The following is a 72,089-nucleotide window of genomic DNA, read 5'->3' on the forward strand; positions in this document are numbered from 1 at the left end:
TACTAGCAGAGAACTTTCCAGGTTTGGAGAAGGACAGAGACATCCTAGCACAGGAAGCTCATAGAACCCCCAATAAACATGACCAAAAGAGATCCTCACCACGACACGTGGTAATTAAACTTACCACAGTGAAACATAAAGAAAAGATTCTAAAATGTGCAAGAGAGAAACGTCAGACTACTCTCAGAGGATCTCCAATCAGACTCACAGCTGACTTCTCATCAGAAACACTACAGGCTAGGAGGGAATGGCAAGACATAGCCCAGGTACTAAGAGAGAAAAACTGCCAGCCCAGAATATTATATCCTGCTAAGCTCTCATTTGTGAATGAAGGTGAAATAAAGACCTTTCATAGCAAACAGAAATTGAAAGACTTTGTGGCCACTCGTCCGGCCCTGCAAAAGATACTTAAAGATGTGCTACACTCAGAAACACAGAAACACGGCCATCAATAAGAAAGAAGGTAAAGGAAGAACACCTACCAGTAAAAGAGCATGGGAAGCTCAAAGCATATACTAGAAAATATATCTGGGAAAATGGCAGGGCAAAGTCACTACCTATCAATAGTCACATTGAACATTAATGGTCTGAATTCTTCAGTTAAAAGACACCGTTTGGCTGACTGGCTCACAGAACACAACCCAACTATTTGTTGCCTACAAGAAACACATCTCTCTAACAAAGATGCATGCAGACTGAAAGTGAAAGGTTGCAAAAAGATATTCCATGCCAACAGAAACCAAAAAAAAAGCAGGTGTAGCCATATTAATATCAGACAAAATAAACTTTAATACAAAAACTGTTAAGAGTGACAAAGAGGGACACTATATAATGATTAAGGGTTCAATTCAACAGGAAGATGTAACTATTATAAATGTATATGCACCTAATTACAGGGCACCGGTCTATTTAAAAGATATGTTAAGGGACTTAAAGGGAGATTTCGATTCCAATACAATAGTACTGGGGGACTTCAATACTCCACTCTCAGAAATAGACAGATCATCTGGACAGAAGATCAACAAGGAAACAGCAGATTTAATTGACACTATTGCCCAAATGGATCTAACAGATATCTACAGAACTTTCAATCCTACATCTACAGACTTCACATTCTTCTCAGCAGTGCATGGAACCTTCTCTAGGATTGATCACATACTAGGCCATAAAGAAAGTCCCAGCAAATTTAAAAGAATTAGAATCATACCATGCAGCTTCTCAGACCACAGCGGAATGAAGCTGGAAATCAGCAACTCAGGAAACCCCAGAAAGTATACAAACACATGGAGACTGAACAACATGCTCCTGAATGAACACTGGGTCATTAAAGAAATCAAAAGAGAAATCAAAAACTTTCTGGAAGTAAATGAAGATAACAACACAACATATCAAAACTTATGGGATACAGCAAAAGCAGTATTGAGAGGCAAATTTATAGCAATAGGTGCCTATATCAAGAAATTGGAAAGGTACCAAATAAATGAGCTTTCAGTGCATCTCAAGGACATAGAAAAACTGCAGCAAACCAAACCCAAATCTAGTAGGAGAAGAGAAATAATTAAAACCAGAGAAGAAATTAACAGGATTGAATCCAAAAAAACACTACAAAAAATCAGCCAAATGAGGAGCTGCTTTTTTGAAAAAAATAAACAAAATTGACACCCCATTGGCCCAACTAACTAAAAAAAAGAAGAGAAAAGATGCAAATCAATAAAATCAGAGATGAAAAAGGAAACGTAACAACAGACACCACAGAAATAAAAAGAACCATCAGAAATTACTACAAGGACCTGTATGACAGCAAACAGGAAAATCTATCAGAAATGGATAGATTCCTGGACACATGCAATCTACCAAAATTGAACCAGGAAGATATAGAAAACCTAAATAGACCCATAACTAAAACAGAAATTGAAACAGTAATAAAGGCCCTCCCAACAAAGAAAAGCCCAGGACCAGATGGATTCACTGCTGAATTCTACCAGACATTTAAAGAAGAACTAATCACATTTCTTCTCAAACTATTCAGAACAATTGAAAAAGATGGAATCTTCCCAAATTCTTTCTATGAAGCCAGCATCACCTTAATCCCTAAGCCAGAGAAAGATGAAGCACTGAAAGAAAATTATAGACCAATATCCCTGATGAACATAGATGCAAAAATCCTCAATAAAATTCTGGCCAATAGAATACAACAACACATCAGGAAAATCATCCACCCAGACCAAGTGGGATTCATCCCTGGTATGCAGGGATGGTTGAACATTCGCAAATCAATCAATGTGATTCACCACATTAACAGACTGCAAAAGAAAAACCATATGATTATCTCAATTGATGCAGAGAAAGCATTTGATAAAATTCAACACCCTTTCATGATGAAAACTCTAAGCAAATTGGGTATAGAAGGAACATTCCTCAATATAATCAAAGCAATTTATACAAAACCCACGGCCAGCATTCTATTGAATGGGGAAAAGTTGGAAGCATTTCCACTGATATCTGGCACCAGGCAGGGATGCCCACTCTCACCACTGCTATTTAACATAGTTCTGGAAGTTTTAGAGAATGGGAAAAAATATTTGCAAACTATGCAACAGATAAAGGATTAATAACCAGAATCTACAAAGAGATCAAGAAACTCCACAACATCAAAACAAACAACCCACTTAAGAGATGGGCCAAGGACCTCAATAGCATTTCTCAAAAGAGGAAATCCAAATGGGCAACAGGCACATGAAAAAATGTTCAAGATCACTAGCAATCAGGGAAATGCAAATCAAAACCACAATGAGGTTTCACCTCACCCCGGTGAGAATGGCTCACATACAGAAATCTAGCAACAACAGATGCTGGCGAGGATGTGGGGAAAAAGGGACACTAACCCACTGTTGGTGGGAATGCAAACTGGTCAAGCCACTATGAAAGTCAGTCTGGAGATTCCTCAGAAACCTGAATATAACCCTGCCATTCGACCCAGCCAACCCACTCCTTGGAAATTACCCAAAGGAATTTAAATTGGTAAACAAAAAAGCGGTCTGCACCCTAATGTTTATCGCAGCACAATTCACAATAGCCAAGACCTGGAACCAACCTACATGCCCATCAACGGTAGACTGGATAAAGAAATTATGGGATATGTACTCTATAGAATACTATACAGCAGTAAGAAACAACGAAATCCAGTCATTTGCAACAAAATGGAGGAATCTGGAACACATCATGCTGAGTGAAGTAAGCCAGTCCCAAAGGGACAAATACCATATGTTCTCCCTGATCGGTGACAACTGACTGAACACCAAAAAGGAAACCTGTTGAAGTGAAATGGACACTATTGGAAATGGTGACTTGATCAGCATAGCCCTGACCGTTAATGAACAACTTAATACATTATCCTTCTTAGCATTTTTTTGTCTGTTCTACTTAATATGACTGGTTTAATTCTGTAATTATCACACAGTTATTCTTAAGTGTTGAAAATTAACTGAAATGTGATCCCTGTTGAACATAAGGGTGGGAATAAGAGAGGGAAGAGATGTACAATTTGGGACATGCTCAAGCTGACTTGCTCCAAATGGTAGAGTTAGAAACATACCAGGGGATTCCAATTCAATCCCATCGAGGTGGCATGTACCAATGCCATCTCACTATTCCAAGTGATCAATTTCAGTTCACAATCAATCATAATGAAAGGACTAAGAGTCAAAGGGAGCACATAAACAAGTCTAGTACCTGCTAACACTAACCGATAGAATAAATAAAGGGGAGAGTGATCCAACATGGGAAGTGAGATACTCAGCAGACTCATAGAATGGCAGATGTCCTAAATAGCACTCTGGCCTCAGAATCAGCCCTAAAGGCATTCGGATCTGGCTGAAAAGCCCATGAGAGTATTTCAGGCATGGAAAGACAAGACACTCTGGCAAAAAGATCTCTGTGAGTGAGATCCCAGTGGAAAGAACAGGTCTTCAAAGAAGGAGGTACCTTTCTCTGAAGGGAGGAGAGAACCTCCACTTTGACTATGACCTTGTCTAAACAAGATAAGAGTCGGAGAACTCAGAGGGCATCCATAGCCTTGGAATCTCATGACCGGAGCATAGGGAGACTACTGATGCCATAGACAGGAGTGTCAATTGGTAAAGTCAACAACAGGAGTCACTGTGCACTTACTCCTCATGTAGGATCTCTGTCCTTGGTGTGCTGTACATTGAGATTTAATGCTATAACTAGTACTCAAACAGTATATTTCACTTTGTGTTTCTATGGGGGTGCAAACTGTTGAAATCTTTACTTAATGCATACTAAACTGTCTTCTGTTAAAAAAAAAAGAAATTATCAATTCCCAACTTGGATCTCACTGGGATTAAACATGACAATAGGTCTGATCTGATTTCATCATCATTTAAAAAATCATCTATCATTTTTCACTTTATGTTTCTGTGTGGGAGCAAACTGTTGAAATCTTTACTTAATGTATACTAAGCTGATCTTCTGTATATTAAGATAATCGAAAATGAATCTTGATGTGAATGGAAGGGGAGAGGGAGTGGGAAAGGGGAGGGTTGCGGGTGGGAGGGACGTTAGGGGGGGAAGCCATTGTAATCTACAAGTCGTACTTTGGAAATTTATATTCATTAAATAAAAGTTAAAAAAAAGGAGGTACCCTTCTCTGAAGGGAGGCGAGAACTTCCACTTCGACTATGGCCTTTTCTAAATAAGATCAGAGTTTGTGAACTCAAGAGGCTTCCATAGCTTTGGCAGCTCATGACAAGAGCCTTGCGTGATTACTGACATCATAAATAAGAATGTCAGTTATTAAATCAACAACAGGAATCACTATGCACTTACTCCCCAAGTAGGATCTCTGTCCTTAATGTGTTGTGCTATGTGAATTAACCGTATAACTAGAACTCAAACAGTACTTTATACTTTGTGTTTCTGTGTGGGTGCAAACTGTTGAAATCTTAGTATATACTAAATTGATCTGTATATAAAGATAATTGAAAATGAATCTTGATGAAGAATGGGATGGGAGAGGGAGTGGGAGATGGGATGTTTGCAGGTGGGAAGGTGTTATGGGGGGAAAAAGCCACTATAATTTAAAAGTTGTACTTTGGAAAATTTATATTTATTAAATAAATGTTAAAAAAATTAAAAAAAACACAGAATTAATCATATTGGTATAAAATCAATTGAAAATAGATCCCAGTAAAAAATAAGAGCGGGAATAAGAGAGGAAGGAGGAAGTTTGTAATTGTAAAGCTGTATTGTTCTGCATACATTTCTATGGAATTACCTCAAATGGTAAGCTAAAAATTTCCTATGGGACTCTGGATCCCATGGTAATAATGCAATTTTAAGTGTTAAAGTGATGATATTAAGTGTAAAATTGACCATATAGATAGAACTGAATGTTAAAGAGATTATATACATAAGATCAAGTGTCTGGTAATATAATAGATAGAATTAAAAAAAGTGAAGATTTCAACATGAGAAGCAGTACACACAGCCAACTCATAGAATGACAATCGGTCTAAACAGCACTCTTACCTCAGAATTAGGCATTAAGGCATTCTGGTCTGGCTGAAAAACCCATGAGAGCATTTCAGGCATGGAAAGCCAAGATACTGTGAACAAAAAAATGTCCTCCATGAAGGATTTCTGTGAGTGAGACCCGTGGAAAGAGTGGCTACCAAAGTAGGATGTACTTTTCTGTGAAGGGAGGAGAGAACTTCCACTTTGCTTTTGGCCTTGTTTAAATACTGAAATAGATTGTGGACTCAAAAGGCTTCCATATCTTGGAGGCTTATGTTAAAAGCCAAGTATGATCACTGATGTCATACATAAGAGTGTTAATTGTTAAATTAACAACAGGAGTCACTGTGCACTTACACCCCATGCAGGACCTCTGTCCTCAATCAGTTATACTATGAGAATTAACTGTAAAACTTGCTTTCAAAGAGGTTTTTTTATATTTTGTGTGCATGTATGGAAATTTTTGAAATCTTTTATTAGTATAGAGTCAGTGTTCGGTGTATAAAGTTAATTTAAAATGAATCTGAATGGAGAATGGGACTGGGAATGGGAAAGGGACGAGGAAATGTAGTGAGAATGGGGATGGGATGGCGGGTATGGTGGGAAGAATCACTATATTCCTAAAGCTGTGAAATTTATGAAATTTGTACTCATTGAATAAAAGGTTTCTTAAAAAAATCTATCCGGCAAAATTCAAATTTTTTTGCATGAAAATAACTATTTTTTATTCTGTTTTTTCATGATTTTTTAAAATGCACTTATATTATTTTTAAGATTTATTTATTTATTTGAAAGGCATACTCACAGAGAGAGAAAAAAGAATCTTAAAGGATCATAAATGAGAAGCTTCAGCCTGACTGGCAAAAACTCTTGAGCTAAAAGACAATGAAGCAATACCTTTAAAACTTGAGAAAAAGTTATTTTGAAACTAAAATTTTATACAAATTTTCAATAATATGTCAAAGTACAGTAAGATCAAAGGATATTTAGATATGCCAAGCATCAAAAAAAATTCTATACATAGTTTCTCAGAAGCTAACAGAGGCCGGCGCCGCAGCTCACTAGGCTAATCCTCTGCCTTGCGGCGCTGGCACACCGGGTTCTAGTCCTGGTCAGGGCGCCGGATTCTGTCCCAGTTGCCCCTCTTCCAGGCCAGCTCTCTGCTGTGGCCAGGGAGTGCAGTGGAGGATGGCCCAAGTCCTTGGGCTCTGCACCCCATGGGAGACCAGGATAAGTACCTGGCTCCTGCCATCAGATCAGCGCGGTGCGCTGGCCTCAGTGCACTGGCCATGGCGGCCATTGGAGGGTGAACCAATGGCAAAGGGAAGACCTTTCTCTCTGTCTCTCTCTCACTGTCCACTCTGCCTGTCACAAAATAAAAACAAAAACAAACAAAAAGTAGCTAACAGAAGATGCATTCAACCAAAACAAGGGTGAAAACCAAGAAAGAGGAAAACAAGAAATGCAGGATAAAGAAGCACCATGTAGGAAACAAGATTCCAATTCCTAGAATGATGGGCAACAGAGACCCCCAGAGTGACAACATCACAAAGAGAATAGGATCTTGAATCCAAATTGGAGTAACCAGGAGGTTGTAGGGAAACATTCACCAAGAAAATAAAATTGACAGAAAGTCTGCGAAGTATAGAAATGATCATGAGAGAGTTAGACAATGATGACATATTAGGATTCCATTAATGTTCAGTAAAATTACCTAAGCAAAGAGTTAATATGGGGAGCAGGTATTTCATGGATTGTTTAAGATGCCACTTGGGGACGCATACATTCCATTTTAGAGTGCTTGAGTTTGAGTCCTGGATCCAATTCTGATTCAAGTTTACTGCTCATGTGAACCCAGAGAGGCAGTAGGAGAAGCCTCAAGTACCTGGGTCCCTGGCTCACAAGTGAAGACTCAGATGGAGTTCCAGGCTCCTGGCTTCAGCCTGACCCAGCCTTTGGCTGTTGTGAGCATTTGGGGAATGAACCAGTGGATGGGCAATCTTTGTGTCTCTCTGCCTTTCAAACAAATACATTTTTTAAAAATCCAAGTAATTGTCTAAGAAACACAAATAGTTGTTAAAGAAAATAATGATAATTAACATGGTTCTTGGTTATCAATATTCCTTATTCACAATGAGCTAAATGCTGCATACTAAACTAACCAAACACTGACATATCTGTACTAGGGCACTGGAGGGACAGCAAAGTTCATTGCCTAGTTCGCAGTGGAGAGTTAGGGGGGAGAGAGCTCATTATTTCCTTATGTTGAGAAGCATAGCAGCAGCATGTGATTTAAGGACCAAAGTGTGGAGCTCAAAAGAAAGCTCTAATAGTGAAAAAGATGATCCCTGAGAAGGAATGGTGGGAGAAACACCAAAAGGCCTTGAATAACATGGGTTAACATAGGTTATAAAAGGATACAAGTTTCTTAAATGATCCATTCTTACCTTTGGAAACTCAGAGAGCCTGTCATCTCTCGTCAAAGACTGGCTACTTGCACATGAAGCACAGTCTGAGATATCCACTGCACCCTCACCATCTTCAAATTCGTTAACATTCACCAGCACCTCCCCTGTCAGTGTCAAGCTCCCAGTCAAGGAAATGCAATTCATCTAAAAAATATAAGTTGTAACTTGCTTAATTTCAAATCTTTAAAAGTTTTAAATCTATTTTTATTATCAGTAGTTGCTATATCTACATTTCTGAATAAATTTTAAAAATACATTAACTTTGGAAAATATATTCCTAACCTTATTTCTAGTCACTTTGTTTCTCCCATTTCTTACCTCCACCCCAATCTAAGTTAACTACATTTACTATCTGTTTTATATCCTAGCAGAGTTCCCATTGCCTGTTTCAGTAAATACAAGTAATTGTGCATACTTTATTTTTCCTCCTTTCTTACAAACCATAATCTTTTTTACTTCACATAATTAAGATGTTTTTCCTTATCAGTAAGCAGGGAATACTCTCATTCGCTTCTACAATATAGAATTCCACTGTGTCAATGAACCAGTGTTTACTTAGTCAGTTCTCCAGTGCAAAAAAATTTTTTTTCAAACATTATTTTCCACTCAAATTTTTCTATACATTAATTTCTTCTATAAGGGAACCATTAAAGTAAGGAAGCCATGAAAGTAAATTCAGTTTTTAGATTAAATCAAAGCATTATTAACTGGATGCTACTTTTGCAAAATTTTAAGGTGGAAAATTAAAATTATCTTCATCTTAAAAAGCCAAATGTCTTTATTCTAACGCAGTCTGCTTAAAGAAACAAATATCATTATTAAAGACAGATTAGTCTCTGAGGTCTAGCATATCACATAAACATTTGCTGCACACCAACACCTAAGTGCTCCCTAAGAGCTACTGCAACGACACAGAAATCTCATAAAACAACATGGTCCTACTTCAGTCTGATAGCAAAAAGATTCTTCTGAAGTGCAATGAAGTAATATTAAAAATAACATATTAGCTTTAATACCTGAAGTAAATTTAAAACTTAAAAAATTTAAGGGGCTGGTGTTTTGGTGTAATGGGTAAAGCTACCACCTGCAATGCCAGCATCCCATCTTGCCTTGGTTCATGTCCTGGCTGCTTCACTTCTGATCCAGTTCCTGATAATGCATTTGGGAAAAGCAACAGAAGATGGCCCTGTCTCTCTCTGTCACTGTCCATTCTGCCTGACAAAAAAAAAAAAAGAAATTGGAAAGCACCAAATAAATGAGCTTTCAATTCATCTCAAGGATCTAGAAAATCTGCAGCAAACCAGACCCAAATCTAGTAGGAGAAAAGAAATAATTAAAATCAGAGAAGAAATCAACAATATTGAATCCAAAAAAATTGGAAAAACACAGCCAAATGAAGATCTGTTTTTTTGAAAAAATACACAAAATTGACACCCCATTTGCCCAACTAACTAAAAAAACAAAAGACTGAAATCAATAAAATCAGAGATGAAAAGGGAAACATAACACCAGACACTACAGAAATAAAAAGAATCATCAGAAATTACAACAAGGACTTGTATGCCAGTAAACAGGAAAATCTATGAGAAATGGATAGATTCCTAGACACATGCAACCTACCTAAATTGAACCAGGAAGACACAGAAAACCTAAATAGACCCATAACTAAAACAGAAATTGAAACAGTAATAAAGGCCCTCCCAACAAAGAAAAGCTCAGGACCAGATGGATTCACTGCTGAATTCTACCAGACATATAAGAAGAACTAATTCCAATTCTTCTCAAACTATTCAGAAAAATTAAAAAAGAGGGAATCCTCCCAAATTCTTTCTATGAAGCCAGAATCACCTTAATTCCTAAACCTGAAAAAGAAGCAGCATTGAAAGAGAATTACAGACCAAAACCCTGATGAACATAGATGCAAAAATCCTCAATAAAATTCTCGCCAATAGAATGTAACAACACATCAGAAAGATCATCCACCCAGACCAAGTGGGATTTATCCCTGGTATGCAGGGATGGTTCAATATTCACAAATCAATCAATGTGATACAACACATTAACAAACTGCAGAAAAAAACATATGATTAGTTCAATAGATGCAGAGAAAGCATTTGATAAATTTCAACACCCTTTCATGATGAAAACTCTAAGCAAACTGTGTATGGAAGGAACAATCCTCAATACAATCAAAGCAATTTATGAAAAACCCACGGCCAGCATCCTATTGAATAGGGAAAAGTTGGAAGCATTTCCATTGAGAACTGGTAGCAGACAGGGATGCCCACTCTCACCACTGCTATTCAATATAGTTCTGGAAGTTCTAGCCAGAGCTATTAGGCAAGAAAAAGAAATTAAAGGGATACAAATTGGGAAGGAAGAAGTCAAACTATCCCTCTTTGCAGATGATATGATTCTTTATTTAGGGGATCCCAAGAACTCTACTAAGAGACTATTGGAACTCATAGAAGATTTTGGCAAAGTAGCAGGGTATAAAATCAATGCACAAAAATCAACAGCCTCTGTATACACAAGCAATGCCATGGCTGAGGAAGAACTTCTAAGATCAATCCCATTCACAATAGCTACAAAAACAAATACCATGGAATGTGCTTAATCAAGGACGTTAAAGATCTCTACAATGAAAATTACAAAACCTTAAAGAAAAAAATAGAAGAGGATACAAGAAATGGAAAAATCTTCCATGCTCATGGATTGGAAGAATCATTATCATCAAAATGTCCATCTCCCAAAATCAATTTATACATTCAATGCCACACCAATCAAATAGTGAAGACCTTCTTCTCAGATCTGGAAAAAATCATGCTGAAATTCATATGGAGACAGAGGAGACCTCCAATAGCTAAAGTAATCTTGTACATCAAAAAGCAAAGCCATAGGCATCACAATACCAAATTTCAGGACATACTACTGGGCTGTTGTTATCAAAACAGCGTGGTACTGGTACAGAAACAGATGGATAGGCCAATCGAACAGGAACAGAATAGAAACACAAGAAATGAATCCAAACATCTACAGTCAACTTATATTTGATCTAGGATCTAAAAACAATCCCTGGAGTAAGGACAGCCAATTCAATAAATGGTGCTGGGAAAATTGGATTTCCATGTGCAGAATCATGAAGCAAGACCCCTACCTTTCACCTTACACAAAAATCCACTCAACATGGATTAAAGACTTAAATCTACCACCCGACACCATCAAATTATTAGAGAGCATTGGAGAAACCTTGCAAGATACAGGTTCTGGCAAAGACTTCTTTGAAAAGACAACAGAAGCACAGGCAGTCAAAGCCAAAATTAACATTTGGGATTGTATCAAATTGAGAAGTTTCTGTACTGCAAAAGAAACAGTCAGGAGAGTGAAGAGGCAACCGACAGAATGGGAAAACATATTTGCAAACTATGCAACAGATAAAGGATTAATAATCAGAATCTACAAAGAGATCAAGAAACTCCACAACATCAAAACAAACAACCCACTTAAGAGATGGGCCTAGGACCTCAAGAGACATTTTTCAAAAGAGGAAATCCAAATGGCCAGCAGAAACATGAAAAAATGTTCAGGATAACTAGCAATTAGGGAAATGCAAATCAAAACCACAATGAGGTTTCACCTCACCCCGGTGAGAATGGCTCACATTCAGAAATCTAGCAACAACAGATGCTGGAGAGGATGTGGGGAAAAAGGAACACTAACCCACTGTTGGTGGGAATGCAAACTGGTGAAGCCACTATGGAAGTCAGTCTGGAGATTCCTCAGAAACCTGAAAATAACCCTACCATAAAACCCAGCCATCCCACTCCTTGGAATTTACCCAAAGGAATTTAAATTGGCAAACAAAAATGTGGTCTGCACCTTAATGTTTATTGCAGCTCAATTCACAATAGCTAAGACCTGGAACCAACCCAAATGCCCATCAACAGTAGACTGTATAAAGAAATTATGGGACATGTACTCTATAGAATACTATACAGCAGTCAAAAACAACGAAATCCAGTCATTTGCAACAAAATGGAGGAATCTGGAAAACATTATGCTGAGTGAAATAAGCCAGTCCCAAAGGGACAAATATCATATGTTCTCCCTGATCGGCTACAATTAACTGAACACCAAAGGGGAAACCTGTTGAAGTGAAATGGACACTATGAGAAACAGTGACTTGATCAGCCCTTGTCCTGACTGTTGATGTACAATGTAATACTTTATCCTTTTTATTACTTTTTTGTTCTAGTACTATTGGTTGAACTCTGTAATTAACACACAATTATTCTTAGGTGTTTAAATTTTAACTGAAAAGTGATCCCTGTTAAATATAAGAGTGGGAATAAGAGAGGGAGGAGATATACAATTTGGGACATGCTCAATCGGACTTGCCCCAAATGGTGGAGTTAGAAACGTGCCAGGGGATTCCAATACAATCCCATCAAGATTGCATGTACCAATGCCATCTCACTAGTCCAATTGATCAATTTCAGTTCACAACTGATAACAATGATAGGTCTAAGAGTCAAAGGGATCACACAAACAAGACTAGTGTATGAAAATACTAACTGATTGAATAAAACAAGGAGAAAACAATCCAACATGGGATGTGGGATACACAGCAGACTCATAGAATGGCAGATGTCCTAAACAGCACTCTGGCCTCAGAATCAGCCCTTAAGGCATTCAGATCTGGCTGAAGAGCCCATGAGAGTATTTTAGGCATGGAAAGCCAAGACACTCTGGCAAAGAAAAAAAAAGAAGACCTAAATGAAGGATCTCTGTGAGTGAGATCCCAGTGGAAAGAATGGGGCCATTAAAGAAGGAGGCACCTTTCTCTGAAGAGAGGAGAGAACTTCCACTTTGACTATGACCTTGTCGGTGTAAGATCAAAGTCAGCGAACTCAAAAGGCTTCCATAGCCTTGGCAACTCATGACTAGAGCCTAGGGAGATTACTGACGCCATAAACAAGAGTGTCAAATTGTTAAGTTAACAACAGGAGTCACTGTGTACTTCTCATTGGATCTGTCCTTAATGTGTTGTCCAATGTGAAGTAATGCTATAACTAGTACTGAAACAGTATTTTTCACTTTGTGTTTCTGTGTGGGTGTAAACTGATGAAATCTTTACTTAAGATATACTGAATCGATCTTCTGTATATAAAGATAATTGAAAATGAAAAAAAAAAGGCATGAGGGGCCAGTGCCACGGCTCAATAGGATAATCCTCTTCCTTTCAGAGCCAGCACACCAAGTTCTAGTCTCCATTGGGGGCGCCAGATTCTGTCCCGGTGGCCCCTCTTTCAGTCCAGCTCTTTGCTGTGGCCTGGGAGTGTAGTGGAGTATGGCCCAGGTCTTTGGGCCCTGCACCCGCATGGGAAACCAGCAGAAGCACCTGGCTCCCAGTTTCAGATCAGTGCATTGTACCGGCCGCAGCGTGGTGGCCACAGCGGCCATTGGAGGCTGAACCAACAGTAAAGGAAGACCTTTCTCTCTGTCTCTCTCTCTCACACTGTCCACTCTGCCTGTCAAAAAAGAAGGCATGAGTATTTGTATAGTGTATACAATTTAAAAAAAAAAACTTCAAATCCATGTCAGAAAGACACAAGTACTTTCCCAAGCACATTAGCAGGAAGCTAGATTGGAGCAGACTTGAACTGGTGCTCATATGGGATGCCTGCATCACAATGCCCGTCCCTAAAACATGAATTGTAAATGTCTAATTTCTTCATCTTATTTGTAGCAAATTGAAATGTGGTTTGAAATTGATCAAACTTGAAGAGAACATGAACAAAAATGAAAGATTTCTGATGATCTGATCAGAAACAAGATATGTTCTCTCAGTACACTTTTGTTGTGCAATTCTCCTATTAAGCTGAAGCTGAGCATCTTTTCACATGGTGAAAATCACTTCCATTTGCTTTTCTGAAGTCTATTCACAATCTTAATTTTTATAATAGCTCTCTATCCCCACCTAATTTCTCCCTTAAAAAAAAAGATTTGTTTATTTATTTGAAAGGCAGAGTTATAGATAGAGAGGTGGAGAAAGAGCGAGGGAAAGAGATCTTCCATCCCCAGGTTCATTCCCCAAATGTCTGCAATGGCTGGTGCTGGGCCAGGCCAAAATCAGGAGGCTGGAACTGATTCCAGGTCTCCCACAGGAGTGGCAGGTTCCCATGAATTTCAGTAGTCTTCTGCTGCTTTTCCAGGCATATTAGCAGGGAGCCAGATAGGAAGTGGCTCAAGTGGGACTCTAACCAACATTCTTGGGATGCCAGCATCGCAGCCAGCAGTTCTTCCATGTCTGACACATGTTGGCACCTCCTTACTGATTTCTACTGATTCTTTATTAGAAAAATCAGCTTTTGTGCATATTATGAATTACAAATATTTTCTTCAGTTTTTCAGAGTTTTAAACAGGGTGGGTGCTTGTGTGTGTGTGTGTGTGTGTGTTGCATAATTTTGGCTATAGTTTTGCTCTTTTTATTTAGCTTAACATCCTTTACTGTCATGGCTTCAAGACTGTGAGACATGAGTACATGAGTTAGAGAGCAGTTCTCAACTGCAATGCTTCCTTCATTGAACCAGCAGCTGTGGTGTGATGTACCTTTGAGTCCATTTTCTTAACCATTATGCAAAGCCCCTAAGGTGGCTCAAGACCTGCTGCCTCTTTCGCCACTGGTTCAGTGTGAAACTCTAAGAAAATATGTAACTCACTGTACTTCTACACCATCGACTAAACGAGATCAGATTTATAATAGCTGTGCATTCAAATTTTCACAGACCAAGACTCTAGACTTATAAACCCATAAATTACAAGCACTTAATTGTATAACTCAAATAGTTAACACCATTCCAACAATTTATTAGTCAGTAACTCATTCTGCTGTCTGAAAAGGACTTGTGTGCCCTTGAAAGCAAGGCCAATTCCAGTGGAATCCTAGGAAGGACATTTGGCTGGATTATGACCACAGTTATAACACATTTATAAACATTTCTGCCTGCCCACTGAGTACCAGCCATTGTGCTAGCACATAGGCTGAAATGTATTCCCTCTAATTCATTCACTGAGGTTCTAGCATTCTGTGCCTCAGACTGTGCCCTCATTTGGAGATGGGATCTCATTAGAGGTAATTGTTAGTGAGACCATCAGGTTGGGCCCTAACCCACCTTAAAAGGATGGGAAATTTAGAAACAAACAGACATGCACAGAGGGAGAATAATGTGAAAAGACACAGGAGAAGATGACCACAAGTCAAGGAAGGAGGCCCAAAATAGATTCTACCAAACCTCCACTTTGGACTCCACTTTGGTCTATGGAACTGTGAGATGTAGGTTTCTGTTAATTAAGCCACTGGGTCTATGGAACATCACTACCCCAACGCCCAACCAGTGGAAACTCTTCTGCCCAACACACAATGAAGAGCAACAGAGAAGCAAGCAATCATAGTTCTCCCCCAATGGTTCATGGGGGAGAAAAGCAGGTCAATAAGCAACAGTAACAACATAATAATGTCTTCAAATGGCAGGAAGTTCTGACCTCAACACACAAAGATTTCTGAAAATAACACACAAGGAATTTTAGGGAAAAAAATTAAATAAGAATTCCTTTTATTTTTCTATTTTTCCTATCTTCACTTTTCCTGGTAAATACCCTCTTTTGTTGTTGTTTGATGCTCTGCCTTTTAAAGAAAATCCCTCTCTATAAAGGGTCCAGACTCTTCATTAGCCCAAGTGTTTATCTTCTTCCTTCTTCCTTGAGCCGTCAGGCAAGATCCTCTGCCAGCATTCATGTGCTGGCTTTTCTTACTCTCTTCCCTTCTATCTCCTCTCCTTCCTTCCTTCTTCTGTGGTCTCTGTTCCAGTGCTGTGCAGATGAGAAAACAGAGACATGGAGACCTGTCTCTGACATCACACACAATTTACAAGTATGTTCCAATGAAAACATTACTTGCTCACCCTACATGTGATACAGAATCTTGGAATTCTGGTATTTAGGCTGTCTTTAACTAATACTCAAGGAGTGACTATTTTCAAAATGAGCCTCTTATAGAAAATGCCATGAATCCCTTTCCTTTCAATCTCTATTTCTAAGCCTTAATTAAATTATTAGCAACAATAATTTCTTGCCATAACAAACTGTGTATGCTATAAACCAGGGGTGGGGAACATTTTTACTGCCAAGGGCCATTTAGCTGCTTATAACATCATTCATGGGCCATACAAAATCATCACCTTAAATTAGTTTGCTATACATTTATTGAATTTTAATTCCCACCTACAGTTGCCTTGGCAGAGCCAGACCAAATGATTTCCTAGGCTGTTCCCCAACCTTGCTAAACAAATAAATTGCACAATCACACAGCCCTTTCAGCCTGCCAGGACATAAGGGTCCTTCTATAGCATAGGAAGAACAGCACAGTGGTGTGAATATGCACTGGCACAGGAAAATTAGACCAAAATATCCTTCAGTAATTAAACACAGGTAGCAACTTATTTAGTATTTCTTTCTCTCTCAAAGCAACTTTACTTACTTTAAATCTCAAAAAAACAGGCAAAGTCATACATATATACAGAAAAATGCTGCTTTCTCCATATGTTATGAAGATTCACAAATCAAAAATAAATTGATCTTTGAATATCATAGCATTTGGCACCAATAAGAAGAAAAGTAAAAGCCTGCAATATTTTGTAATATAGTGTTTTATGCACTGAAAGAAACATTTTAGAAAAATATATATCTTTATTGGCATAGGATATCTCCTTAAATATTAGTGAAATAATAATACAATTAGGATATTTGATCTCTTAGTCACAGAAAGTTATGCCACTCTGCACAAGGCAAGCTCTAATTTAGCTCTCAATACCATCAGACTTAAAGCTGCTGCCATCAATTTAGTACTTACGAGTACACATTTGAACAAGGTATTTTATATTTTTCTGTTGAACTCACTTACTTTAATAACACAATGAGGCACACACAACTACACCCATTTCTGTGTCACAGAAATTGAAGCTCAGGGTATCTAGTTTGTTTTCCCAAGATTATACTCAGGACACACCAGGACCCCTGAAGTTCAAGTTCCCACTGTTCTCACTTGCCCATAGCAGCAGAACTAGCAGCCTACCTGATATCCACTCTCTCTCTTGTTTATTACTAATAAATACCAATTTCATCTGGGTAACAACATATCTATAAAAATTTCTAATTTCCAGAGTGGAAAGTCATTGTAATCCATAAACTGTACTTTGGAAATTAATATTTATTAAATAAAAAAAAACAAAAAAATTTCTAATTTCACTCCCTGTCTTTACTGGAAGTGACCCTATGTAACAGGTTCGAGAGGCATTCTTTTCCAAAGGAAACACAATGCTCACTTGGATAAAATCTTAAGCACCTATACTCCTACCAGGGATTCAGCCTGGAGAATTTAGCTATCACCTCACAGCCATGAAGACCAAGCACACATTATGACTGTACAACGTGGAAAAAAGACTGCCTTCTGCCAGTCTTCTTGCAGGAGATACATTCAACCTCATTTATTCAGACACTAGGGGGAAACAAGAGTTTCCTACCATTTGTAGCTGGAAAGCCTTCCCTAACGAATTCACCAAAAACTTCATAACCTGAATCAGTATGGTTCTTATGTAACACAGTTCATAAGCTTACATTTCCCAAGCCATATCTCCTTTTAAACCCTGGGGTAATGAGTCTGGGCTCTGGGATAAAAGTGAAGGACACACAGAAAAAGCTTTTATCCATAAGGACAGGAAAAATGGGGCATATGGTGACAAAGACAGAGGTAAGAGGTCTCAAAAATATCCTTTTACACTGTTGTAATTATTTTAACCTTGTTAGTAATTTTTAAAAGAAAGGAAAACAACCATAAATGGCTATGAGTCTGTACCTTCTGTGTCAAGAAATCATCAAAGTGATATTACCTTCCTTGGGTCTAGGGGATAATTCAGGATACTTTTCTGTAATGGTCTTCTTTTCAGCTGTCAACAATGACTGCAGGCAAAATAAGAATGATGGAATTTATGTGACAAGAGCAAAAAATTTATTTTTATAATAATCCAAATCTTAAATTACACACTCCTTTAACACATTCTTGTTTTCCTATACTTATATGCACCAATTTAAGGATTATTAAGGCACATACTCCTTATATACTTATAAAATTTTTATATTTTCAAGAATCTAAAGAGAGTAGACTGATAGAAAAATTTCACGTTAATATTAATGTTAATAACTTCATTTATACAACACTAACTACCTAGAAGGTCTTAATTACTGTACCCAAATTATCTTGAGAGTTTATGACAGAAATTCTCGAGGACTGTACATTGCCACATAGATGAAAATTAACAGTAGATCGCTACTAAAAATATTGTGTATATCCTTGTTTACAGGCCTTTGTATGGCTGAGAAACAGGTTTTTTTTTTTTGGCCTTTTTTTGCCCCTTATAATATTTGTTGAGCTCTTTACTTACTGTAGGGTTAATTTTATGAATATTAAAGAAACTGAAAACAGATTTCTTTGTAAAAATTAAGAATGGGAATATAAGAGAAAGGAAGAAGAATGATGGGAGTGCAAGCAGGAGGGAGGGTAGGGTGGGAAGAATCACTATGTTCCTAGCTTTCTATATGTGAAATGAATGAAGTTTGTATACCGTAATTAAATTTACAAAAAAAAAAATGAAGAATATTCCAGGTCCAGCACTATGATGTAGCAGGTAAAAGCCACCGCCTACATTGCTAGCATCATATATGCGTTTGGGTTCAAGTTCCGGCTGCTCCACTTCGAAATTAGCTCCCTGCTAATGTGCCTAGGAGTACAATAGAGGATGGCTCAAGTCCTTGGGCCCTTGCACCCACATGGAAGACCTGGAAGAAGTTCTAGGCTCCTAGCTTTGGAATGGCCCAGCTCCAGCCATTTGGGGAGTGTACCAATGGATGACAGAACTCTCTCTTTCTGCCTCTTCCTCTCTGTAACTCTGCCTTCCAAATAAATAAATAAATTTGAAAAAAAAAAAACAGAATAATCTGGTCATTTCATCAATATTGTTCTTGTGAAGACTAGTGTACACAAAATGGCTTCAACTTCTGAGAACATTATCAGAATGTAATCTCAGTTACAAATAAGCAGAAAGGTTCTGCATGACATAAAGTAGTAATACTGACCTGCCACAATTGTTAAAGGAACTCAAGGAATGAGGGGAGCGAATTATGCATGAATTACAGTGTCACTGAAAGAAAATAAAGAAGGGAATTCCAAAGAAATGTAATTGCAATGGCCTAAATGTGCAGGAATCCAGGATTTCTTTTTCAGTATTTAAGGGATATTATTTCAATAGCTACTTTACTGGAGTTCCAGAAGTATCCTGAAATCCTTCTCCACACCTGCGCCATGATTCCAAGAGGGAGACAGCTGCTCCTCCAGTCCTGATTCCCGCTTCTCTGCACGGCAGTGGCCCGTCTCCTGGGAAGGATGGATACTCTATACCCCGATTCTTCTTTCTCTGAGGTGATTTTTAAGAGGAAGAAAAAAAAAACTAAGTCAATTTCATTAAATAGATGTGAAAATGACAGCAGACAATTTGGAAATCCAGTAACAGCAGCAAGGGCACCATTTTTGTAACTCTCTGAATCTTCACATAAAGATAGAGCACCTGGATCAATAAAACCAAAAGCATGTAGACAGCACCTGCAAGTAGTCAATAAACTCCAAAATCAAGCAGGTGAGTACAAACTATCAACCCTGTGAAGTTTCACACAATAACAGGATCTGCAAGGAAGGAAGCTGAGGGAAGCCAGTGGGGGAAGCTGGCCCTGAGATCCTAGCCATCCAGGGCTCACAGGGAAGCAGAGCAGACCTCAGCCTGAGAACTGCACCTGCACCAGGTGACAGTACCATCCTAAGGGGACAAGACAGGCCAGGGGCAGCATGGGATACTTTAAACTGGTCAGGGTCCCATGCTGAGGAGAAAGTGTTGGGAGTAGAATCCACTCAGGAATACACGGACAACAGAAATAAAGAAAAGGTCCTGTTGGAGCAGTGTGACTGAGCAGAGCCAGGGACTATCTACATATAAACAAGTGGCCATGTTTTTGCAAATAGCAAGGGAAAAAAACAGCAACAATAAGGTATACAAGCTACCCTACGTCTGTTATCCTTCTCAAATTCAGGGAAAGATGACATTAAAATAAATACAGGGAATGGGCATTTGGTACAGAGGTTAAACAACCAGTTGGGAAAACCATCCCATATCGGACCAGAGTGCCCGTGTCCCACCCTTGGCTCCAATTCCAACACCAGCTTTTTGATAATGCACAGATTATGGCTCAAGTAGTGGGGTCTTGTGCCATCCACGTGGGAGAACTGAGTCCCAGATCCTGAAGGAGAAAACCATAACAATGGGACAGAACAAATACTAAACACTACAGTTCAAAAACATTTTCCTTAGCCCACATCTGGCTTTCTGCCCAGGCTGTCATTTCAACTTCCCTCAATCTCACTATGATGTATCCCTCAGAAATCCCTCCTCTGGGATACTTTCTGTACTACCATAGGCCTTAGTGGCTTTTTTTGAACCATTCATTTGGAAATAAGACACAAATTAACTTTCAATAACACCACCCCTGTTATCTTGTAAAATGTTGCTTTCCTCTATTGTCTTCTTCCTTCTGAAATCAGAATTTCATGTATAACCTATGTTCTACATGTGAAAAATTCTAGAAGTTCTAGCTTCCAGAACTTCCTGGTTTCCTCATTCATACGTAAGTAATTTTAGCATTTGTGGAATAAAGTTAGAGGCAACATAAATAATTACTCTAACTATATATAGGCCCACATCTATGCTATCTCTATGCTACCTTTTACTCTCAGGGAAGAGTTTCAGGAAAGGGCATAACCATTCCAATGCTTCAAAATGTTCAGTTGAAAAACTCTGAAGGGTCTAACAGCTTAAATATATTTAAAGTTGTTCTTTTGCTCTCAGAGAAAATAAGGAAACAGCTGTCATAGTTTATATAACTTTCATATAATTTCAAAATGAAGATTATTATATCCTAAGTAGTAAATCCTGAAATACGCAATTCTGCTTGGATTTAAAATAGGATAATTACCTAATTTTGGGACCATCAAATACCTAGGCAATGTTCAAACAACCCGGACTACTTCAATACAGCTCAACTAAAAGATTTTGACACTAGGATCCTGCATCTGTTAACTTCGCTCTCCATTTTCACTCTTCTCAACAATCTGGAACTTTTTAATGTAACAATGTCAGAAATTTGGTGATCTGTTTTATTTTCATCACTTGAAAGGAAAAGTAGCAGAAATATTTTCCGCTGTACCTGCCCTCCAGATCAGGATGCCATTAGTTGGACGCTTTTTTCTCCATGAAATGAAAAATCCCTATGGTACAAAAACTGCCCATACCAAGCTTGCTACAATCACCCTGCAAACCCCATTCTCACTCAATCTAGGGTTTTAAAAGTCAAAAATAAATGGAAACTGCTAATACATCACAATCACCATCCAGTTTTATTAATCATTTTCCACTCAAAAGTGAACAATGGGGGCCAGTGTTATGGTGCAGCAGGTTAAGCTGCTGCTTGCAATGTCAGCATCCTGTATCAGAGGGCTGGTTTAAGTCCTAGCTGCTCCAATTCTGATCTAACTTCCTGCTAAAGCAACCAGGAAGGCAGCGGAAAACGGCCCAAGTTGTTGAACCTGCCACCCACATGAGACCTGGATGGAGTTCCTGACTCCTGGCTTCAGTCTGGCCCGACCCTAGGTGTTGTGGCCATTTGGGGAGTGAATCAGCAGGTGAAAGACCTCTTTCTCTGTCTCTGTCTCTCCTTCTCTCTCTGTTGCTCTGCTTTTCAAATAAATAATTAAAAAAAAACCTGAACAATTAATTCTTCTTGGTTCTTTCCCATTCCTGATTCCCCACTGTTAAATAGTTGATGCACAGCAACCTATGAACTGAGTCTATGACTTAATCCATACAAAGATCACACTAGCAAGCACATCATCAAAATCCCTTCAAAGGTCACAGATTCAAATATTTGTTCTCACTTCCTCTAAGTTATCTGACCAAATCTATGCTAGGGGTTCACTGCTAACCTCAGAGGAGGGAAGTGTGAAGAAACACAGCAGTCCTTAACTTCACAGCAATCAGTTAAAAAATGATGCTAAGCTGGTCTTTCAATTAAATCTTTCATCTAATTACAAGTCATTTGAAACATATGTCGGTATCACATGCTGCTAAAGTGTAACCAGCTCCAAAGAAAGTAATCATGATGATTCGTATTATTCACTGGGCACTTGGAAGGTGCCAGACACTGTTAACAAACATATCATACACATTATCTCATCCAGGTCCTATACATTACATTATAATGTAATGAGTACGATTAATCCCAATTTGTAGACAAATTAAGAAGAGACCATGTAATGCCATATATCTATAAATGACTACCATAAGATCCAAACCCAGGTTGGTCTAAACCCAAGGACCTTATCCTTAATGTGGCTACAATTTTACACAAATGAGAAAGACACCCCTTTCCATGTACTTTTAGTTCAATCTATCAGAAAACTGCCATTAATGGATTGATGTTGTTAGGAAACACTGTGGAAAAGTATCACAACAAACATGCAAGTCTAACAGGTGCTCATCACTAATGAGGCTCCATAAGGCACAGAAGTTCTTAATCCATACAACAAAAGGCACCTGCTCTCATACTAAAAGCCAATGGAATTTCAGTACTTTTTTTACTAGTTAGCTATTTTTAAGATTTATTTATTTTTACTTGAAAGTCAGAGTTACACACAGAGAGAAAGAGATGTAGAGAGAAAAGAAGAGAGAGAGAGAGAGAGAGAGAGGACTTCGATCCTCTGGTTCACTCCCTAATTGGCCACAATGGCCAGAGCTGTGCCAATCCGAAGCCAGGAGCCAGGAGCCAGGAGCTTCTTCTGGGTCTCCCAGAGGTGCAGGGGCCCCAGGACTTGGCCATCTTCTACTGCTTTCCCAGGCCATAGCAGAGAGCTGGATAGGAAGTGGAGCAGCTGGGACTCGAACCAGTGATCATATGGGATGCTGGCACTGCAGGCAGTGGCTTTACCCACTACGCCACAGCACCGGCCCCTAGTCAGCTATTTCAAAATGGAAGACATGGAGATGCCTCAGAAATCTGACAACTGATCTACAAATGACCCAGCTATCCCAATTTGAGATTTACCCAAACAAAGTGATATCAGCATATGAAAGAGTTATCTGTACCCCTACCTTTATTGCAGCTGAATTCACAATAGCTAACATATAGAATCAACGCAGATGTCCATCAACTGATGCCTGGATAAAGAAAACATGGTATATACACAATATGGTATATATACACACTTGGCCATAAAAAAGAATGAAATCCTGTCTTTTGCAACAAAATAGATGCAACTGGATACCATTATGCTAAATGAAATAAGCAGTCTCAAAAAGACAAATATCATATTTACTTTGATATGGCAGTTAATATAGAATACAAAAAATATACATACAAGAACAAAGCAGATATCTTGTGACATTATTGTTGCTTTTAGCTCTTGTTTACACTCCTATGGAACTGTGGTCTTCCTACTTCTTATTTTCCATTTATTATTTATAAATATCTATTTAAAAAGAAGAATTACAGGGGTTGGGGGAGGAACAGGTGAAATCTTCCATCTATTCCATCCACTGGTTTATTCCCCAAATGGCTGCAATGGCTGGGGGCTGGTCCAGACTGCAACCAGGAACCAGGAACTTCATCATTGTCTCCCATATGGGTGAAGAAGCCAAGGGACTTGGGCCACCCTTTACTGCTTTCCCAGGCGCATTAGCAGAGAATTGGATCAGAAGTGGAGCATATGGGATCCCAGCGTTGCAGGTGTCAACTCAACCAATGATGCCACAATGCTAGCCCTGTCTTCCTACTTTTTAATTGCTGAATATTATGGTTAGTGGTGAATCAAGAGTGTTATTATTCATATGGTTGAAATCACATTTTCACAAAAATTAATGAAAAGATGGGAGGGAAGGAGAGATACTGGGAAGGAGAGGGAGGGAGAGAAGTACAGTTATCTTAGAACTGTACTGATGAAATAGGAGAAATCTGTTCTCTTTGTATTAATAAAAAGAGTTCATTGATGATGGAATTGAAACATAAGTTTACCTTGAGGCAAAAATTTTTGAAATCCATGCATTCTTATTATTAAAAAATAATTTCAGCAAACTAGAACTTGCAATAGCTTAGACACAGGAAACAAGAAGATACAAGATAAGCCCTGCCCACAATAAATCAACACAACTACTGGATGTCAACACACATACACATAAATACACAAAAAAGGTACAAGAGTAATAAGAGAAATCAATGGGAGGATACATAGGCAGTATATACAACATGAAAATGTAATTCTAAAAATCACTTTCTCTCAATAAAGTCTCACTGTAACCCTGTGATTTGAATAGGGCAAGAATCACATACTCACTTCAAAATGGGGGAAAGTCTAAAATTCAGTCAAGAACTTCCAGCAATGCAAGGGAGTCTAGTGAAGGAAACACCTGCTACATTGCATTCAGAAAACACTGTGTGTGCTGTTTTAAACTACCCACCTACATGAGGATAGCAGTTCACACTTCTGGTGTGTCGCTCCCACTCTTCGTGGAGGAATGACACTGGACCCTGCGTTGTTCTTTTGTCTGCTCGGCCCTCCCCGGGTTTGCTGCTGGTTCTTCCCGGGTTGGCTACCATCCCTTCCACCTCCGTGGAAGGGCGGTTCCCCCTGCAACTTTCCCCACTTCCACAGGGGAGCGGCACACCGCCGGCCGGCCGGCTCTCTCGGGGGCTGCACAGGTGTTCCTCTTAGATGTTCCTGGTGCATGTTGTCTCTCTCCTCCTTTATAGTCCTCTTCCACCAATCCCAACTCTGCTACCCACACGCCGAGTACGCTGCTCTCCTCCAATCAGGAGCAGCTCCTGCAGCTTGTCAAGTTGGCGAGAGGCAGCTGGGTAGAAGCTGTTTCCTCCTCTCCCAGCGCCATATTGTAGGAGAGCAGATGCATAGAGTAAGTCTTAATTCCAGTAACAGTCTAGTCCGAGTTGCTCCCCACAGATCCCCCTTTCTTTTTATTTTTGGCGTTGATACGCGCCTGTCTTCGGTGGCCCGTGGCACACACTCTGATCTGCTTGCTAGAGTTGTCCACAGGTGCTTACAAGCCCTACCAGTCAGGGAAACCGAATCCGGGTCCTCTCTTCGCCATGTTGTGAGAAGGTTTTTAGGCGCTGATGCCTGCCTGTGTTCGGTGCCCTGCAGCGCATGCTCTACTCTGCTAGAACTGCCTACAGGTGCTTACAAGCCCTACCAATCAGGCAAACCGAATCCGAGCCTTCTCGTTGCCGTATTGTGGGGAGACTTATTGATGTTGATTCGTGCCTATCTTCGGTGACCTGCAGCTCATACTCTGGTCGAACTGCCTGCTGGTGCTTATCGCCTCACTAATCAGGCAGACCGAATCCAAGCCCTCTCATTGCCATGTTGTGGGGAGGCCTTATTTTTCTCTGTTTCTCTATCTCCGGGCATTCCTGTTTCTCCTATTTTACTTCTATCTGCCAGCATTCCTATTTCTCTCATTTTACTTCTAAACTTCTGTTTCTCTTATCCCTGCGGCTTCCCGGCGCCCGCCCCGAGGCTGCTTCTCAGCGCCTCGCCCCGCAGCTGCTTCCCGGCTCTGCGCGGCTTCCCGGCTTCACGTGCGCTCTGCGGTCTCTGCGCCCTTCACGCCCACACCACGGCCTCTGCGCTAGCCCCGCGTTCCCTATCTACTTGCGCCCCGCGCGCTCTCTGCACACGGCGGCTTCCGCGAATCACACAGCCTAGCTCACGTTTCCGCCACCGGTATTCAGTCTAAGTTCCCTGGGCTAACCTGGCAAATTCAACCTAGCTCACGTCTGCGCCCTTCGGTTTGGCTTCCCGTCTTTTGCTCCCCGGGCTAATCTGACGGATTCCAACCTGGCTTACGTGTCTCTGCCTCTCGTTTTAGCTTTTCGCCTTTTGCTCCCCGGGCTGAATTGACGAATCCCAAGCTAGCTTACGTCTCCGCCTCAGCCTGCCCCCGTGGCTTCATCCTCCCTAACATTTTTCTCTACCCGGTATGTTTCCTAACTTTTCTTCCAACAATATTCCCGTCTCATTTCTCCTGGCTTCTCCCCACAGTCCGCATCCGAGTCTAAGTTTCTTCTAGGTTTCACTTTCGCTTTCAATCTCCTAGCTTCCCCGCCATAGTCCGTATCCGACTCTAAATTTCTTCTTGCTTTCACTTTCACTTTCAATCCTAGCTTTCAATCCTAACTTCTTTCCCACAGTCCATATCCGAGTCTATGCCTAGGCTTTCGATAGCTTCTTCCGGCACCTTTTCCGTCTGGCTTTTCCCTAGGCTCTTTGCTAGTCTCTCTCTCCGGTATTTTCCCACTTTTTCCCTCCTAGGTTTCCTATCCAAGTCACGGCACCATTATGTCGCTCCCCCTCTTCGTGGAGGAACGACACAGGACACTGCGTTGTTCTTTTGTCTGCTCGGCCCTCCCCGGGTTTGCTGCTGGTTCTTCCTGGGTTGGCTACCGTCCCTTCCACCTCCGTGGAAGGGCGGTTCCCCCTGCCACTTTCCCCACTTCCGCAGGGGAGCGGCACACCGCCGGCCGGCCGGCTCTCTCGGGGGCTGCTCAGGTGTTCCTCTTAGATGTTCCTGGTGCATGTTGTCTCTCTCCTCCTTTATAGTCCTCTTCCACCAATCCCAACTCTGCTACCCACACGCCGAGTACGCTGCTCTCCTCCAATCAGGAGCAGCTCCTGCAGCTTGTCAAGTTGGCAAGAGGCAGCTGTGTAGAAGCTGTTTCCTCCTCTCCCAGCGCCATATTGTGGGAGAGCAGATGCATAGAATAAGTCTTAATTCCAGTAACAGTCTAGTCCGAGTTGCTCCCCACACTGGTGCAGGTTGCTACTTCCAGGGGGAATCAACATGTGCTTCATTCTCAAAGAGCTGTTCCGTTTAGACCTATCTTGTAACTCCCTGAAGAACTGTAGCATGAGTCTGACTTTTTTTTTTTTTTCAGAAAACTTGAGCCATCCCAGAGCTGGGACAATTCTTACACAGCATTTACTCAACACATCTTTAAGAGCAAGTATGGGTCACAGCAGCCTAGAGCAATGGACAACAGTCAGGACGAGATACACAGAATGAAATACAATAAAAGGAACAAACTGGGAAAGGAGATATGAGGTAAACAAAAGCTTATAAAAGTTCCTTTATATACAAAGGCATCAAAAGGCCAAAGGAATGACCTAGAAAACTCATGAAGACTTAAGAATATCTGAAGCACTCAACTCTGGCTGACATTAAGGATCCATGCAAGCAAGAAGTCAAAGTTAAGACATAGTTACAAACATCTTGGCTGCGTATGAAAAACACACCTGCACACAGAGCCAATCTGCAAATGGGGAAGGTATTTTTTCCCTCAGATTTTTCCCTCTACCTTTCTGTATTTGCTTTTTTTCTTTCTTTTCTTCCTTTCTTCTTTCCTTCCCTCCCCTCCACTCTCTTTTTTTCTGTCTTCAGGCATTTCAAGAAATTCTATCATCACACTAATTAACCACTAAGTTAAAGGACCACTAAAAGTTAAAGATGTCAGTGGCAATATAGAAAATGCAGATTTCAAAATATAGTTCAGGAAGCTCACTAAAATATCACACTACAAACAGCAATAGCAAACCTCATGGAAATGGAGAATATAATTTCCAGAGTTGTCACACTGTAATATCCAAATCCAGTTCTCAATATAATTTTTGAAGACATGCAAAGAAATAGGATAATACAGCCTATATAAAGGAAAAAATCCAGATATCAATCTTTACAAAGATATTAAATAAATAATATTAAATATATTCAAAGAATTAAAGAAAACCACAAAGAACTAAAAACTAGGAAGCGGGAATAGCAATTTGCAAAATAAACAATCAATAAAGAGAGAAATTAAAAAAAATGAGCCACATGTAAATTCTAGAGGAAAATTCACTGACAGATTTGACAGCAGATTTGAAGAAAGAAGAATCAGTGAATTTAGAGACAGATTTAACTGAGGTTATCTCTCCTAAGGAAGCAGACAGGAAAAGGAGTGAAGAGAAATAAACAGAACTTGAGACCCACAAAACACTAAGTACACCAACATAACAAAAGTGTTAGCTCAAAAAGAGAGAAGGAGCAGGAAGAGAGAATATATGAAGAAATGGCTGACAATTCTGATAAAAGAAATTAATATACATATGCAAAAAGCTCAATAAAAACTAACCAAAATAAAACACAAAAAGATCCACACTAAGAAATACTTCCCAAGACAGAATCTTGAAAGGAGCAAGAGAGAAGTGACTTGTCACATAAAAGGGATACTCATTAAAGACTGACAACAGGTTTCTGATCAGAAACTATGGAGGCCAGTAAGCAGTGGGATAACATGCTTGCATGTAAAGTGCTTGGAGGGAAAAGGTCCACCATGAATTCTATATTGAATAAAACTATTCTGAAGGAATAAAACAGAAGTTAAGATATGCCTGGATAAACAAAAGCTGACCAGGTCCATAAGTAGTACAAATATCCTACAAGAAATGCTAAAGGAACTTTATCAGGATGAAATGAATAGCAATTAGATAACATAAAGCCATACGCATAAAAAAGAATGGCAAGTATATGAATGTAAATATAAAAGCCAGCAATATTGCAATTATCAGTTTATAAGTCCTTCTTCCTCATGTTATTTAAAAGGAAACTCATAAAACAACAATTACATCTCTGTGATAACGGGTTCATGATGCATAAAGGTGAAAATATAAGAACTAAAGATCTGGAGCTCTACAAGGTCAGAATTTTTATATGTTACATCAGTTAAGTTGGTATTCATTCAGACTATGTTATTATAAATTGTAAAATCCAGGGAAACAGCTAAGAGAAAAAAAACTAAAAGAGAAAATGAAAAAGAAACAAGGAATTAAAACAGCACACTAGAGAATAAAATTTCACACAAAAAGGAAGTAATGGAGAAATTAGGGGAAAAAGGTATAAATATACAGAAAACAAAATATCATAATCAGTAATTAAATATAAATGCATTAAACTCTCCATTCAAAAGGCAGAGATGCCAGAGTGTATTAAAAGAGCATGAATCAAATATATTCTGTCTATAATAGTCACTTTAAGTCCAAAAAACAAAAAAATTAAAAGTGAAAGGATGGAAAAGATAATCCATGCAAATAGCAACCAAGAGAGATCAGGGGTGGTTACATCAGTATTACATAAAACCAACCTGAAAATAACCACTGTTATGTGAGACAAGAAAGGGCAAATTATAATTAAAGGGGGGGGCACTAGAGCAGGCACTGTGGTATAGGGAGTTAAGCCAACGCCTACAGTGCTGGCATCCCATACATAGCTCTCTGCTATGGCCTGAGAAAGCAGTGGAACGATGGCCTAAGTCCTTGGGCCCCTGCACCTGTGTGGGAGAACCAGAGGAACCTCCTGGCTCCTGGCTTTGGATTGGCCTAGTTCCGGCTGTTGTGGCCATCTGGGGAGTGAACCAGAGGATCAAAGACTGCTCTCTCTTTCTCTCTGCCTCTGCTTCTCTGTAACTCTGCCTTTCAAATAAATAAATAAATAAATGTCTTTTAAAAATGGCATTATGTTGCAGTGGCTTAAGCTTCTGCCTGCAACATCCACATCCCAGATCAGAGAGCCAGTTTGAGTCCCAGATTAGCTTGCTGCTAATGTGCCTATGAAGGCAATGGAGGAAGGCCCAAGGACTAGGGCCCTTTTCACCCATGTAGGAGACCAAGATGGAGTTCCTGGCTCCTGGCTTCTGCATGGCCCTGCCCTGGTCATTTCGGCTACTTGAGAAGTGAACCAGAAGATGGAAAAGAATCATTTTCATTCTCTCTCTCCCTTTCCCCTGTAGCTGCCTTTCAAAGAAGTAAATAAATAAATATTTTTTTAAAAGTATCTGCCAAGAAGATAGAATAATTTAAAATAAACATAATTCTATTAACACAGGCTTGGAATATATTAAACAAAAACTCATAGAATTGAAGGAAAAACCTGACAATTCCACAATAGATGGGGACTTCAATATCCTCCTTTCAATAGAATCAGACAGAAAGTTAGTAAGAAAATAGAAGGGGTTGAACACCCTACAAGCTGTCTAAATTTTACAGACATATGAAGAACACAACATATAATACCAACAAAGACTACTTTTTTCTCAGGTGTACATGGAACATTCTCTAGCACAGACTACAAGTATGCCACAAAACACCACTCAATATATTCTAAAATTCTGAAATCATACAAAATATATTCTTTGATCACAGTGGAATGGAACTAGAAATCGATGACAGGAAAACTGGGAAATTCACAAATAAGGAGAGGTTAAACCACACATTACAGTGAGTCAAAGAAAAATTAGAAATAAATTAGAAAGCAAATAAGGAAATGATTTCAAAACCATGAAAATGAAAATATAACATACCAAAATCTAGGAGATAGAGTGTTCACAGAAAAATTTACAGATGTAAATATCTTAAAGAGATAAAAAGACACCAAAATCAATAACCTTACACATGAAGGAACTAGAGGGGAAAAAAGGCAAGCTAAATCTAAAACTAATACCAAAAAAGAGAAAATAATGAAGACTACAGCAGAGACAGATAACATAGATAGTAGAGTTTATCAACAAAACAAATAATAAAAGTTGTTTCTTTGAAAAACATGAAATTAAAAACTTTTAACTAAGCTGATGAAGAAAATGAGTTATAAGATTTAAGTTACGAAAACAGAAAGAAGTGGGAGAATTACTACCAAACTTAAGAGAACACTAGGGGCCAGCATTGTTGCACAGCGGGTTAAAGTCCTGCCCTACAGCACTGGCATCCCATATGGGTGCCAGTTTGAGTCCCTGCTGCTCTGCTTCCAATCCAGTCCTCTGCTATGGTCTGAGAAAGCACAGGAGGATATCCCAAATGCTTGGGCCCATGCACACATGTGGGAGACCTGGAGGAAGCTCCTGGCTCCTGATCGACTCAGCTCTGCCTATTGCAGAACCAGGAGATGAAACACCTCTCTGTCTGCCTCTACCTCCCTCTGTATCTCTGCCTTTCAAATAAACAAAATAAACTTTAAAAAATTAAAAAAGAATATTAATAAATAAACAACAAAAATAAGGGAACTTAGAGGAAATAGACAAATTCCTGAAATGCAGAAACCACCAAAACTGACTCAAGAAGAATTTAAAAAATCTGAGCACATCAACAAGTAAAGTGACTGACTCAATAACTGAAAGCCTGCCAACAAAGAAAAGTGCAGGACTAGATGAATTCAGTTATTTATTTATTTTTTTAACTTTTATTTAATGAATATAAATTTCCAAAGTACAGCTTATGGATTACAATGGCTTCCTCCCCGATAATGTCCCTCCCACTCGCAACCCTCCCCTTTCCCATTCCCTTTCCCCTTCCATTCACATCAAGATTCATCCCCTGGTATGTTTCTAACTCTACCGTTTGAGGTAAGTCAGCTTGAGCATGTCCCGAATTGCACATCTCTTCCCTCTCTTATTCCCACTCTTATATTTAACAGCGATTACTTTTCAGTTAAGTTTCAGCACTTAATAATAATTGTGTATTGATTACAGTATTCAACCAAAATTATTTAAAAATGAACACAAATCATTCTCAAATTCTCCTAAAAATACAAGACAATAACACAGCTAACCCTTCTGAGGTCAGCATACCCTAATAAAACCAATATCCTTTATGAAAATACTAAAAACCTCACCAAATCACTAGCAAACTGAATCAAGTAAAAGATTACGAGGATTATACACCACTACCAAGTGGGATCTATACTAGGCATACATAAGTGGTTCAATACCTAAAAATCAATGACTGTAATATACCACATTAGGAGAACATAAGAAAAAATACAGGTAATCTATTGATACAGAAAAATGTTTTTAAAAATTCAATATGTTTTCATGATTAAAACATTTAACAACTAAATACAAGGCAATTTCTTTACGTGACACATTGCTTTTCTGAAAGGGGTCCCCTTAAGATCAGGAAAAAGACAAGGATAACACTTTTGCCACTTCAATTAAACACTGTACTGGAACTACGCAAGAAAAATAAATGCATCTGAATTTGAAAGGAAGAAGAAAAATGATCTCTATTTGAAGATGACATGATCTTATAAATAGGATACAAATGAACCCACACAAAACTACTAAAGCTAATAAATACAGAAAAGTTCCAGGATACAAGAGAAATACAGAAAAAATGAGCTGTATTTCTATACCATAGCAATAAACATTTCAGCAAGCAAATTTTTGAAAAAATTCCATCTACTGTATCACAAAAAAAAGCACTTAGGGATAAATGTATCCAAGTAGCTACAAGATTTCTACATAGAATACCATAAAACACAGCTGAAAGGAATGAAAAATAAATGGAAGAACACCTTATATTAATAGATGAGGGGACTTCATATTATTACAGCAGCAATAACACACAAAGCCTTCTACAGACTCTGTGTAATCCTTAACAAAACCTCAACAACCTCTTGTACACAAATGTAAAACGTTATCCTAAAATTCATAAATTCGAAGAGTCTTAAATGCCCAATCAATCTTGAAAAGTAAAGACAAAACTGAAAAACTCACATACCAGTTTTAAATTTACTATAAAGTTTACTATAAATTTAATCAAAGCAATATGGTACTGGCATAACAAAAGGTCTATTCATTGAAATAGAATTCACAGTCCAGAGTTAAATCCAGAGATCTATGGCCTACTGGTTGTTGAAAAACATGCTAAGAGTATTCAATATCAGAAAAAAAAAAAAAAACAACTGATGTCACTCCCCCTCTTCGTGGAGGAACGACACTGGACCCTGCGTTGTTCTTTTGTCTGCTCGGCCCTCCCCGGGTTTGCTGCTGGTTCTTCCCGGGTTGGCTACCGTCCCTTCCACCTCCGTGGAAGGGCGGTTCCCCCTGCCACTTTCCCCACTTCCGCGGGGGAGCGGCACACCGCCGGCCGGCCTGCTCTCTCGGGGGCTGCACAGGTGTTCCTTCAGATAGATGTTCCCGGTGCATGTTGTCTCTCTCCTCCTTTATAGTCCTCTTCCACCAATCCCAACTCTGCTACCCACACGCCGAGTACGCTGCTCTCCTCCAATCAGGAGCAGGTCCTACAGTTTATTGGTTGAACTGGAGGCAGCTGTGTAGAAGCTGTTTCCTCCTCTCCCAGCGCCATATTGTGGGAGAGCAGATGCATAGAATAAGTCTTAATTCCAGTAACTTAGTCTAGTCCGAGTTGCTCCCAGTTGCTCCCCACAAACTGAAATCACATTCAAAAGAATACAAGATATAGATATATAAATTAACTCAAAATGGATCAAGACCTTAATGTAACAGTAAATAATTTCAAAGAAACACAAAGGCCAGCATTATGGCACAGCAGGTTAAGCTACTACCTACAAGTCTGGCATCTCATATGGGCACCAGACTCCAATCTGGCTCCATGCTAAGGCACCTGGGAAGGCAGCAGAATATGGTCCAAGTACTTGGGCCCCTACCACTGCTGGCCCCTTAGATGAGACTCCTGGCTCATTGTTTAGGCCTGGCCCAGCTCTGGTTGTTGCAGCCATTTGACAAGTGAGCTAAGGGATAGAAGATCTTTCTTTCTTTCTCTCTCTCTCTCTCTCTCTCTCTCTCTCTCTCTCTCTCTGTGTGTGTGTGTCTCCCTCTCTATAACTCTGCCTTTCAAACAAATAAGTAAATCTTAAAACACAAACACACAAATAAATCTTCACAATCATGGGTTAGCCAGTAGTTTCTGTACATGTGACAGAAAATAAGATATATAATCTGAACATCATAATTTAAAACATCAGTTCTAAAGGATATGATGAAGAAAGTAAAAAGAAAATCTGGGAGGCTGGCACTGTGATGCAGCAGGTTGAGGCCCTGTCCTGAGGCGCCAGAATCCTCTATGGGTGCCGGTTCCAGTCCCGGCTGTTCTACTTCCAATCCAGCTGTCTGCTGTGGCCTGGAAAAGCAGTAGTATTTGGCACAAGTCTTTGGGCCCCTGCACCCATGTGGGAGACCTGGAAGAAGCTCCTGGCTCCTGGCTTCGGATTGGCGCAGCTCCAGCTGTTGCGGCCAATTGGGCAGTGAAACAGTGTATGGAAGACCTCTCTCTATATACCTCTCTCTCTTTCAAATAAATAAAATAAATCTTTAAAAAAAAGAAAATCTGAATAACTGTGAGAAATATTTGCAAATAATATATGTAATAAGGGTCTAGTATCCTTAAGAACATGCACAATTTAAAAGAAAGATGCTTAACATGCTAATCACTATGGAAATATGCAAATAAATACCACAATGAAATACCACTTACATCCAGTATTATGATTATCTTAAAAAGTCAAAACAACAACAACAACAACAACAACAAAAAAAAAAACAGAAAATAACACATATTGGCCAGAATGCAAAGGAACTCTAACTACTTTGCATTACTGGGATCATTTTCACTGGAGCATGGATTCCACCCATAAGGGTTCTATCCATAGGCACTACAACTAAAAATCATCACATCAGGGAATAGGTTACAACATCTGAATGTGGTAGAGATACATTCAGTTTATACCAGTGTGAACGTACTTAATGCCTCAGAACTACATACTTAAAAACTATTAAAATGGCAAATTCCATATTTTATATATATTTGTAGTTTTAATGTAATTTAAGGTCTCTGAACATCAGAATCAACAGGGATGCATTTACAGATACCTCGGTCCTCAAATCACAAGTGAGAATCTTGAAGGGAGGCTTAAGAATCTGCATTTGACTGCCACCTCAGGTGATTTTTGTGTTATCAGAATTTAAGAATTCCTGCAGGCACAGTGGGTTAGAATTTAATCTAATGAGCAAATTTAACAAAGCAGTCTTAGGATCAAATTCAAAACCACAAGCTTCTCTGTGCATGCTGCAAATTTTTTTTAGTTGGAATAAATATACCCTGTTGATTAATAATACTACTGATGCTGTTAGGTTAAAAAAAGTTGGGGCTGAAACTTATAAAACTATAACGTCATACATTCTATTGGTTTGGGGCTATAAGGAGGGAATCTCTAAGAACAGGGTGCTGAATATGAGACACCACATTCAGGATCCCAATTCCTCTCAATTGACTTTGTTCCATGACTTAGTCCATCACTCAATTACAATGAAGTCTATTTAAAAAAAAATCTTCCCTTTGACCTAATGTAGCTGACTCATTTCCTTTCCCAATAGACTTATACAGGATTTGTCTCCATGAATATTTGACTTACTCTACTAACTACTGCAATTACACATATGTACAAACTCTCATCTAAACGATTTCCCATTGGTTACTATATTTCTCCATACTTATAGATGTATATTTGTTACCAACATTTTATTAATATGTAAAGGACACAGAGCTGAACATCAAAATTAACAAACTAACTCAAAACATAGAAGACTTAAAAAGGTAACATATAAAGAGAAATACTTCTTTTTTAAGATTTAAGATTTTAAGATTTAAGATTTAAGATGAAAGTCAGAGTTAAACAGAGAGAGGAGAGGCAGACAGAAAGAGAGCGAGCTCTTCCATCCACTGGTTCACTCCCTAATTGGCTGCAATAACCAGAGCTGCGCCCATCCGAAGCCAAGAGCCAAGAGCTTCTTCTGGTTCGCCCATGCGGGTGCAGGGGCCCAAGGACTTGGGCCATCTTCTACTGCTTTCCCAGGCCATACCAGAGAGCTGGATTGGAAGTGGAACAGCAAGGTTTTGAAACAGCATCCATATGGGATGCCAGCACTTCAGGCCAGGGTGCTAACGCGCTGTGCCACAGAACCAGCCACAAAAGAGAAATACTTTTGAGATCTTGGTAAAATTGTGATCAGAACTCAGGAACTAAGTAGGTTTTTCTTTTTTCTACAGATAAAATAGTTCTTGAGCAGACAATATTATATACTGTTTTTCTCAGGTCATAGGTTTTCACAAATATTTCATATGGGGCTTGCAGTGTGGCATAGCAGGCTAAGCCTCCACCTGTGGCACCACCATCCCAAATGAGTACCAGCTTGTGTCCTGGCTGCTCCTCTTCCGATCCAGCTCCCTGCTATGGCCTGGGAAAGTAGTGGAAGATGGCCCAAGTACTTGTGCACCTGCACCCACATGGAAGACCCAGAAGAAGCTCCAAGCTCTTGGCTTCAGATCAGCCAGCTCTGGCCACTGCAGACATTTGGAGAGTGAACCAGCAGGTGGAAGACCATTATGTCTGTCCCTCTCTCTCTCTAACTGTAACTCTATCTCTCAAATGAATATATAAAATCTTTTTAAAAAAGAATTTAAAATATAATCTATCACTCAAATGGCTATTAAGCTTGCTTAGAAATCATTTACTAAAAATTGTTCATGTGTCTAAATTGGGACAGAATTTTCTCCCTTTTGATTTATTCTCCTAACATTATAACAAAATAAATAGAAAAGAGAGGCATCATTTCCTCACTATTCATTCATTTCAAAACATTTATTGAGTACAATATTGTATGCCAGGCAACACACTATCAACATCACACAACTATTTTAATAATTTCCTACCTTATTTGAGTCTTCTGATTACATACATTTTTCATAGTTATCACTTTACAACAAAGATTTATTCTGTTCATTCTGCTTACTTAAGATAATGGAGGGACTGGTGGTGCTGTGGCATACTGGGCTAAGCCTCTGCTTGTAGCAACGGCATCTCATGAATGCCAGTACTAGTCCTGGCTGCTCCTCTTCCAATCCAGCTCTCTACCATGGCTTAAAAGCAGTGGAAGATGGCCCAAGCGCTTGGGCCCCTTACCCTTGTGGGAGTCCTGGAAGAAGCTCCTGGTTCCTGGCTTCGGACTGGCTCAGCTCCAGCATTTGCAGCCATTTAGGGAGTGAAACAGTGGATGGAAGATCTTTCTCTCTACCTTCCTCTCTCTGTCTGTAAGTCTACCTCTCAAATAAATCCATAAAATCTTTAAAACACACACACACACACACACACACACACACACAATGGAAACTTTTCTTTACTCAATGGTACCATTTTTTATACAGTAATTAAGAATTTATGATTTGCCAATGGAAAATGTCATTGGAACAGAAAAAAATTCAGATTGATTTTTCAAAGAACATTCTAATGCAGTACTAGTAATGTGCAATTTTAAGAAAGTGCCAATTTTGTAACAGATATGACAAACATTTTCAGAAAGCACACTAGCAAGAAATAGACCAAAATGCATATACAATCCAATGATACGTTATTACTCACTTTTTCCACTGTTTTCTTTACTTTCTAACAGATTTACAATTAGTATATTTTATGATCAGAAGAATGATTTAAAAACTGTTCTAAATTGCACAAATTATAACTCGAATTCTCTAGCTTGAGTTTTTGTTGCAAAAAGAATGTGAATAAGTAATCCCCCTGCTGGTTACATAAAAACATTAAACACTGGTAACAATAGTAGCTACCTAGTTCCCAAAAAAGGATGACCAGTGTTTAGATTCTTTTTTTTTTCTTTTTTAAAGATTTAATTATTTATTTATTTTTTGGTTTCTTTTTTTAAATTTTTTTATTTAGTAAATATAAATTTCCAAAGTACAGTTTATGGATTACATTGGTTCCCCCCCACGATAACTTCCCTCCCACTCGCACCCCTCCCATCTCCCACTCCCTCTCCCATTCCATTCACATCAAGATTCATTTCAATTATCTTTATATACAGAAGATCAATTCAGTATATATTAAGTAAAGATTTCATCAGTTTGCACCCACACAGAAACACAAAGTGTAAAAATACTGTTTCAGTACTAGTTATAGCATTACTTCACATTGGACAACACATTAAGGACAGATCCCACATGAGAAGTAAGTACACAGTGACTCCTGTTGTTAACTTAACAATTTGACACTCTTGTTTATGGCATCAGTAATCTCCCTAGGCTCTAGTCATGAGTTGCCAAGGCTATGCAAGCCTTTTGAGTTCGCTGACTTTGATCTTACTCTGACAAGGTCATAGTCAAAGTGGAAGTTCTCTCCTCCCTTCAAAGAAAGGTACCTCCTTCTTTGATGGCCCCATTCTTTCCACTGGGATCTCACTCGCAGAGATCTTCCATTTAGGTCTTCCTTTTTTTTTTTTCCAGGGTGTCTTGGCTTTCCATGCCTAAAATACTCTCATGGGCTCTTCAGCTAGATCTGAATGCCTTAAGGGCTGATTCTGAGGCCAGAGTGCTATTTAGGACATCTGCCAATCTATGAGTCTGCTGTGTATCCCGCTTCCCATGTTGGATTGTTCTCTCCCTTTTTTTTATTCTATCAGCTAGTATTAGCAGACACTAGACTTGTTTGTGTGATCCTTTTGACTCTTATTTATTTTAACTTTTATTTAATGAATATAAATTTCCAAAGTACAGCTTATGGATTACAATGGCTTCCCCCCCGATAACTTCCCTCCCACCCGCAACCCTCCCCTTCCTGCTCCCTCTCCCCTTCCATTCACATCAAGATTCATTTTCAATTCTCTTTATATACAGAAGATCAGTTTAGTATATATTAAGTAAAGATTTCAACAGTTTGTACCCACATAGAAACACAAAGTGAAAAATACTGTTTGAGTACTAGTTATAGCATTAAATCACATTGTACAGCACATTAAGGACAGAGATCCTACATGAGGAGTAAGTGCACAGTGACTCCTGTTGTTGACTTAACAAATTGACACTCTTCTAACCAGCATTTAAAATCATGTCAAAGGGCAATGACACTCAGAGTACAAACATCCAAACCAGTTTACGAAGTATCTGAAAACAACATAACTACTCCATACTTCTTCGTTCTTAAAGACTATTTCTTGCTTTTTTACAACCCATTTCTTCTATACACCCATACTTTTCTCTCCCTCCATCTTAGCCCATTATCCTTTCCGATCATTACCTATATATGGAACAGAGTTTTTACATAGTAGAAGTAGTGAGTTATGCTTTAATTTTCATTTTCCCAATAACATCTATAGGTTTTGAATATTCCTACCTCCAATTCTAATCCCATTTATGGTTTCATTGAATCACTTAAAACAAAATGCATGTCAGCAGATAGTAGAGGAGGGGTGTACACTGAGATCCCATCACTTGGGACCCTTGCACTCCATAAGGGATTGCCTGACTTGAGTCCTGCCTGTGCTTCCAAAATGCAGCTTTCCGCTAATGCACACCCTGGGAGGCAGGAGATGATGGCTCAAGTATTTGGGCCCTGCCATTAACATGGGAGACCTGGATGGAGTTCCTGACTCCTAGCTTCAGTCCAGGGTGGTCTTCACTATTGAGAGAATTTGGGGAGTGAACCAACAGGTAGAAGATCTTTCCTTTTGTCTCTCTCATTCTGCCATTCAAATAAATAAACAAACTTCAAAAACAGAAGATAGATTAATGACTTAAAAATTCCCTCTCTCTCTGCCTCTCTGTAACTCTGCCTTTCAAGTAAATAAATAAATCTAAATAAATAAATAAATACGGGCCAGTGCTATGGAGTAGCGTGTAAAGCTGCTGCCTGCAATCCCAGCATCCCATATGGGCACCAGTTCATGTCCCAGATGCTCTACTTCTGATCCAGCTCTCTGCTATGGCCTGGGAAAGCAGCAGAAGATGGCCCAAGTCCTTGGACCCCTGTACCTGCATGGGAGACCCAGAAGAAACTCTTGGCTCCTGCCTTCAGATCTCCACAGCTCCGGCCATTGCGGCCAATTGGGAAGTGAACCAGCAGATGGAAGACCTCTCTCTCTCTCTCTCTCTCTCTCTCTCTGCCTTTCTGCAATTCTGCCTTTCAAATAAATAAATCTTGAAAAAATAAATTCAATTTACATTTCCAGTCAAGATGCCTGTTCCCAGCCAAGGTATCAACCAATTATGGAAATATTATGAAGAATTGTATCCCAACAAATTAGATAACTAAAATAAAATGGATGTCTAAAAAGACACAAGTAACAAAATCAATTTAATTTGAAATTAAAAAAAATCTGTGACAAAGATAGTAAATCAGTTCTTAAAAACTTCCACAAAGAAAAGCTGTAGCTCAGATGGCTCCAGTGGTGACAGCTATCAAACATTTTAAAAAGCACTGATGAGGTAGAAGTTGTGGCACAGTGGGTTAAACCTCTACATGGACATCCTCATCCTCATCTATGGGAATGCCAGTCTAAGTCCCACCTCCTCTGCTTCTAATCCAGCTTCCTGCTAATACGTCAAGGGAGGAAACAGATGACGATTCAAGTGCTTATGCCCCTGCTACCCACTTGGGACATCCAGATGGAGTTCTTGGCTCCTGGTTTCTATCTGGGCCAGCACTGGCTGTTGTGGGGACTGGGAGGATAAAAAAGTAAATGGAAAAGAGCTCTCTCTTCTCTTGACCTTTCAACTAAATGAAAAACATTTTTTAAAAATAAAAAAGCATTAATATCAATCCTTACCAACTCATCCAGAAAACAGAAGAAATACTTTCCAATTCACACAACCAAATTACTCTGATAACTAAACAAAACCATCATAGGAAAACACACCAGTATCACCTATAAATATGCAAAAATCTTCAAAAATGCTAACAGACTGAGTACAGTAATATATACAAAGGGTTATATACCATGACCAATGGGAATTTTTCCCAGGAATTTAAGAATGATATTAAAATGCATAACTTAATTAAAGTGATATGTCATATTAATATGAGGCAAAATCATACCACTATCCCAATAGATGCAAGAAAATAATTGGCAGAATCAACAACTTTCCATAATAAAAACTTTCAAAACACTAGCAAAGAAGGGTATTTTCTCAATTCCATAAAAAATGCATCTAAAGAACTCATAACTTAAATCTTACAGAATAATGAAACACTAAATGCTTTATCCCTAAAAGAAGAAACAAGAAAGGGTTGTCAATTCCTGCCACCTGTTCTCAATGCTATACTGGATTTAGCCACAGCAAGCATGCAAGGAGATGAAACACCAGATATCTAGATTAGAAATGAAGAAGAGGGGGCCAGCACAGTGGCATAATGAGATTAATTGTACCTAATCACAGGATTAAAGAAATGAGTTGATACAAACAAAGCCCTTAGCACAGAAAAGTGTGAAATAAATTACTGCATAATGAAAAACAAGTAAAATAATATTTAAGCACAGGAATAACAATATGAGAGTGGTGTCTACAGCAACATCATCTCTGAAGAGGAAATGTCAGCATCATAGCTGATACCACACATAAATATTCCAAGTACGAAGTACCTGGAGTCTGATCTAGGACAACAGAACTGTAAAAGAAATTCCTGGATCAAAACTTTTATGATAGCCAGCTTCCCAAATGGCCCCAATCACACCTACCACTTGTCGGTGATACTTTCTATGGTCACCCTCATGTTGTCCCAGGTTGGTCTGTATGATAAAGGGAAAGAAAAGATGGTTTTCAACTTCTCAGTTTAGGTCAATAAAGATACCAGGGCCTCTGGCTCAGATTGTGACTGATCTTGCACTTTGGAAAGGCGGTTACCCTGTTGTGAGTTGCACTTTGGAAAGGGCAAGGAACTGAGACTTCCCAACAACCACACCAGTGGGATTAAAGTGATTCCTCCAGTTCCAATCACCCTTTATTTGATGTCAACATTCTGGGAGGCCTTGATCTAAAATAAACAGTTGAGTCATCACCAGATGTATGATTGTCAGAAACTGTATGAAATAATAAATATTTGTTCTGAGCTACTTCAATTTTGAAACAATCCATTACAAAACAATACAACCAGTGACAAGAAAAACTGAATCTTCAAAAATGATAGAATATGAATGTCAAGTCAAAAATACGAATTCTAAGTTAGTGGCAAGGAGCTATTAGGGTCTGGTGAACTCAGGGTGAGAGAATGATTTCATGATACATCGAAATTAACTGAGCTCCAGGGAAAGGTCAAATACAGCTCTGAAAGTCATTTTTAAAACAGTCACAGTTAACGTCAAGGTATAAGATTCCCCAAGGCAAAAAACACAAAGGACAAAATCAGAGCATGGCAGGGAGACAGTAAACAGAAGTGACCAAGCAGTGCTGAGACAGACAGAAGCAGACCAACATCAGACATGCTCAGAGGGCAAACACGGCAGATGCTCCAGGGACCAGGTAAATAACCCATAGTGGATGAGGCAACTTCACTTCGTTTCTTAATTTTTTTCCCCACATTTTAGTGTTTCTGAAATCTGGATGTGTTGTCAAATCAACAGGTGTGTTCAAAATGGGTTTCCTTTAGTCCCTAAAATCAGTTTAAAAATTGACAGCATGCTCTGATAATCAATGGTATTGGAGAAGGAAGATTGGCACAGACAGGGAAACTAAATCAGTAAGTGTGGGCGGGGGGGGGGGGGGACAGTTTGAGTAAAACAGCTGTCAGGAGGGAAGCACTATGATAGCGTTTTAGATCTTTTTGTATGAGCCAAACATGTAAGCAAAGAGCTTAGAAGGGACTTTTAAGAAGACAAAGGACATACACCAAGACAAGTATAGTTAACAATAAAAACGATGTCTTCACTTGGAGGCGGCAGCATTTAAGCCTCATTCACCCAACAGCACCCACACACTGCGAGAGGCTCTGGCACAGGGACCAGGAGCCACTGGCTCCAAGTACCTCTCCCGCTGTAGCCGGTAGAGAACGATCTAGAGAAAGCTTGGGTGCAATGGAAAGTGTGGCAACCTACACATCTGGGAAAAACGGGCAGCGCCAGTGAAAACCTGCTGCTCTCAGCTCCTGAGACGACAGAGGTAAAAAGACACAACTCAAAAGCAGCCACCACCAGCGAGTAGGGATCTGTCTCACAAACTCCTCACAGACTCGACTCTCAGGAGCCCACTCTGCCCGGAAAGGGCTCGCGCGTGTCCGGGCAGGAGCCCGACCCAGGGTGGACCCAACGGTAGCTGCCTCTCCCGGGCTCCCTCAACGGCCGGGGGTCCCGCCAGCCACAGCACCCACAACTCCCACTCTCTCAGTCCCGCGCAGGCCACGCGCGACCGCCCGCCGAGAAGGGGCACAGCAGGACAGAGCTGCGTACCCTATGGCGCGGAAGGAGCCTTGGCCTTGGCTCAAGCCACAAAGCACACCTTGAGTCCACAAGTACGGACGCCACGGGGAATCTCCCCACGTCTCACTGCTTCTTGGGCTCCTCACTACCTCTGGAATGCACGCACTGAAGTTTCCACCCTGGCGCGCCCAGGGCGGATTGCGATTGCATGGTGATCGGGCATGGGGCGGAGCTTCTCCACGCCAGATCACCGCCCAAGCGCACATGCGCGACCGGAGCTGCGTTCTGGGAGCCTTGGGGCAGGAGGAGTCTAGAAGTGCTGCAGGTTGCTGTTTACTAAATTCTCTTGTCTGTTGTCAGACAGGAACTGACTTTACATACGATTATAATGAAAGCCAGAAGAAGGCTGCGAATGCAATAATCAGTAGTTAAGTCGCAGTTGCTGATAAACTGGAGAAAAGACTGTTACTGCTGCATCCATTGGGAATGAGGGCAAAGTGGTGACATTTACCTGTTGCATGATGACATGCTCAAGAGACATCCAAATCACCAGACGGGATTGGCATTCTGCAGGTCTGAGCTGCGCCCAGAGAGCTTGGAATTCTAACCAGTTCCCATACCTGACCAGGGATCACTCCGAAAACTGGAGGCAGCTGACCTTCCTTAGCCCCTCAAGTGAATATGCTGGGGCCTCAGCCTTTGAGAAGTAGACTTCAAACCAAACACAATGTAAAAAGCCGGGACTGAGCAGATGGTGGATTACTTTGCAAAGACTAATTGGTAGGAAGATTCAGTAAAAAGGTGACTACTGGATGAAAGAAAAGAAAAAAAGCTAAAACAATAAGCAAATTGGAAACAGTTTCAGCCTGGGGAGGAGGAAAGAATTCACAAGGAGTGGTGCTCTCAGAGTCATGCAGAAATGTAAATTAGACTTTGGCTTCAAAAGCACTCTTTGTACCTCTGTAAGAATACATTGTTGGTGAGGGACACACATGTGGTCTTTCCCTCCTCCCTAGTCGCTATTCTTCCACAATCTCCTGCTGGAGTTCAGTGCCTAAAACCACAAATGACTTTTGGGATATGCTAGAGGTCTGCCCTGTAATAACTGAAACCATGAAGTTTAAAAGGGGTATGTTGGCGGGGGAGGCTTAGCTTAAGAAAGATAGTATTGCTGCCAACATTTGGAAATATAGTTTCAGATTTAGACTATTGGGCTTCTGACTGGGAATCCAGCAAGAAGAGAGATTTGCCTCTGCTGGGCCAGCCAGTCTTAGCAGCTTACTGACCAGCTCACCATTTGTGTCTTGTTTCTCAATTTCATATCAGCAGCCACATCTGTCTGTGCAGCTCCCATTCTAACCCCAGTACACTGTTCTCTTCTATCCATTTGGATATCTTCTTTTGCCTAAAGGTTTCTTTTCCAAAACTTGGGTCTATTCAGATCTCTCTCTCTCTCTTCCCCACCCCTCCCTCTTTGTCCCAGTAATGACACTGATGTCTTTAGGAAGTTCATGCAGAAACTTGGGAATTTTGTGAACACTTTGTGTCTCCTACCAAAGTCCTGTCTGTCCTATATCCCACGTGTAAATATCTCTTCTGGTCACCTTGTGTCCACTGCCATCAGTGTTTTCCAGGCCCCAACATCTATAGCCTCCCAGTGCATGTCTTCTAATCCTCTCTTTCAACTGGTCCATCTCACACATATAATCCATTGTCCACATGGACCTTTCAGTGGTGATGATGCTCTCTGTACTGCCCTTCCTTCTCATTGTCTTCCCATGGAGCCTCAGGGTCTAAGCATTTGTACTTCTATTTGCCTTAAAGGCCCTAGCCTCCCATTACCATGCCAATTCCTGTGCACCTATCAAGTCTGAACCCAGTAACGTTAGTTTCTTTCAACTTTCAAATCTGAAACTTCCTGCTCTTGACTTTCATGGGAACTTCTGATCCTTTGATGATGGTATTATAACTCTAAACTAAATACAATAATTTGTGTAATTATATGTTTACCATTGGTTCCACCGCTGTGCTGTAAGGTGGTACCACGTTTAGCATCTTCACTTATATATTCCTTGCACTTATCACAGGGTCATCCACATATGAAGTCTTCAAATGATTTATATATATAAATAATCATTATGAAAAAGAAATAGCTGGCCAAGGTTGCATAGCTACTATATGTTCAAGATTAGAACCCACATCTGAAAGACCATGCTTTCTATACTATGCCATCACTACTAAATTGATAAGGAATTATCTATTAACATCCAGACTCAGCAAAAAAGGAAGTGCCTTTAAGGAATATGAATCTGTGCAGGAATAGCTTCTTGCATCCTCTCCAGTTTCATAGCCTCCTCAACAAACACTCAATGCCAAACACCAAAACGAGTAAGGAAATCCTTATTTTAACATGTTCCTCATCAAGCTTTTTGGCTCACTTGTTTTCTGCAGATGTCTGTGGAATTCACTCTGCTTGATCAACAGGACACCATGACGGGGTAGGACAAGCCTTGAGAGCGCCTCTGCCTCATCTCCAGGACAACTCTCTTTTCAACAGAGGGTCAGAATGTTTAAAGAAAGGTCCCATGTGGAAGAAATGTTGGCATCTACTAGTCTATATTCTTTTTAAGTCTAGTAGCAAACAGTGTTCTGAACTACAAACTGATATTTAAATGTGTGTGTTGGGGGGTGGGGAGGAACTGCCAAGGTACAAAGTGATAATGAAGCATGGACTGAGAAGGCATTTAGCCCAATTGCTAAGGAGCTAAGATATCAATATAGGATGCCCACATCACAATTCCTGCATTCAATACCTGGCTCTAGCTCCTGATTTTAGCTTCTTGCTAATGCAGACTCCAAGAGGCAGTGGTGATGACTCAAATAATTAGTTCCCTGCTATTGACATGGAGACCTGAGTGGAGTTTCCACCTTCAATCTGGCCCCAGCCCAAGCCATTTTAGACGTGTGGGAAGTGAACCAACAGATAGAAGCTTTCATCTTTATCTTTCTCTCCCCATCTTTCTGCCTCTCACAGAAGAATAGAAAACATGAGCCATTCAACTATTATCTGAGGGTAGGAAATGCAGAAGGGCTTCCCAACTGTGATTCACAATTCATCCATCATAAAAGAAAAGCTTGATTAATGCAACTACATAAACTCTCTAATTTGTGCATGATAAATCCAGATAAAGCACAAGTAAAGATAAATAGCAAAATAAAGTATACTTGGAAGTCATAACATATCAAAACAATCAATCCCTAATGTACAGATTGGTCTTGGAGACTAGGGGACATGACAAAAACAATGGAAAATGGGCAAAGTACAAGGACAGTTCACCGAAAAAAGGAACACAAATGGCTTTTACTCATATGGAAAAGGTTACATCTTACTTCTAATAAGGGAAATTCACCAGAATGCAAATACTTAATAGCACATATTGAAGTAAGACACTGACATATATTGCGAATGGGTGTGACAAATGATGCAACTTCTATCAAGTGAAACTTGGCAGTATTATTAAAAATGATGAGTGTGTATGCCATGCAAGCTAAAAGTGCCACTTCTGGAAGCCAGCCTCACAGATTTAGCTGCACACATGTTGTCTTCATCTGTTTGTGTTTGTCTGGCAGAATGCCTGAGACTGGATAATCAATTAAGATCAGAAACTTACTTTTCTTTCTCACAGTTTTGGAGGCTGGGAACTCTAAGATCAGGGCATCAGAACTCATTGTGTGGTGAGGGACTTCCTAGTGCGTCCTCCCATGGCAGAAGACAGAATGGCAAGAGAGTAAGCTAGCTGAAACCACGTGAAATCATTTTTATTTGGACCTTAATCCCATTAATGAGGAAGGAGCTCTCACAGCCTAATTACCTCTTAGAGGCCACACATCTTAATTCTGACATATTGTTAACAACTGGATTTTGGAGATGACACACTCAAACCATAGCACAGATGATATGATATGTTTACAAGAATATTTACTGAAAGCATTGTTTGCAATAGCAAATGAGTAGAACAACCGAGTTACTTAGAGGGGACTGTTAAACAGCCCCTGGACAGCCTACATAACAATATTCAGGGGGAACATTGGAAAACTAGGAGTCATAGTGTTTTTGCCATTCTAGTGAAAGAAAAGAAGGAAAGTACATATAATGTTTACAAATATATTGTTTGTATCTGCATGAAACAATGCAAGACACCTACAAAAATAAATATGGCAGAGAAGAGGAACTAAGTGGTTGGAATGAGAGTAATAAGACTTCTCCATGTCTACCATTATATATCCTTTACATTTTTGTACCTTCTGTACACATATTTTAAAGAACAGATTAAAATTAGGAAAAAATGTGCTCTCTAGAATAATTATTGCTGTACAATTCTTCTTTAAGAAATATTTATTTATGTGTTTATGAGGCAGAGGGATAGAGACAAAGAGAAAGATACAGAGACAGAGACAAAATTTTACCATTCACTGGTAACTCCTTGAATGGCCACAAAAACCAGGGCTGGACCAGGTTTAAATGTGTGGTAGAATTCAGCAGTGCAACTGTTGGGTCCTGGGCTTTTCTTTGTTGAGAGGGTATTTATTACTGATAGAATTTCCATCTTGGTAATGGGTCTTTTTAGGTTTTCTGTGTCTTCATGTCTCAAAATAGGTAGGTTATATTTGTCCAGGAATCTATCCATTTCTTCCAGATTTCTCAGTTTATTTGTATACAGCTCTTTGTAGTAATTTCTGATGTTTCTTTTTATTTCTGTGGTGTCTGTTGTTTCATATCCTGTTTCATCTCCAATTTTATTAATTTCGATCTTCTCCTTTTTTTGATTAGTTGGACCATGGTGTGGGGAGCAACTTGGACTAGACTGTTACTGGAATTAAGACTTATTCTATGCATCTGCTCTCCCACAATATGGCGCTGGGAGAGGAGGAAACAGCTTCTACACGGCTGCCTCCAGTTCAACCAATATACAGCAGGACCTGCTCCTGATTGGAGGAGAGCAGCGTACTCGGCGTATGGGTAGCAGAGTTGGGATTGGTGGAAGAGGAATATAAAGGAGGAGAGAGACAACATGCACCAGGAACATCTATCCGAATAACACCTGAGCAGCCCCCGAGAGAGCCAGCCGGCAGTGTGCCACTCCCCCATGGAAGTGGGGAAAGTGGCAGGGGGAAGGGACGTGGAAGGGACGGTAGCCAACCTGGGAAGAACCAGCAGCAAACCCGGGGAGGGCCGAGCAGACAAAAGAACAGCGCAGGGTCCTGTGTCGTTCCTCCGCAAAGTGGGTGAGTGACATAAAGGTGCCGTGACTCGGATATGAAGCCTAGGCAGGGTTTAGTGTCGTTCCTCCACGAAGAGGGGGAGCGACCTAATGGTGCCGTGACTTGGATATGAAGCCTAGGCAGGGTTTAATGTCGTTCCTCCATGAAGAGGGGGAGCTACATAATGGTGCCGTGACTCGGATAGGAAACCTAGGAGGGAAGAAGCGGGAAGAAGTGGGAAAATACTGGAGAGAGAGACTAGCAAGGAGCCTGGGGAAAAGCCGGACGGAAAAGGTGCCGGAAGAAGCTATCGAAAGCCTAGGCATAGACTCGGATACGGACTGTGGGAAAGAAGTTAGGATTGAAAGCTAGGATTGAAAGTGAAAGTAAGAAGAAACTGAGACTCAGATACGGACTATGGTGGGGAAGCTAGGAGATTGAAAGCGAAAGTGAAACCTAGAAGAAACTTAGACTCGGATACGGACTGTGGGGAGAAGCCAGGAGAAATGAGAGGGGAATATTGTTGGAAGAAAAGTTAGGAAACATACCGGGTAGAGAAAAATGTTAGGGAGGATGAAGCCACGGGGGCAGGCTGAGGCGGAGACGTAAGCTAGCTTGGGATTCGTCAAGTCAGCCCGGGGAGCAAAAGGTGAAGAGCTAAAACTAGAGGCAGACGCGTAAGCCAGGTTGGAATCCGTCAGATTAGCCCGGGGAGCAAAAGACGGGAAGCCAAACTGAAAGGCGCAGACGTGAGCTAGGTTGAGTTCACCAGGTTAGCCCAGGGAACTTAGACTGAGTACCGGTGGCGGAAACGTGAGCTAGGCTGTGTGATTCGCGGAAGCCGCCGCATGCAGAGAGGGCGCGTGGGGCACAAGTGGGGAGAGCGCACGGGGCGCGAATAGATAGGGAACGTGGGGCTAGCGCGAAGGCCGTGGTGCGGGCGTGAAGGGCGCAGAGACCGCGGAGCACGCAAAGCCAAGCCGCGCAGAGCCGGGAAGCCGCCGTGGGGCGAGGCGCCGAGAAGCAGCCTCGGGGCGGGCGCCGGGAAACCGCGGGGATAAGAGAAACAGAAGTATAGAAGTAAAATGAGAGAAATAGGAATGCTGGCAGATAGAAGTAAAATAGGAGAAATAGGAATGCCCGGAGATAGAGAAATAGAGAAAAATAAGGCCTCCCCACAACATGGCAATGAGAGGGCTTGGATTCGGTCTGCCTGATTAGTGAGGCGATAAGCACCTGTGGGCGGCTGCAGGTCACTGAAGACAGGCACGTTATCAACACCAATAAGTCTCCCCACAAGACGGCAATGAGAGGGCTTGGATTCGGTTTGCCTGATTGGTAGGGCTTGTAAGCACCTGCAGGCAGTTCTAGCAGAGTAGAGCATACACTGCAGGGCACTGAACACAGGCAGGCATCAGTGCCTAAAAACCTCCTCACAACATGGCGAAGAGAGGACCCGGATTCGGTTTGCCTGATTGGTAGGGCTTGTAAGCATCTGTGGGCAACTCTAGCAAGCAGAGCAGAGTGTGTGCCACGGGCCACCGAAGACAGGCGCGTATCAACGCCAAAAATAAAAAGAAAGGGGGATCTATGGGGAGCAACTCGGACTAGACTGTTACTGGAATTAAGACTTATTCTATTCATCTGCTCTCCCACAATATGGTGCTGGGAGAGGAGGAAACAGCTTCTACACAGCTGCCTCCAGTTCAACCAATATACAGCAGGAGCTGCTCCTGATTGGAGGAGAGCAGCGTACTCGGCGTATGGGTAGCAGAGTTGGGATTGGTGGAAGAGGAATATAAAGGAGGAGAGAGACAACATGCACCAGGAACATCTATCCGAATAACACATGAGCAGCCCCCGAGAGAGCCGGCCGGCAGTGTGCCGCTCCCCCATGGAAGTGGGGAAAGTGCAGGGGGAACCGCCCTTCCACGGAGGCGGAAGGGACGGTAGCCAACCTGGGAAGAACCAGCAGCAAACCCGGGGAGGGCCGAGCAGACAAAAGAACAGCGCAGGGTCCTGTGTCGTTCCTCTGCGAAGAGGGAGAGCGACATAAAGGTGCCGTGACTCGGATATGAAGCCTAGGCAGGGTTTAGTGTCATTCCTCCATGAAGAGGGGGAGCGACACCATGGTGTGTCAATTGTGTTTATTTTTTCAAAAAACCTTGGGGCCAGCACTGTGGCATAGCCAATAAAGCCTCCACCTACATTGCTGGCATCACATCTGGGCGTTAATATGAGTCTCGTCTGCTCCACTTCCGATCCAGCTCTCTGCTACTGCCTTGGAAAGCAGAAGATGGCTCATGTTCTTGGGCCCCTGTATCTATGTGGGAGACCCAGAAAAAACTCCTGGCTCCTGACTTCTGATCAGCACAGCTCTAGCCATTGCAGCCATCTGGGGAGTGAACCTTCGATGGAAGACATCTCTCTCTACTTCTGTCTGTCTGTAATTCTGTCTTTCATATAAATAAATAAGTCTTTTAAAAAAGATAATAGCTCTTTGTGTTGCTGATCTTTTGTATTGGTTTTTTGGTTACAATTTTCTATTTCTTCTCTGATTTAATATTTTCTTTCCTCCTCCTAGTTTTGGGTTTGGTTTGCTGTTGTTTTTCTAGATCCTTGAGATGGAATGATAGCTCATTTATTTGGTGCTTTTCCAATTTCTTGATATAGGCACCAATTGTTATAAACTTTCCTCTTAACACTGCTTTTGCTGTATCCCATAAGTTTTGATATGTTGTATTGCCACCTACATTAGTTTCCAGAAATTTTTTGATTTCTCTTTTGATTTCTTCTATGACTCACGGCTCATTCAGGAGCATGTTGTTCAGTTCCATGTGTTTGTATGTGCTCCAGAGATTCCTGAGTTGCTGATTTCCAGCTCCATTCCCTGGTGGTCTGAGAAGATGCATGGTATAATTTTTATTTTTTTGTAATTTGCTGAGACTTGCTTTATGGCCTAATATGTGGTCAATCCTAGAGGAAGTTCCATGGACTGCTGAGACGAATGGGTATTCTGCAACTGTAGCATGAATAGTTCTGTAGATATATATTAGGTCCATTTGATCTATATTGTTGATTAACTCTGCTGTTTCCTTGCTGATTTTCTGTCTGTTTGCTTGCTAATTTTCTGGTTTCCATTGCTGGAAGTTGAGTATTGAAAGCCCTCATTACTACTGTATTTGAGTCTGTGTCTCCCTTTAGATCCCTTAATATTTCTTCTAAATAGCCAGGTGCCCTGTAATTGGGTGCATAGACATTTATAATAGTCACATCTTCCTGTTGAGTTGATCCCTTAATCATTACATAGTGTCTTTTGTCTCTTTTAACAGGTTTTTTTTTTGTTCACATCTATTTTGTCTGATATTAGGATGGCTGCATCAGCTCTTTTTTGTTTCTGGTAGTGTGGAATATCTTTTTCCATCATTTCACTTTCAGTCTGCATGTAACTTTGTTGGTGAGATATGTTTCTTGTAGGCAGCAAATAGATGAGTTTTGTTTTTTAATCCATTCTGCCAGTCTGTGTGTTTTAACTGGGGAGTTGAGGCCATTTACATTTAAGGTGACTGTTGATAAGTAACAACTTTTCCATGCAATTTTTCCATAAATATTCCTATGTTTTACTTCGGATTTCCTTTGTACTTTTACCAGGAGCTTTTCTTCCTTTACCTTTTCCAAGTGATGATTATGTCTCTGTGTTTCTGTGTGCTGCACATCCTTGAGCATCTTAGCATCTTGAGCTGGATGGATGATGATACATTCTTTTAGTTTCTATTTGTAATGTAAGTTCTTTATTTCATCTTCATTTATAAATGAGAGCTTTGTAGGGTAGAGTATGCTGGGTTGAAGGTTTTTTTCTCTTAAGGCTTGGAATATATCTCACCATTCTCTCCTAGCCTGTAGGGATTCTGATGAGAAGTACACTATGAGTCTAATCAGAGATCCTCTGAAAGTAATCTGGCATTTCTCTCATGCATATTTTACAATCTTTTCTTTTTGTTTTACTGTGGGGATTTCAACTACAGTGTGTTGTGGGGAAGATCTTTTCTTGTTATGTTTATTAGGGGTTCTATATTTGGATGTTGCTTTCTTTTTGCCAAATTGGAAATGTTTTCTCTTATTATTTCACTAAAAGGCCTTCTAATCCTTTGTCATTTTCCATGCCTTCAGGAACACCTAGAACCCGTATGTTGGGTTGTTTGATAGCATCCTGTAGAATCTCAACAGTGTTTTTTCATTTTATAATTTCTTTTTCTTGTGTCTGGTCTGACTGTATAATTTCCTGTGCTTTGTCTTCTAAGTCAGATGTTCTTTCTTCTGCTTCACAAATTCTGTTGTTAAGGCTTTCCACTGCATTTCTTATTTGTTCTGTTGAAGTCTACATTTCAATGAGTTCATTTTAATTTCTCTTTAAGATCTCAATTTTGTGGGAGAAATTTTCTTTCATGTCATGTATGAATTTCATTAGTTCATGCATTTGCTTCTAATTACTTCTAAGTAATCCTAGAATTGATTTTTTGAATTCCATTTCTGACATTTATTCAATCTCATCGTTTCCACAATCTAGTACTGAGTGTTGTGCTCTTTTGGGGGTATCATGTTGTCTTCTTTATTCTTGTTTCTTTTATTGGTGTTTTGTTATTTGCCATTTGTGAAGATACTCGTTGGGTTCTTCGTTGGCTTTTTTGCTGTGGCAGTTTTTATCTTTAGACTATATGTGAGTGGTTTAGTGGATTGTCATCTTTCAGAGAATATCTAGAGGCATGTTCTGGGTGTGGACAGGGAGCTCAGTTTTTTTTTTTCTCCAGGGTGAAAAGCATGTCTGAGGTGACACACCCAGGTTTGGTGCAGTAAATCTCCTTTTTTTTAATCAGTGGAGAGTTTTCTTGTTGTCTATTGATGTAGATGCAACTGAGCTCATCTTCTGGAAGGAGAATAGTGCCTGGGCATGTGTGTATAATATTTGTCCACTATGCCACAAGGACCACACAAAGGATCTGTTCAATCCTCTGAGTCGTATACTTTAAAGATGATCTTTGGGTATTTGAATTATATCTCAAGAAAACAGTAGTAAAAAAGTTTGACCAAGCACTGGCAGCATCAGCATCATCCCTAATGGAATATCCTCAGAGAATCTGTACTCAAGTACATGTGATGCTTCAATGCAGATATATAGTGAACAACTTGAAAATAGAAGAGATAGCATTGATGTGTATCAGATGGGAAAGAATAAATTGTGATGAGAGAGCACTCCCTCAGTGTTGACTGTAGCAGACTAAATTCATGTGTGCTTATGGGGGAATGACCTCCAAATATCTAATGTAGTGGAAAGTCATTAAGGCAGAGAAGGGTGCACACACCTAACTTCACTTCAATAAAATTGCCAACAAGATTAGTTCCACATACTGGTTATGGATAAATACAATTAAAACAGAAAAGGGATTGGAAGGATACATTTATCAATGGCAATGTACATCTGGGAGATAACAAAGGGTTGGAATGACCTGGATGACAGTAAAAGAGATTCTGCTTTTGATTTGAGGATTAAAGTTAATTTTTGGGTGCCCTGTGTTTTTACTTGATGCATTTGGCAGTCCCACTCTGGAATAATCACTGACAATAGTTTGCTACTGCCCTGGGGAAGTGGAGGAGAAGAAAGTTTCAGGCAGACCACCCACAAACCATAGTGTACAGCAGAACTAGTTCTGATCTTTCCAAGTGAAAACCTGAAACTCTGAAGGGCCAGCTAAACTCTCACTGTGAAGAGTGAGGACTGAGTGGGACTGGGTGGAGAGTGAAGCCCTCAGGAGTTAGGAATGTGGACAAAAAGTGCATTCCCCTGTTCTGTCTTTCACCGTAAACCATCCTAAGTGTTGTGAGCCCCAATGTACCTGTGCATTCAAGGACCACAGTGAGGAAAACATCACCACTAAATGCACCAGGAACCCAAGACTGCTGATGAAATATCAGGTCTTAGGTCAGACATGTGCAGGAAAGACAAGGGGTGAACTGAAAGTGGGAAGCCAGCAACAGAGCCACAAGGGCTATACTAAACACAAATAACATGGTTTCTGGAGAGAAATCACTTTTATCAAGCATCTTTTCTCATCTTTAGCACATCTGATTATTATTGTTGTTTTATGAGTGATAATTTATGTTATTTTTATGAATGAATGCATAAGTACCATTGCATTGTGTTTAGAATTAAGAATATAATTTTAGGTCTCTCTCCCTTCACAGTCAGTTCCTAAAGCTCTCCTTGGCAAGCATGGCCTATTAGGGAAGCCAGGCTGCCAGAAGTCTCAGCATCACAGTTGTTTTACTTAATGTGGCTTTCTGTAAAGGATTTGTAGAAGATTTGGATTTATCATTTAAAGGCAATCGAAAAGATGGTATTTGGCATGTAGATTTTTTGGACTAAGGTTGGAAACTAATTTGGAATGAATCTGGCCTTGAGATGAATATTATTGATTCTCCAGTTAAAATTGGAAAGATGGATACTACCTCATTTTCTAATTAATGAGGGACTTGAGGGGCTGGCGCTTTGGCGTAGCAGGTAAAGCCACCACCTGCAGTGCCGGCATCCCATATGGCTGCAGGTTCAAGTCCACTTCCAATCCAGTTCTCTGCTATGGCCTGGGAGAGCAGTGGAGCTCCTGGCATAGGATCAGCACAGCTCTGGCCATTGCAGACATTTGGGGAGTGAACCAGTGGATGGAAGACCTCTCTCACTCTCTCTCTCTCTCTCTCTCTCTCTCTCTGCCTCTTCCTCTCTATAACTCTGCCCATCAAATAATAAAATAAATAAATCCTTAAAAAAATAAAGATGGACTTGGTATATAGTATATATATATATATATATATATATATATATATAGTACCATGATCTAAAGATGATGGTATTGAATTTGGTCACAGAGTATCTGGGGCTCTAATCTGGCTACTTCTGGGTCAGCAAATGTTTGAACATGAGCAGGAAAAGACATCGTGTGTTTTTCATTTAGAGAGGTGGAGATTCACCTTTCAAAGAGAAATACATCAATGACATTTCAGAATTGATTGTATATGCATACTTTTCCCCCAGGTCTCTGACAAAGTAGTTTTTTATTTTCTTATTGTAAAGTTAACTTTATGATCATTAAGAAAACTGAAAGTAGATCTTTGTAACAATCAAGAGTGGGAATGGGGGGGGGAGTAGGGTTGGAAAGCGGGTGGAGGGAGAATAGGGTAGGAAGTAATATTATGCTCCTAAATCTATATATATGAAATACATGAAACTTATATAACTTAAATAAAAAATTTTTTAAAAACTCTAAAAAAAGTAGTTCCTGAGTATCTGACACTAAAAGAGATGTCTGTTGTGCTTGTTTTCTTTTCTTTTTTTCCAAGTGAAAACAGTGAACCATGCTGATCTGAAGCCAGGAGCCAGGTGCTTCTCCTGGTCTCCCATGTGAGTGCAGTGCCCAAGGACTTGGACCATCCTCCACTGCACTCCCGGGCCACAGCAGAGAGCTGGCCTGGAAGAAGGGCAACCAGGACAGAATCCGGCGCCCCGACCGGGACTAGAACCCGGGGTGCCGGCGCCGGAAGGCGGAGGATTAGCCTATTGAGCTGCGGTGCCGGCCAGTTGTGCTTGTTTTCCAAGATGAACTCACTTTGTTTATGATGAGTATGAGAATCATGATTTGTGATAATGGATCAACTGGGAGAAGTTTCAGAATTACATTACTGTTGTTGGCTTACTTTTATGTGAACCTGAGGTCACAGGAAAGCTTGTGGCTGTTGCAGCTATTGATGAGAAGAATACCTCAGTTGAAAATACCAGTTGAAATTGAAGTCAATTCTTTAGAAATTCATTAGAAATTACAAAGACCATCTCCTTAAGGATTTTCAGTTTGGCCACATGGATGGAAATGAATGAAATGAATCTATCACCATGTCTATATTCAAGATCTGACTGCTCATAGGATGCTTTCTTTTTAGCCTGCCATTGGATGTCAGCAGTATCACATGCGATGGAATCTACACTGCAGACCCTGATGGGAGTCACATAGAGGAATGGTAAAAAATGTCTAAAGTGAAATTGAAAGTCAAGAACATGTAGAAGAAAACAAGGAATAACAGTAGCCAAGCACTGCAGAATCTCTAGTGCCTACTATGCAGGAGCCCAGGGATGTATTACAAAAGAAGATTGAGATGCTACTATACACAATATTTGAGAGCATTTCAAATTATTAGAGTTAATTTCTTAACTTTAGATATTTTATTATGATCTTTACCAAAGAGAACATATTCCTTGTATTTTGCTAATATTGACTGCATGGGTTAAAACAGTCTTTTCATAAATGGAGAAATGTTTGGAACAAAGAAATGGATGGATTGTCTAAATTAAACTAAATTACATCACACCATCAGATTTACCTTATAGACACTATCATAAAGCATCCATTGTTTTTGCATGTTTCTCTTTCTGAATATTCTATAACAAAGTTAAGTTTCTTTTGCAGAATATATAAACTGGTCATTCAGTAGACGATACATGTTTCATAATACATCTGCTTACTACAATCCTTTATCATATATTTTGGATATGATTTATATGCACAAAATAAAGTCTTTGAGCTTGGGCTGTGGTGCAACAGGTGAAAGCCCTGATCTGCAGCACCTGCATCCCATATGGACACCTGTTTGAGTCCCAGCTTCTCCACTACCAATCCAGCTCCCTCCAATGTGTCTGGGAAAGCAGCAGAGGATGGCCATGTCCTCAGGCTCCTGCACCCATGTGGAAAACCTGGAAGAAGCTCCTTGCTCCTGGCTTCAGATCTGCTCAGCTAAAGCAGTTGTAGCCTTTTGGAGAGTGAACCAGGACATGGAAGATTTCTCTCTCTCTCTCTCTCTCTCTCTCTCTCTGTCTCTCTCTTCTCTCTCTCTGTCTCTCTCTCTCTCTACTCTCTTTCTGTCTCTGTCTCTACCTCTCTCTGCAACTTGTCTTTCAAATAAATAAAATAAATATTAAAAAATATGACTTTAGGTGTAGGCATTGTGGTATATTGTGTTAAACAGTCTTTTGGATGCCAGAATCCCATATGGGGACAGGTTCTTATCCCATCTGTTCCACTTCTAATCAGCTTCCTGCTAATGGTGTGGGAAAACAATGAAAGATGCCCAAGTGTTTGGGCCACTGCCATTCATGTGGGAGGCCCTTGGAGTTTCAGGTTCCTGGCTTGTAGCCATTTGAGGAGTAAACCAGTATAGATTCTCTCTGTAACTTTGCCTTTCAAGTAAATTTTTTTAAAAAAATAGGCACTTTAAATAAAACTGGTCACTTTTTCTGAATATCAAATAATATTATGAGGTGAAAAATAATTTGGTTTTACTTGGCATAGTAATTTTTTTTGACAGGTAGAGTTAGTGAGAGAGAGAGAGAGAGAAAGATCTTCCTTTTCCATTGGTTCACCCCCCAATGGCCGCTACAGCCAGCGCTGCGCCGATCCGAAGCCAGGAGCCAGGTGCTTCCTCCTGGTCTCCCATTCTGGTGCAGGGCCCAAGCACTTGGGCCATCCTCCACTGCTTCCCTGGGCCACAGCAGAGAGCTGGAATGGAAGAGGAGTAACCGGGACAGAATCTGGCGCCCCAACCGGGACTAGAACCTGGGGTGCCGGCGCCACAGGTGGAGGATTAGCCTAGTGAGCCGCTGCGCTGGCCCTTGGCATAGTAATTTAATTTTATTATTTGCTATTTTAAAGGAGAAGAAAAGTTATCTTTTAATTTTGCAGTGCAGTGTATTGTTGTAAAATATTCACATTGGCATATATTGTGTTAGAAAAAAAAATGTTGTGACCGACCTTTGAGATAAACGTGATTCTCTGAAAACAGTGGTTTCAGCCATGCCCTGAAACACTCTTCAACAGGTGTCTATCGTGTATTGTTGTACTCATAAGGAGCAGTGAAGGACATAATTAGCATATCAAATGACCTGCATTCTGAATTCTGTCATTCTCTTCAGTGAGTGACCTCTCGTCTGTCTACAATGAAATCATATGACAGATCTATCACAAACAATGTGTAGCAGTAGGTATTTCTCAAGTAATAGTTTGATAGGTATATTATAGATTAGTGCTATTTCTGAGATTGTTAGACCCTCTGAGTGAGGATACTAACACATCGAGAGGCACACCCCAAAGACTCAGAGTCCAGACCGGCTGACGCAAAAGCAAGAGGATTTATTCGGTGTCTGCGCAGACGGGCCTCCTGAAGTTGGAGTCCAGAGAGCGCCCGCAGCACAGAGCCACACGGTTTATATACCCACAGTGACCAATCCGTGAGCTGATCATGTGAAAGGCATGCGCCTTTTGTCCAATCAGTGAGCTGATCATGTGAAAGGCATGCGTCCTCCATCCAATCAGTGAGCTGATCATGTGAAAGGCATGCGTCCTCTATCCAATCAGCTACGGGATCACATGGGAGGCATGCCCCTTGTCGCCATTTTGTTGTTTACTTCTTCAGCAGTTCCTTTCCCTGTCAGCGTCATCTTGTTCACCCTGAGGGGGACGACGTCTCGCTCCCTTCGTTCCCCTGGAGGGAGAGCAGCGTCCCGCTTCCCACACCGTTATCTGAGTATTAGGAGGCATACAAAATAGGTTAGGTCTTAGCACAGCCAGGCGCAAGTGTCTCAGCTAGCTAAGCATAGGGTCCCTTATTTTTATAGCTGCACCTAATTTTAGCTCTGGGGAAAAAGTTTAGGGCTATAATTTTTAAACTTTAATTTTATTTGGGGCAAAGGTGACTTCTTGTTTTTAATAGCGTTAGCTTAAGTCACTCCATCTTGGTTTGATTTTAAGGTTCTTCAAGATCTTTATCTCGGCTAAGTTTAGAACTTTTATTATGTAACCATTATTTGAGTGATTATTCATTGAATAGTTCTTCACTGTACGTGATTCTGATGAACATTTGAAGAAACACAATTTATGATTCTGACACTGGAGTTATTTGGGGCTTTGGTACCAATGGCTTCCTTTGGTTTCATCCGATGCATTTGATCAGAACTAAAGGAAAACTTCTGTATCTTATGTACTAAGGAATGACTAGTAATTGTCATTTAACTAATAATTAAATATACATTCTTAATATTTGGTATCTCATTATTATTTTATTTTTATTAATGAAACAAATTTACAATCATAGGGGATTTCAGGAAATGCTAGAATATAATGTTTTAAAATGGGAACTTGAGATAAATATTGCTAATTTAGTAAGTAGATCCCTCTTCAAAGAGTAATTAGGGTTCATTGGGAAGACAAATAATAATGCTTCAAATTCTCAAGCTTATTTTTGCAATAATGAAAAGCTTAGACAGCACAGAAGCCCCATTGGAGTCTGAGGCTAGTAAGCAAGTGAATTGAGCTCATAGTTACAAAAATGTTACTAATTTTTTCTTTATTTTAATAAGTTTAGGTGTTGGTTAACTTTTTAGTTATCATCTATCAATGAAAGAGTTCAATACAGAAAAACAAATGATTACATGCAATGTGTATTAGCAAGAAAATTCCAGTGGTCTTCCTTTCTATTCTGTGCTGTCATTCTCTATAAATCAGTGTCTTAGTTCTCTGTTATCAATGTAACAAACTATTATTGCCTCGGTTTTTTTTTCCTGCTTTAAATATAATTGTGGGGGAGGGCACAGAAATGTGTGTGTTGCTTGTAACTGAATACTGTTATTTCCTTTTGTGTTAAAATTTTGTTTTTGCTTGTTTCTATTTGAAATATGTTTATTTACATTTTATTTACATTGTCAGTGTGCTCACAAAACAGATTTTAAAATTTCTTCGCTGATACAACTTTCTCTAATAAGCTGTGATACTGGAGCTTTACTGTGAATGCTACTTTCTTTTCAAGAACAAGTAGTTTCAAATGAAGGCAGATATTTTGATACTTGAGTCTTGTAAAACTTTAACAGTATTGTAATTTGGTGGTGAATAGTAGCAAAACTACGTACGGATAACGCAGTCTCTCTGGAAGCTGGGGTTTTGCCATCTCAGTTGCAATGAAGCTCCACTTCCAACTTCTAAAATCCAGGATTCTAGGTCCTTGCTTTGCTGAATGTGGTGCTCACACAATATTCAAGGGTACTTCAAAGAGAGAAAGTGTATGTTTTTAAAGATTATTTATTTATTTATTTGAAAGTAAGAGTTACACAGAGAGAGGAGAGGCAGAGAGAGGTCTTCCATCCGTTTGTTCACTCCCCAATTGGCCACAACAGCTGGAGCTGCGCCGATCTGAAGCCAGGAGCCAGGAGCTTCTTCCAGGTCTCCCAAGCAGGTGCAGGGACCCAAGGACTTGGGCCATCTTCTACTGCTTTCCCAGGCCACAGCAGAGAGCTGGATCAGAAGAGGAGCAGCCAGGACTAGAACCAGTGCCCATATGGGATGCCGGCAATTCAGGCCAGGGCGTTAACCCTCTGCGCCACAGCGCTGGCCCTGAAAGTGTATGCTTTTATCAAGTACTCTGCACACATTATAGCTTACAGTCCTTTTAGGTTGTTTTATTGTATAAATAATTTCTTTTAGTGTTTGAGGTATGTTAGTCCTGGAATCGTCACTTTCCTCCTCACACATAGTATTTCATGGTATCTGGTATGGAAATAACACTTTAAGATGCCATATGTCTAGAGGCATATGAAAGGATAAATACGAGTCTTTAAAACATCTAGCTATATTGTTTTGTTTAGTGGACTTCATTCTTAATGATGCTTCTTGTACTTTGGGGATTTTTTGGTTTTGGTTTTGTAAAGAGTACATTTTCATCACTGCATCATATGACATGGAGGTAAGACAGAAGGAAATTTCACTGAACTTTCAGATGCAGAAATTGTTAAATAAACCCATGTGAGATATTAAGAGTTGTAGGATCAGGTTTTCTGTTACAATTTTATAAATACATCTATATTTTTCTGAATATGCTTAAGTCCAGGAGAAGGCATACATTAATTTTCTACTTTGGGCTAATCTATAAAGTTTTTTGAAAGTCTGTTTGTTAGCATATTGAGTTCATGATATCCATCCTTATGGCCCCAATTATAAATCTTTGTTTTTCTTTTTATTTATTTATTTATTTTTATTTTTGACAGGCAGAGTGGACAGTGAGAGAGAGAGAGACAGAGAGAAAGGGCTTCCTTTTTGCCGTTGGTTCACCCTCCAATGGCCACCACGGCCAGTGTGCTGCAGCCGGCACACCGCGCTGATCCGATGGCAGGAGCAGGTACTTATCCTGGTCTCCCATGGGGTGTAGGGCCCAAGTACTTGGGCCATCCTCCACTGCACTCCCTGGCCACAGCAGAGAGCTGGCCTGGAAGAGGGGCAACCGGGACAGAATCCAGCACCCCGACCGCAAGGTGGAGGATTAGCCTAGTGAGCTGCGGTGCCGGCCAATCTTTGTTTTTCTAAAATACATTAAAATAGAACTGTTCTGTTTTATATTATTAGTATGTTGATCATATATATTAATTTTATTAAAATTTTCAATTCTATGATACATGACTGGGCCATGACAGTATGGAAATCATCATGAGAATTTCAGGTGCTTATGTGAGGGAAGCAGATTGATAAAGTGTCCATTGGTGGCAACATGAATGAATTCACTAGAAAACTGAGGAAAGTAAATACCTCTCACATAAAGACCAATTCCTTGCAAAGATCTTGATGAAATGAATAAATTCCAGAAGAGTAGTTAGGGTAGGTATTTGATACTATGGAGATTATTGTAAGGGCCACTGGAAACAAAGAGCTGCTGACAAGGATGTTTATAATCTCACAAATCTCATTCTAACTTTAGCTAATGTAATATAAGTGTCACAGCACAGGTAGGAGACAGAAAACCCTAGCAGGGCCTGATTATAATCATATACCTTGAATTTGTGATACTCTAAAATGCTCTCTGAAAGTGCATTTTTAAAAATATTTATTTTATTTATTTGAAAGACAGAGAGAGAGAGAGAGAGAGAGAGAGAAATCTGAATAGTGAATGTAGCAGGAGTGGCACAGTAGGTTAAAGCCCCAGCCTGCAGCACTGGCATCCTTTATTGGTGCTGGTTCAAGTCCCGGCTGCTCCACTTCCTATCCAGCTCTCTGCTATGGCCTGGTAAAGAAGTAGAAGATGTCTCAAGTCCTTGGGCCCCTGCACCCCTGTGGGAGACCTGGAAGAAGCTCCTGGCTTCGGATTGGTGCAGCTCTGGCCATCCCAGCTATCTAGGAAGTGAACCAGTGGAAGGGAAGACCTCTCTCTCTCTTTGTCTCTACCTCTCTCTGTAACTCATTCTTTCAAATAAATAAAATAAATATTTAAAAAAAAACATAGCAAGAAGTGGATAATGTATCCTCTCTCTGGGTCCCCTCATCAGGCCCACTGAGGTACAGACTGCCCACACTTCCCTCCATAATACACAAGTGCAGAGTTCTGACATGAAAGATTTTAAGGGAGATTAAGAGCTCCATAATGCCTGGACAATTAATAGAGATTTTCTGTAATTAACTTTCTTGATGTTCTGATGCTCAGGTTGCCCCAATGGACAATGTCTGTCATGTTGTTCTTATTGTTTCACAACAGTATCCTAATTCTGGGATCTCTTCCATTTTAAGGGCTCAAGCTATTAGAAATCACTCTTCTTAATCAATTTAGACAATATAAACAGGAAATGTGCAACTTAGTAAACTGAGTTATTAATTAACAGCATTTGGAGGCAGTCTAGGATTTCTATATTGTATGAAAGCATGTTCTGCAGAGTCAGTTTCACTTCTCTGGTTTGCTATTCTTCCTGCTACTTCATTGCCTGCCTGGGACATTCAGGACTGCATTGAGTAGAGTAGTGCACCTGGGAGTCCTCGCTGTGTACCCAATCGTGGTGGACAATGCTCCATATTTTCACCATCAACTGTCAGGGGCTGTGGGTCTGTCATTTGTAGTCTTTATTGGTACTCAATGCTTTCTTTCTACAACTGATTTGTTGACAGGGTTTACAATGAAATATTTAATCTTTACACAGCTTTTTGGGCATCTGTGAATGCTTTTTTGTCATTCATTTTGATAAGGTAGTATATTATATTATTGAGTTGATGTAAACAGTGGCTATAGATAAATATAGGGAAGAGAGAAAAATGCATTGGAGAAACACATTAAATGGATGAAAATTAGGCCTCACATTGAAGAGCAGAGAGATCAAATCACCATGCACAAGGCTAAGACAAGGTGGGGTTGGGAACTCCAGTGTCCATTCCCAGAGCCCATACTCATGCTAAACTTCACTGAGCTCTAAGGTTCTCTGACCCTGCTGGCCCAAGAACTCAGTCACAATCACATTCACTATGGCTTTGAGGGTGTTTTGGCCTTCTAGTACACAAGATCCAGTAGGTTGGACAGGTTGTAGTTGCAGTGGCAGCATGAGTCCAATAAGAGCCTAACCGACGTTCTCCCTCCCAGGGCCTGCCCAGTAACTGCAGTCCTGGAGACACAGTGGTCCCCATGGAATAGGACCTGCAGCTGACCAGGGAGTCATGGACCCTGCTCTCTGCAGCTGCACAACAATGTGAGCATCCCCAACACTTCCAATGCCCACCCAGTTAAGATTATTGTTGCCAATCAGTAACTTCAGAATAACATATCCTGCATCCTTTTCCTGGTTCATTTTCATACATGTGTGCATGTGCACACACAAAAACACAAACTATATCACAAGATGGAACCCTACATGTCTAGATCTTTTGTAATTATGGATTCCTTTTCTTCAATAGCAGAGTTGATCAAAGAGAAAAAAGAATCAGTGTGCTAGGAGAAAGGCTTTTTTAAAAAAGCAGAGTTTGAGAAGGAATAAGAAATCCACTGGAATGGATAAAATTTACAGGAAATTTGGGATTGCATGAAAATAGAGTCACTGGATTTTAAGAGGAACTTGAGAATGCCAAGAGGAGGTGGAAAGCACATTGAAAGATAATTACAGAAAAAAAATCCCAAATCTAGAAAAAGATACAACTGTGCAGGCACAGGAAAGTCAAAGGTTATCAGCCAGGTTCAACTCAAACAAGGCTACCCCAAAAATTTTGATAAGGAAGCTCTACAAGTTTAAAGAGAAGATTCTTGAAACTTCCAGAGAGAAGCAAATAACACACAAAATATTTTCAATTCTGCTGACTTCTCACCAGAAACTTGCAGCCCAGGAAGCAGTGGGATGACAGTTTTACTTTACTGAAAGGGAAAAGATGCCAGCTCTGTACATCCTTTACAGATGAGGACAAGATAAGGACACTCCCAGATAATTAAAACTGAATTTGTCACCACCAGACATGTCGGATAAGAAATGCTAAATGGGCTTCTTCAAACAGAAAGACAAAGATTCTGATGAGTAAAAAGAAAATATCATAAAGTCGAAAATATCTGTAAATATACAAGAGTCTGAAATGCGCAAATATTTTAAACTTATCACATAAACCATTCATTTTCATAATGTGAAGACTAAAAAATAATAATAGTTATATGAAAATGTTAAGAGACAAGCAATATAGGAAAGATAAAGTGAAATGTCAAACTTTCAATATGTTGGGGAGAAATGGAATAGAGCTGTAGAGTTTTTTACTAACTGTATTTTTTAAAAGATTTTATTTATTTATTTGAGAGGTAGAGTTGTAGAGTTACAGACAGTGAGAGGGAGAGACAGAGAGAAAGGTCTTCCTTCTGCTGGTTCACTCACCAAATGGCCACAACGGCCAGAGCTGTGCCGATCCGAAGCCAAGAGCCAGGAGCTTCCTCTGGGTCTCCCATGCGGGTGCAGGGCCCAAGGACTTGGGCCATCCTATACTACTTTCCCAGGCCACAGCAGAGAGCAGGATTGGAAGAGGAGCAGCCGGGACTAGAACTGGCACCCATATGGGATGCTGGCACCACAGGCAGAGGATTAACCTACTGAGCCATGGTGCTGACCCACTAACTGTATTTCTTTTTTTATTATTTAATAAATGTGAATTTACAAAGTGCAACTTTTGTATTGTTGTGGCTCCCCCCCAACCTCCCTCCCTCCCACGGCCCTCCCCTCTCCCACTCCCTCTCCCATCCCGCCCTTCACCGAGTTTCATTTTCAATTATCTTCATATACAGAAGATCAACTTAGTATACACTAAGCAAGGGTTTCAACAGGCTGCACTTAGACAATCGCACAAGTTATAGGGTATTGTTCGACTAGTAGTGTTGTTTTTAAGTTTCATAGTAAAACACGTTAAGGACAGAGATCCTATGTGGGGAGACTGTACCCAGTGACTCCCGTTGTAGATTTAACAATTGGCACTCTTATTTGTGGCGTCAGCAATCATCCGAGGCTCTTGCCATGAGCTGTCTACGCTATGGAAGCCCCTTGAGTTCACCAACTCTGAACTTGTTTAGTCAAGGCCGTATCACAGCACAGGTTCCTTCCTCCCTTCGGAGAAAGGCGCCTCCCTCCCTGATGGCCTGTTCCTTCCGCTGGGGTCTTGTTCACCAGGATCTTTCATTTACATTGTTTTTGCCACCGTGTCATGGCTTTCCATGCCTGTGAGACTCTCATGGGCCTTTTAGCCAGATCTGAATGCCCCAAGGGTTGATTCTGAGGCTGGAGTGCTGTTTTCGGCGTTTGCCATTCTAAGAGTCTGCTAGGTGTCCTGCTTCCCCCACAGGATCATTCTCTCCCTTTTAATTCTATCCTTCATTATTTGCTTACACTGGTCTTGTTTGTAAAATCTCTTCAACACTTACCCTATCTTTTTTGATCGGTTGTGTACTTATACTTATCACTTTACCAAGTGCGCTGACATTGGTACATGTCTCCTTGGTAAGATTGAGTTGAAATCCCCTGGCACATTTCTAGTTCCATCATTGGAGGTAAGTCTGAGTGAGCCTGTGCCGAGCTATATGTCTCCTCTCTCTCTTATTCCCACTCCTATGTTTAACAGAGATCACTTTTCTGTTAATTTTTAAACGCCTAAGAATGATTGTGTATTGATTACAGAGTTCAACCAGTGGTATTAAGTAGAACAAACTGAGCAACAACAACAACAACAACAAAAATACTAGAAGGAATAAAATAGTAAGTTGTTCCTCAACAGTCTAGACAAGGGCTGATCATGTCATTGTCTCTGGTAGTGTCCATTTCATTTCAATGGGTATCATTTTAGATGCTCGCTTAGTTGCCATCGATCAGGGAGAACATATGATATTTGTCCCTTTGGGACTGGCTTATTTCACTCAGCATGATGTTTTCCAGCTTCCTCCATTTTGTTGTAAATGCCTGGATTTCATTGTTTTTTTTTACTGCTGTATAGTGTTCCATAGAGTACATATCCCATAGTTTCTTTATCCAGTCATCTGTTGATGGGCATTTAGGTTGATTCCATGTCTTAGCTATTGTGAACTGAGCTGCAACAAATATTGAGGTGCAAATGGCTCTTTTTTTCTCCCCTTTAATTCCATTTGGGTAAATTCCAAGGAGTGGGATGGGTGGGTCCTGTGGTAGTGCTACATTCAGGTTTCTGAGGACTCTCCAAACTGTCTTCCATAGTGGCTTTATCAGTTTGCATTCCCACCAACAGTGGATTAGTGTCCCCTTTTCCCCACATCCTTGCCAGCATCTGTTTTTGGTTGATTTCTGCATATAAGCCAATCTAACTGGAGTGAGGTGAAACCTCATTGTGGTTTTGATCTGCATTTCCCTGATGGCTAGGGATCCTGAGCATTTTTTCACGTGTTTGTTGGCCATTTGGATTTCCTCTTTTGAAAAATGTCTGTTAAGGTCCTTGGCCCATCTTTTTATTTGGTTGTTTGTTTCGATTCTGTGGTGTTTCTTGATCATTTTATAGATAGATTCTAGTTGTTAATCCTTTATCTGTTGTATAGTTTGTGAATAACGTCTCCCATTCTGTTGGTTGCCTCTTCACTTTCCTGACTGTTTCCTTTGCTGTAAAGAAACTTTTCAATTTGAAGTAATCCCATTTGTTTATTTTATCTTTGATTACCCGTGCCTCTGGGGTCTTCTCCAGGAATTTTCACCTGTTCCAATATCTTGGAGGGTTTCCCTTATGCTCTCAATTAGTTTTATGGTGTCATGGCGCATCTCTAGTTCTTTGACGCATGTTGAGTGGATTTTTGTATAAGGTGTAAGGTAGGGGTCTTGCTTCATACTTCTACATGTGGACATCCAGTTTTCCCAGCACCATTTGTTGAAGAGGCTGTCCTTGTTCCAGGGGTTGGTTTTAGGTCCTTTGTCAAATATGAGTTGGCTATAGATGTTTGGGTTGATCTCTGGTGTTTCTATTCTGTTCCATTGGTCTATCCATATGTTTTTGTACCAGTACCAGGCTGTTTTGATTATAGCTACCCTGTAGTATGTCTTTAAGTCTGAAATTGTGATGCCTCCAGCTTTGTTTTTATTATAAAGGATTACCTTGGCTATTCTCGGTCTCCTGTTTCTCCATATGAATTTCAGCATCATTTTTTCTAGGTCTTTGAAGAATGACTTTGGTATTTTGATTGGTATTGCATTAAACTTGTAAACTGCTTTTGGGAGAATGGACATTTTGATGATATTGATTCTTCCAATCCATGAGCATGGCAGGTTTTTCCATTTTTTTGTGTCATCTTCTATTTCTTTCTTTAGTGTTTTATAATTTTCATCATAGAGGTCTTTGACATCCTTGGTTAAATTTATTCCAAGGTACTTTATTGTTTTTGTGGCTATTGTGAATGGGATTGATCTTAGAAGTTCTTCCTCGGCCCTGGCATTATCTGTGTATACAAAGGCTGTTGATTTCTGAGTGTTGACCTTGTATCCTGCTACTTTACCAAACTCTTCTATGAGTTCCAATTGTCTCTTATAAGAATTTATTGGGTCGCCTATATATAGTATCATGTCATCTGCAAATAGGGATATTTTAACTTCTTCCTTTCCCATTTGTATCCCTTTAATTTCTTTTTCTTGCCTGATAGCTCTGGCTAACACTTCTAGGATTATATTGAATAGCAATGGTAAGAGTGGGCATCCCTGTCTGGTGCCAGTTTTTAATGGAAATGCCTCCAACTTTTCCCCATTCAATATGATGCTGGCCATTGGCTTATCATAAATTTCCTTAATTGTGTTGAGGAATGTTCCTTCTAAACCCAATTTGCTTAGGGTTTTCATCATGAAAGGGTGTTGTATTTTGTCAAATGCTTTCTCTGCATCTATTGAGATAATCATATGATTTTTGTTTCTCAATTTGTTGATGTGATGTATTACATTGATTGACTTTCAAATATTGAAGCATCCCTGCATACCAGGAATAAATCCCACTTGGTCTGGGTGAATGATCTTTCTGATGTGCAGTTGGATTCGGTTTGCCAGAATTTTGTTGAGTATTTTTGCATCTATGCTCATCAAGGAGATAGGTCTGTAGTTTTCTTATCTCTGTTGTGTCTTTTCTGGGCTTAGGAATTAAGGTGATATTGGCTTCATAGAAAGAATTTGGGAGGATTCCCTCCCTTTCAACTGTTTTGAATAATTTGAGAAGGACTGGGGTTAGTTGTTCTTTAAATGTCTGGTAAAATTCAGCAGTGAAGCCATCTGGTCCTGGGCTCTTCTTTTTCAATAGTGCGTTTATTACTAATTCAGTTTCATCCATGGTTATGGGTCTGTTTAGATTTTCTATATCTTCAGGGCTCAGTTTAGGAAGGTTGTATGTGTCCAGGAATCTATCCATTTCTTCCAGGTTCCCCAATTTGTTAGCATACATCTGTTTGTAGTGGTTTCTGATGATTCTTTTTATTTCTGTTGTGTCTGTTGTTACATTTCCATTACTATCTTTGATTTTACAGATTTGGGTCTTCTCTCTCCTTTTTGTGGTTAGTTGGGCTAATGGTGTGTCGATTTTGTTTATTTTTTCAAAGAACCAGCTCCTGGTTTTGTTGATCTTTTGTATTGTTTTTTTTTTTTGTTTCAATTCTGTTTATTTCTTCTCTTATCTTTAGTATTTCTTTCTTCCTGCTGGGTTTGGGCTTGATTTGCTGCTGTTTTTCTAAATCCTTGAGGTGCATGAAGAGTTCATTTGTTTGGTTCCTTTCCAGCTTCTTGATGTAGGCACCAATTGTTATAAAATTTCTTCTTAGCACTGCTTTTGCTGTGTCCCACAGGTTTTGATAGGTTGTGTTATCATTTTCATTTGTTTCTAGAAATCTTTTGATTTCTCTTTTAATTTCTTCAATGACCCACTGTTCATTCAGGATCATGTTGTCCATTCTCCATATGTTTGCATATGGTGTAGAGATTCTTGGGTTGTTGATTTCAAGTTTCACTGCGCTATGGTCTGAGAAGCTGCTTGGTATAGTTTCAATTTTTTTTGAATTTGTTGAGGCTCCCTTTATGGCCTACCATATGGTCGATCCTAGAGAACTTTCCATGTACTGGGGAGAAATATGTGAACTCTGTGGCTGCGGGGTGAAAAGTTCTGAAGATATCTATTAGGTCTATTTGGTCTATAGAGTCAATTAGCTCTGTTGTTTCCTTGTTGAATTTCTGTCTGCTTGATCTGTCCATTGGTGAGAGTGGATGTTGAAGTCCCCTGTTACTATTGTATTTGAATCTATATCTCCCTTTAAATCCTTTAGTAATTCTTTCAAGTAGCCAGGCACCCTGTAATTAGGTGTGTATACATTTATAATAGTAATGTCTTCCTGTTGGATAGGTCCTTTACTTGTCCTGCGCTTCAGGCATCCGCGTCCTCCTTGCAGGTCCACCCCGTATCCCCAGTCTCAGAAGAGTTTCCCTTTCCCCAAAACTACAAATTCTCACCCTCTCATCGAACTTTTCCTTCCCGGACCATCGGTGTGCTCCTTCCCTATTCCACCATCTTCCGAGGACCCCCTAACTATTTCTTATGCTTTTATTTTTGTTTATTTTTTCTGTATTTTTAAAATCAATGTTATGTTGCTACCATTTCAAAGTAGCTTGCTAAAACTAGAAGAAGGAGCCAGCACTGTGGCGTAGCAGGTAAAGCTGCCACCTGTTGTGCCAGCATCCCATATGGGCGCAGGTTCAAGTCCTGGCCACTCTTCTGATCCAGCTATCTGCTATGGCCTAGAAAAAACAGTAGAAGATGCCCTAAGTCCTTGGGTATCTGCACCCATGTGGGAGACCTGGAAGAGGCTTCCGTGTCCTGGCTTTGGATCAGCACAGCTCCAGCTATTGTGGCCATCTGGGGAGTGAACCTTCATATTGAAGACCTCTTTCTCTCTCTTTCCATCTCTCTCTGCCTCTGACTCTCTGTAACTCTGCCTTTCAAATAAATAAATAAATCTATAAAAACAAACAAAATATTTTTCTAAACCTCATGGTAATCATGAAATAAAAACCTATAATAAACTTCCCAAAACGATAAGCAAGAAAACCAAGTATAGACTAAGAGAAACTTAATTAACCAAGAGAAGGAAAAATTAAGAAAGGAATGAGAAAAAGAAACCTACATAGAAAACAAATATCAAAATGAAAGTAGTAAGACTTTACTTATCAATAATTACCTCAAAAGTAAATGAATTAAATTTCCCAATTAAATGACCTAGAGTGATTAAATGGATGAAAAACAACCTAACTACATGTTGCTTACAATAACCTCATTCACCACAAAGGACACAGAATCTGAAAGTGAAAAAATGAAATAAGATATTTCTTGCAGATGGAACCCAAAAGAAAGAAAGAACTGCCACTCTTCTATCAGATAAAATAAGTTTTAAAATCAGATGTGGGGGCCGGCACGGTGGTGCAGTAGGTTAATCCTCCGCCTGTGGTGCCAGCATCTCATATGTGTGCCGGTTCTAGTCCTGGCTGCTCCTCTTCCAATCTAGCTCTCTGCTATGGCCGGGGAAAGCAGTAGAAGATATCTCAAGTCCTTGGACCCCTGCACCCGCGTGGGTGACCTGGAAGAAGCTCCTGGCTCCTGGCTTCAGATTGGCGCAGCTCCATCCATTTTGGCCATTTGGGGAGTGAACCAATGGATGGAAGACCTTTCTCTCTGTCTCTACCTCTCACTGTCTGTAACTCTACCTCTCAGATAAATAAATAAAATTTTAAAAAAATCAGAAGCAAAAAAAACAGACAAGGAATGGCACTGTATGTAATAAAGGGTTCAACCCAGCAAGAGGAAACAACATTACAAAAATATAATGTTGGAATACCTAAATATTGCTTTATATAAAACAAATATTAATATACTAAATGGGAGAGATTGACTCCAATAGTGTAAAAGAGGGAACTTTAACACATCACTTCTGGAAATGGACAGATCATCTAGACAGAAAAGAAACAGCAGAGTTAAATTGCACCTTTGATCACTGGACCTAAGAGACATCTACAGAACATTCCTGGCAATAACTGCAGAATATACTTTTTTTTCTCAACTGCACATGGAACATTTGTAGTATAGATCCAATGGGAAGTCACAAACAAGTCTCAATAATTTTTAAAAACACGAGTAAATTTTTTATCACTATACTAATACTGGAAAGGATAATAAGAAAACTTTGAA

The 72,089-nt window shown here is 40.1% G+C and overlaps 1 protein-coding gene and 1 pseudogene across 6 annotated transcripts; one reads left to right on the forward strand and one right to left on the reverse strand.

Annotated features, from left to right (window-relative positions):
- Nucleotides 1–14,424: 14,424 nt before the first annotated feature.
- Nucleotides 14,425–44,018, reverse strand: LOC149126182 (uncharacterized). 6 transcript variants are annotated; one of them, XR_016235602.1, is made up of 5 exons: nucleotides 43,346–43,495; nucleotides 41,593–41,643; nucleotides 19,414–19,532; nucleotides 17,952–18,021; nucleotides 14,426–15,876 (listed from the first exon to the last, which is right to left on the reverse strand). XR_016235602.1 is itself a non-coding variant. In XM_089335192.1 (4 exons), the coding sequence occupies exons 1-4, from the start codon at nucleotides 43,530–43,532 to the stop codon at nucleotides 15,695–15,697; spliced, it is 558 nt and encodes a 185-aa protein (XP_089191318.1). In that variant the 5' UTR covers nucleotides 43,533–44,018; the 3' UTR covers nucleotides 14,425–15,694. The 6 variants fall into 6 exon arrangements, 1 of the variants encoding a protein (XP_089191318.1); XR_016235601.1 differs by having other exon boundaries at nucleotides 43,297–43,491; XR_016235600.1 differs by lacking the exons at nucleotides 41,593–41,643; nucleotides 43,346–43,495 and adding exons at nucleotides 23,310–23,375; nucleotides 24,672–24,965 and having other exon boundaries at nucleotides 14,427–15,876.
- An 11,396-nt stretch (nucleotides 44,019–55,414) lies between these two features.
- Nucleotides 55,415–56,727, forward strand: LOC103352429 (protein disulfide-isomerase TMX3 pseudogene; annotated as a pseudogene).
- Nucleotides 56,728–72,089: the final 15,362 nt, after the last annotated feature.

This window comes from Oryctolagus cuniculus, chromosome 6, assembly GCF_051225735.1.
Source record: "Oryctolagus cuniculus isolate XC-2025 breed Fujian yellow rabbit chromosome 6, ASM5122573v1, whole genome shotgun sequence".
NCBI lineage: Eukaryota > Metazoa > Chordata > Mammalia > Lagomorpha > Leporidae > Oryctolagus > Oryctolagus cuniculus.

Excerpts from the sequence above, each read along its gene's own strand:
- LOC149126182 (XM_089335192.1), bottom strand. The coding sequence starts at position 43,532 with ATGTGCGCTTGGGCGGTGATCTGGCGTGGAGAAGCTCCGCCCCATGCC. Across the intron at positions 19,533-43,345 it reads TCCGTACTTGTGGACTCAAG|AGAAAGAAGAATCGGGGTAT; the intron begins GTGTGCTTTGTG and ends AAATCACCTCAG. Across the intron at positions 18,022-19,413 it reads CTCTTGGAATCATGGCGCAG|TCATTGTTGACAGCTGAAAA; the intron begins GTGTGGAGAAGG and ends TTTTGCCTGCAG.